This window comes from Ixodes scapularis, unplaced genomic scaffold (genome assembly GCF_016920785.2).
Source record: "Ixodes scapularis isolate PalLabHiFi unplaced genomic scaffold, ASM1692078v2 ptg000080l_1__unscaffolded, whole genome shotgun sequence".
Classification (NCBI taxonomy): Eukaryota; Metazoa; Arthropoda; class Arachnida; order Ixodida; family Ixodidae; genus Ixodes; species Ixodes scapularis.
Genome location: NW_024609909.1, coordinates 1,370,688 through 1,442,546, shown reverse-complemented (window position 1 = coordinate 1,442,546; position 71,859 = coordinate 1,370,688). Strand labels below are relative to the sequence as shown.

At 46.8% G+C, this 71,859-nt stretch overlaps 1 protein-coding gene and 1 long non-coding RNA gene across 2 annotated transcripts; both read right to left on the bottom strand.

Annotated features, from left to right (window-relative positions):
* Positions 1 to 19,784: 19,784 nt before the first annotated feature.
* Positions 19,785 to 35,530, bottom strand: LOC120836249. The gene is made up of 14 exons (XM_042287653.1): positions 33,527 to 35,530; positions 32,743 to 32,978; positions 31,867 to 32,088; positions 31,709 to 31,780; positions 31,082 to 31,165; positions 30,724 to 30,840; positions 29,339 to 29,554; positions 28,148 to 28,307; positions 27,032 to 27,142; positions 21,885 to 21,952; positions 21,624 to 21,678; positions 21,359 to 21,413; positions 21,094 to 21,148; positions 19,785 to 19,860 (listed from the first exon to the last, which is right to left on the bottom strand). Exons 1-8 carry the CDS (start codon positions 35,284 to 35,286, stop codon positions 28,267 to 28,269), a joined length of 2,748 nt encoding a protein of 915 aa, XP_042143587.1. The 5' UTR covers positions 35,287 to 35,530; the 3' UTR covers positions 19,785 to 19,860; positions 21,094 to 21,148; positions 21,359 to 21,413; positions 21,624 to 21,678; positions 21,885 to 21,952; positions 27,032 to 27,142; positions 28,148 to 28,266.
* Positions 35,531 to 60,890: 25,360 nt separating this feature from the next.
* LOC120836039 lies at positions 60,891 to 63,900 on the bottom strand. Its single transcript, XR_003920363.4, has 3 exons — positions 63,863 to 63,900; positions 61,602 to 61,760; positions 60,891 to 60,971 (listed from the first exon to the last, which is right to left on the bottom strand). It is a non-coding gene; the product is annotated as an uncharacterized LOC120836039 (long non-coding RNA).
* Positions 63,901 to 71,859: the final 7,959 nt, after the last annotated feature.

Below are 71,859 nucleotides of genomic sequence, written 5' to 3'. Positions count from 1 at the left end.
TACAAATAGGTCCACAAATCATTTGCTAGTAAGTCCGCAGTCGGTCAGTAGGCTAATTGGTGGATCGGTTGGGCAAACCGAAGAGAGGGAAAACAGTTGAGATCAGCAGGAATCGCAGAAACGTGCGTCGCAAGGAACAAAAACGAGACTACAGCACCGGCGTTGCCAGACTGGAAGGCACACGGGAAAGTTATGCGTTGTTTATGGCGAAACATATTGAAGGAAATGTTTTTTACATTTTCGAATATTCGTCGACAAACTCTAGCATAGTAGCTAAAATTTCTTCGTACCATATGAAACAAATAAATTGGTCTTCAAGTACAACATTACTATATTTTGACTTAAAATACCATACTAGATCGATAACAACCAGTGGAAAAAGAGTATAAACAAAATGACTGGCTTGTTTCACCGATAGATGACGCATCTTACTGCCCAATCAAAAACAATTACATTGTTCTATATCCAGCTGTTTATTACCGTACCTAGGTACTTTTTCCTTCCTAGGCACCGTGGTTTACCAAAATGGGTTTACCATCGCTTCGAAAAAACCAGCCCAGATGGTTGTTAGTAGTGAATGGAATGCCTTTTCTGAAACAGTGCACCCACTGATTTGCTCTTCCGGCATAGTGACTCCTAAATTACTTAAGAAAATCCTCACCTTCCTTACCCAGTTTCTGATTGAGAAGCTGGGAAAGCCTTTTTGAATTCAACCTCATTGCTGCAATTTCTCTCAGTAGTAACTGGTCTTGAAGAGTTTTTCGAATTTCCTTATTTGTGACTTTCTGAAATTTTACTTTCCAGCTGCGTTTCACATGCCAGGTGCAGAGCATCCGATTTTTGTCAGGGCCCATCACATGCTCCCATGCGTTGCCATTTGCGGGAGCCTCATTGGACATGAAGGCCTTGGATTCAAGTTTGCCAATTGTTTTCTTAATGGCCACAAAGAAGCAGATCATAGTTTGGGCGTCAACTTTTTGGAAATCATATGTGCAGATGGCATTCGTGATTGGTCTTCTGTAACTGTCATGAATGTTGTAAGCTGTGAATTGTGACCGTATGTTCCGTGAGTGGAATCAATTCACAGGAACTTTGAACCAAGCTTAGCAAGAAGGTCTTTCTGAGGGGCAGTCATCAGGGCAAGCTCAAAGTCACAGGTGTCCTTTTGCGTCTGCTGTTAAAAGTACAGCACAGGGGAATCTGGTTGCCTGTTTAGTTCCTCCACCCACATCTGGACACTTACAAATTGATCTTTGTGTCGTCGCTCCTTGGTTTGATTTTTGTGCTACAGAAATGTTGCCTATGCCCTTCATTGTGAGCAGATGATGCCTGCCCAACTTACTGCCACCAAAAGCATGTGCATCTACCAAGACCTTTCGGGCAGGGATGCCTTCCTTTAGTTTAGCAGCTAAAGCCTCCTTCTTGGTCTTTTGAGAGTGGTTGGTGCTTCAACTTTTTCAGGTGGCTGTAGTGCTCTGCCTGATACTGTACTGCCACCTTGTTAGTTTACTTGTTACTTGGGCTTGGAAGTTTTACGTCCGGTGCTAACCAGACAGGTTGGGCGGGGCCGTGCCCACGTTAGAGGTCACATACATTTCGACTTTTGATAAAAAGAGGAATTCCTCATAAAGGGCGTAGCCACAGTTCTTGTAGTCAGGAGTGCCCGACACGAAAACATTTCCGAACATACCAGCGAGGTACAAGTCGGAGGGCGTTACCCTCATGGAAGAGGCGCGTACGCCTCGACCTTGTCCACCTTCAACCAGCATGGTCTTGGTGAACATCAGCGGCGTGCCGCTAAGTTGCCGTCGCGCAAGGAATGTCATGAAGACGTACCGTGGCGCGGCCACGGCCTGGAGGATGTGGTAGGCCATCCACAGGTCGGGCTGGGCCTTCCAGTATTCTGGAATCTGTTATGCCGGCTTCAGTGGGCCAGCAACAAGATGGCCAAAGCCACCGCAGGTGCCGAATACATGCCCAATAGAACTGAGCAGACTGGCAACTGGTCCGGGGATCATTGCGTCTTGAGGCACGTGAAGTGCCGTTGTGGGGTTGGCTCCAGGAAGCGCTGCAAGTTGCAAGTCCCAGACGCTTTTCAGGACCAACTGATGCATGAGCGTCTTGAGCTGGTTTTTTGTCAAGGGAACAGGGCCCTTGATGATCATGTTGAGCACCGTATATAATGGTTCGATCACGACGTCTTCGTGTGTTGCAAATCTGTGCGACTACACGCCATCTTTTCCGTCGGGTCTTTGAAGATCAGGAGGTTGATGGTTGGTGACGCAGAGTCAGATGGCTCTGAGAACACCGGGTCCTTGATGGCTGCTTGAGCAGCTGAGAGAGTACCCTCAGGGTTGGGGCGCCGCTCTGGCCATCAGCCATCGCATCCTTCAAGGCCGACGTGAGGGAGAGACAGTCCGGCAGTGCTGGGAAGGTGCACCTAAGTCTTTTCTCCACTATATCTGCAGCAGGTGCCACTCACCCGTTGTTACTCTTTCAGTTACTCTCTACTTCTCTGTTACCCTAATTGTAGCTAAGCATTCCACATTAGACTTACAGGTGTCCTGTGTTTTTAGTTGCCATTTACCTTTACTCTTGCTCTGAAATGACCCAGAGCGGTGGCAGTAGTAGTACCGTTACGTTTCACCTCTTGTGACGCTTGGCTCCGCATTGAAGAACGAAGTGAGCGTGTTCCTTACTTTCCTTGGCCTCCATCCAGATGCTGAGTTCTGGCAAGCAAAGAAAGGAAATTTGAAATGAAATTGCCATTGTTCATTCATGCCACTTCGCATGCTGGACCTCAAAGCACTAGAGAATGGGCTCTCCAACTGGACTTCCTGGAGAACCTTCAAAGGTTCTCCAAGCCTCCTAATTTGATTGAGACCGTCACAAGCCTTAAATGAACAATGTTTCTAGCTTGAGCACTATTTTAGCGAATCTGAGCCATTTATACATTCACAACTCTATGCTAAGCACTCTGTGCAGTATTGTTTACTAGGTCTGCAGGCTTTTTCAGTTTTATTGCTTTAATTTCGGTGCCGGGAAGGATTCCTCGGCTATCAATCGAAAATGATGACTGTTTCTAGAGACTGAAAACTTTGAGAACCGCTGCACTAGAGCCAGCTTCAGGTTACTCAAATTTCAGCAATAGCCCTTCTTCTCATATTTCAACAATTGTTTACTGCAGAAGTGTGCAGTGATGTGATTGCTGCGCCAATTGCGCCAAACTGCGCCAAGGGGCTAACCCTGCTACATCCTGCTACATTTTGCCAAAATATGGGTAATCTGCGCCAAGCCTGCGCTAAAGGACCAGTTTTGGTCGCCTTTCAAAACCAAAACTAAACTGAGTACCGTCATTGAGCATGTGTGAGCTAGGTGGCGCCAGCGGCCGCCCGACACAAAGTACCCTGCATCAATCGTGGCATTGTAACTCTGGAGCCGGGGAAAAGAAGGGACGTAGGACAGGCACAAAACTCCAATGTCAGTATTGAACCAGCTCGCCTGCACCCTTGCTTTAGTTACATCAATCATCCATCCGGTCTTGATTGTTTTTTTCCGCCATCTCTTCTTTCGCGCTCTCGTCGTCTCGTAAATCTTGTCTCGCGTTTTTTTTTTTTTTTTTTTCAGCGATAGATGCGGGAGTGTGCGGACGCTCCGACGCTAACGTACTGGGTACCAGCCATGCCGTCACGCTGTGAAACGAAATTACGTTTTTGCGCGGCGGGAGTTACTTTTTGAACTGAAGCACTCGCTTCTGAAAGCAACGGCCGTGGGAAAACTATTTGGTCCCTGCCGGCCAGTCCGCACGTCGCTACAGATATGGAGCTTCTTAAACTGAAACATAAAGACCACCGCATGCTCATCAACATTCCTGTTCTTGTTTAAAACATACGCTACTACCATAATCTCTTTTTAACTCAAAGACTGCTGTGTGGAAGTATTGACTACGTAGGTTTCTCCTGGTTGGCTTTCTTTCGAGAGGGACCCCGGCACATGAAAAATCTGTCGCAAAAGAAAGTTGGTAAGAGAAGTGAGCTAAAGCAAAGAAGGCAATGTCTGCACGCTGAACCCGCACAGCGCGCTTGTTTGCCTCAAGTTCAGTCGTTGCACAAAGCGCTCCAAGAACTTTTGGACCCTGGCTCGCGATATCCTGCAACGATGCGCTCAGGTTATTTTTTTTTCTGTATGTTTAGCTTGTACCTCGCCTGCCGGCCTTGCAAGTACGCGCTGCTGGACTCTTTATTGTCGCATGCTGGGCAGTTACATTTTGCATAGATTTTTGGAAACCAGTTGGCGAAAGAGCGGAGAGGCATGGTTTCGGTTTCGATCGAACAGCCGTCTCCGCTCGCGCGACGAAGCACGTGCTGCTGCAAGCCTGCCGAAGTTGCCCTGACGTGCATGCAAACATGATTGCACGAATGAGGCAAAAGCCGGGACGCTTGCAATCCACTGTTTTTTACGTTTGCTTACTTTTGACAAAAGTCGGGCACGTCGGGAATCAGTAAAACGGTGGCAAGCGGTTTTTCAGAATTGCACGGCAATGCGTACAGCACTGTACACTTGTGGGATGTCTCAATATCTCTTTGGAGACATTGAAAGTGGACATTCATTACTAGCCTAAGACAAAGCGAAGCTTGCAGCAGCTTTCCAGAAAGTTTCGAAAAGCAAAAAGTACCCGCTAGTTGTAATGCACCTTTTTCTTGTGTGCAATTTCGCATTGCACTGCAAAAGCTCTGTGTTTCATCAGTCGGAGACTGCTTCCATTTATTATATTATATCACTAGTCAACCTAATGCTGTGATATTTACTACTCAGCTGGTCATTTTCAAACAAATTTTAATATGTGAAGTTTGGTTTTCAAATAAATTTTAATATTTGAAGTTTTGTTCTTATCTATCTATAGTGGGTACATATATATGTAGAATTTAACTGAAGCATTGCAAAATGTGTCATGTCATTGACATTTTAGTTACACCCTAAAAGACTCCTAGGTGATCGAACTTGATCATATTTCGTTTATTTCGGCGAGCAAAGTGCCCTTCGTTTGTCCAGCACCTAAATCGAATATATTTTTTTCTTCTAAGAATATCTGCTCCGAAAGCCACTTTTGGTGCTCCGAAACATTGTTTTGGCTGCTCGAAAAGCCACTTTTGCTGCTCCACAACATTGTTTTGGCTGCTCCAAAGGCCACTTATGCTGCTCCAAAACACTGTTTTGGCTGCTCCAAAAGTTTCTCCAAAACGGCTTTGGCCAATCACATCAGTGAGTGTGCTTTTTACAGTGCCAAAAGAACTGCAATGATGGAAGTGGCATTTTACCTTTTGTAGGTGTTTATGTAGCACGGAAAATATTTGTTTGGAGTAGCCACTTGGTGCTTTTGGAGCAGATGCCAACATCTGTTAGCACATCACTTAGAAATGAAGTGATTGCATCTCTAAATTACTTCATTACATAGGCTCACAAAAATTCAAACTCGGATGTTTCATACTTATGGTGAATTCAAACAAATTTAAAAGTGTTGGTTGTCCTGCTATGTTTTTAATGTATTCATAAGCTGCTGAATTTGAACAATGTTTTTGTGTAAATCATACTTTTTGTTCTTGTGGCCCCGCTGAGGGCGCTTCTTTGCGAGCACCGGTGCACTGCAGAGAAGCAACACCTGCGCAGCTTGTTTCTGCGGGTGTTGCTTCTCTGCAGTGCACTGGTGCTCGGTGAGGAGCGCACTAAATGGGCCTCCAGGAGAACACACATGAGCTCAGTTTGATTTATCTGCACCTGTGCAGAGAAGTGTAGGGCAGTGTTCTTCCTGTATGTGTATTGAGATATGACTGGAAGTGCGCCGCCCTACACTTTTCTGCACTGGTACAGGTAAGGCTATGAAAACGGGAACCATGCGGAAATTTTCACGGCAATTTGTGCGGACGCTGTGGCGGCATGGCATAGGTCCGCATTGCAGTGTCCCCGCAAGTTGCTATGAAGACTGCTGCGCGGTGCCCTTTTTCATTGCTCATCTGTCCCCTGCTTAATGGTCCACATTAGACAACCTCTTGGCATGATGAACAAACTAATTTTGTTTTTAGCTGTCATGTGTTGTCAAACAGTCCACAATAAACAACAGTTTTAAGGGATAAACAAACTTATGTCATACATTTCACAGATGTTGTTTGGCATACCTGCTTATGATCAGTGGGCCTATGTAGAAGAAATCATGAGCATCTGATTTGCATGTGTAGCCATTCATATGCCAAATGATAATTTTATCGTGCATCATATTTAAATGGATTCCTGATAATTCAAACAAAACTTTTGCTTTCTGGACTTGAAATTAATGAGTCTATGTATGATAATGATTGAGAATTCCTTTCTGATGCTGGGGCTTATTACTGATTACCTTTTGTGATAATAACAGATAAGAATCAAAAAGTACACAGCCTTCTTTTTAGAAAGAAGGCTCTGGTCAGAATAGGTTTTGTTTACAATGGGTATTTAAATGGCTGAAAAAAATTAAAATCTTATCACAACACTTCTTTTAGATAAAGTGCCCCTCCTCCCCTCTTCATTTTACACTCAGTAGTTTATTTAGCCTGTAATTATAACTAGCACGTCTGTAAATATAAACACGTCCTCCAAGTTTTATGAACCTACAAAACTCTACTATTATCATAAACTGCGAAAACAATCACCCACAAATATTGTAAAAGCCTGCACGCGTGTTTTAAAGCAACACTGCTCATTAGCGGCCCTGGAACTAGAGCGAAGTCAAAGTTCACTGTTCTTTTCATAGACAGCTGCAGGGCAGCTACCCTGACTACCATATTTTTTCAGATATAGACTTTTTTTATCTCTCTCTTTCTTGGTTGTTTATCTTTTTTTTAATTGGAGATTAATTTGCCTGTAACAATAATGAACATAATAGGGAGTTTTAGAATAGCGCACGCTAGAGCTTTGCGTACGCAAAAAATAGCGTCGTCGCCACTGCGCATGCTCCGAACGCAAACCATGTTTTGCGCTTTGCGTGGGCAATTTTAGCGTGCGCTATTTCTCGGAAATAGCGTGCGTACGCAAAGAGTCTTTGCGCTTCTCCTAGGAGGATTCGTGATGAGAAGTTGGCTAAACCCAAGACGAGCACAGTTAAAAAAACATGGCGGCTTCCAGGATTATGTCGGCGGCTGCTTTGGCGGCGTCGTGAGTGCGACGTCGGCGGTATCCTCGCGACTGCAATTTTCAATACGGGACGTCATTGTACTCGGTTTGGCAGCGATTACCAACAACTTGATGCTTGCGACGCGCAAACATTTCACGGCGAAGGTCAGTACACGAGACCTCTCTTGCCGAGGCGACGCAAGCGGACACGACCGCTCAACCGCTCACGTCGCGTTCTCATGTTTAAACAAATTAAAATGCTACTCTGGACCAAAAAACTTGGTTTTTTTTAAAGTTAAAGCATTTCGTGTGCGAAATAAAACTTTTTTACTGTATCTTGGTGGCGTCGCAAGCGCGAGATGCTTGGGCTTTTGCGTCGCGGCGGAGAAACGCTATTCTAAAACTCTCTTGCGTCGCGTGCGCTAATACAAGCGCTAAATTTAGCGCTAGCGTGCGCTGAAATTGCGTACGTTATTCTAAAACTCCCTAATTTCTGTGCCTATCACGCTAACCCATGCACTCCCCCAGGTCAGCCGCCGCTCCTAGAACTCCGGTGCAAAGTGGTGAAGCTTGACACGCAGACGCTAATGAGAGGTGTTAAAGGGATTGTCCGGTCAAATTTTGTATTCAAGAAGACAATTGAATATCATTGTTATTGCCTCGAAAAGCATCGTACGTGCAATATCCGAATTTTATATGCCCCTGTGCGTGAGTAATTGAATTTATACGGCTCATATCGCATTCTAGCGTAAACGCTGCTTTCGTTGGCAACAGCTCTGACGTCACAAAACACAAAGCGAGCATTTTTGTCTCGTTGTTTGCCTGCGAGGGAACGCTTCAGCGTGCTTCGTTTTTGTTGTTGTGCTCGACTTGTTTCGTGGGTGGGTGAGATTTTTGTTGCGCGGTTGGGTGCCACAACCACCGGGCAGCATATGCGAGCCAAGACATGACGTTCCACACTTTTCCGCGAGACGTGCAGTGACGAGCAAAGTGGATCGTCGTCGTGCGTAGGGACTGGGTTCCCGTCCAGATCGAGGTCCTGCTTATGCAGCAATCATCTCACAGAAGAAAGCTACGAGCTGAGCTCTCAGCGGACAGAAGGCTTGTAAGCAGAGGTGTGATGCTGTGCCAACGATATTAAACTACGTCCACCCACTCCTCGCCCAACTCGGATCAGTCAATTTAGGTCTGTTTGATTCGCCTGAACTGGCTTAACTAGTTCGGCAGTGCAGGAACTGGTGCATTCGATTCAACCGTAAGTTGCACGACCGCTGCACTGGCGCGTTCGATTCATCCCAGTTCTGAACGAGTTCAGACCCAGTTCCTCAAAATTGCACCGGCTCCGGACTCTGTTAGCGTCCGTGCAGAAGCAGACGACAAGAGCAGACGGCGATAGCAGAACTCCTCGTCCGTCTCTGCTCGCGGTGCCATTTTTCGCAGTGCTTGCTCAAATGTCTGCGATAACAATAACGCCGATACGGAGGTTGCATTTCCTCTCATTTATGATAATAACATACCCGCGGTGGACGCGGAATTGAGATCATAACCGAGGGTCGGAATTTGCTTGATTATGATATTCTGAAAGTGTTTTAGGCACCTGCTCGCGTAGGTTTGGCTCCCTGTGGTGAGTGTTGAAATATTGGCTCACGTAAATTGTTTCTTTGTGATGCTATGTGGGGATCCACAATGTTGATATTATTACAGACATGGGAAAGGTATTGCCCTTTTGATAGTCTCCGCCTTCAGTTGCTCTTGGATGCATATTGACGACTCCGATACATTGCGCAGAGGTCTGGGATTTAGTGCGTTGGCACTCGCATGTCCACGTAGCTGAGCATAATACTGCATGCTTTGTCCGCTGGTATCTGTGGACGCCCACTAACGGGCCTGAGAAAAACACCGAGAATCGGCATTTTTTTGCCGATTCTTGCTTCAACTTAACGCCAAAGTTACGCCTTCGTCTTCGAGGTGCCCGGTACACCGACCGACCGCGCGCTGCCGCGAGTGACTCCCGACGCAAAATCATCCTGATGCCGCGAACCTATCGTCGAAATGCAAAGATTCCCTTTGAGGGGCATTTGCCGCCACCTTCTTGACTTGGCGGAAGTGTCCATTTGAGACGTGTATTCCTGCGGTGTTTTGAAAGGATCCAGACAAAAACCTGCCTTGTCGTCAAAATGCTGCGACTGGGGCTGTACCAAGAGAGTCGAGAAAGGTTTGAGGGTCAGTTTTCATGCGCTCGGTTCGTCCGAGAATTTAAGATTATTATGCAATTTATGAATTGCATTATAATCGTCGTCTGAGAACGCGGATATGTGCCGTGAAAAGGGAAAACCAGACGCCGTCGGACCACGATTGGACTCAAGCGGGTTTCACATGCAGCGATTTTGGCCCTAAAGCGGCGCGATTCTTGCTGTCGCGGCGCTCGTGCCTCTCAATTGCTGGTGCTGGCCAGAGCGCCGCGACGGCAGAAATCGCGCCGCTCTAGGGCCAAAACCGCTGCATGTGAACTAGGCTTCACACCGGCACCGACAACATCGCATTTCAATGGTTTGTTTATGGGCGACGGCGAGCTTTTTGCCCACACCCCCATCGCGCATGCGCGGCGCCGTTGGTGTCCGCTAGGGGCACTCCGGGCGCTCCAGTTTGTTTGTAAACATGAGTTGGTGTATAGTTCAAAACTTCCTGGCCGAATCGAACAGACCTTGATTATGCAGCGAAACCGAAACCAACAGCTTGGCCATCTCGAAATGATACCAGAAGTTGTATTTAGCACGCGTGCAGCCCGATATCTGTTTGACCCGCGTGTGAAAAGGGAGCGTAGATACAATTCACCAAGCTCGTCCAAGTCAAGTGACGAGTCCCACATGCATTTGAACGGTTCGCCGTTTGCCTTCGACCCGCGGACGTCGCCTCTGAGGGAATGACCCGCAGCCTCATCACCGATCCAGTGGATCCGCCGAAATGTGTACCCAGATGCCGCTTCGTGTACCTAAGTGCCGCTTCAGAGGCGAAATCTGCATCCTTTGCTTTGCAAGCGCCCTTAGTTCGATCGGCGTCCGTCGCAGTTGTGTTTGCGTGAAACCGCATACGTTTGCTCGAAGCTTATGGCTGTCTGCGAGTAATACCCTGCTAAAAGGCGTGACTTTTTTTGCACGTGCTTGGGAACTGCATTAAAAGAACCGTATTTCAGTATGGTACAGGCTAGGAGACTGTATAATTCGAAACAAATACAAGACATCCATCGACCAACGCTTGCTATCCCAACCATCCGACAAATCTTTGCGTTTTGTGACGTCACGCAGCACCTACGGATGTCAGCCATTGACACTGGCGAAATTCGGGGTGCAGTTTCGTACATAGGATCATGAAAGGTTTAATTAGTAATGGGAGATCATGGCACGAAGGCTTGTGGAAGGCATGATAGTCAAGTGATCTCATCATGAGTAGAAAACTGTGGCTCTGTCTTATCACAATAACCGCCATTCTATTATTTTGCCAATTTTTTTTTTGACTTTTGGTTTTAGACAGCACCGAGATTGTCCGGAAATTTAGACGATGCCGGTGATGAACAGACCAGCACATCAACTGGCCAAAGCGGTATGGGTTGTCACCCAATCGACGCCCGATCGGGTCGTGCTTCGCTCGCTCTCCAAGAAGTCTCTCAACGCAGTGCGTGATCAAAACAGTGTACTGTAACTGACGTCGCTCGTCGTTGCCATGTCATCGTTGTCGTCCCGCTCGCCTCGGTGACTTGTTGCACTCGTTGCCCTAAAGTCAGCAGCAAGAGAGAGCCTCCCTTTGTCCCACTTCCTTTTTTAAGGCCTTCCTAGCTTTGTCCCTTCAACTGTCCAATCGGGCGCCTTGCCGTAAGCTGGCCATCCGACGTCAGTGCTGGGTGAGGGGGCGCTTGCCACGTCCCTCCTTGATAGCTCCGAACATTCCCCGACAGGACGGGGGTGGGAAGGTCGCAGGTAACGGGGGAATGGGGAGAGGATCTCCACAAGTCCCCTCCCTCAAGGCTCGGACTCTGGGGGCTTGAGTCAGTGGAGGGCGGACGGTCTCCCGCAAGAAACTCGCTCCAGCTCTGCCGTCACCATGTCCTCGGCGGGCATAGGCGGCAAACTCTGAAGCATCAGTTGCAAGCATGAACGGTTGATTAAACTCCGGATGTCTCAAGAGAGCGGTAGTTACCAGTTTGTTTTTTGAGCTCTAAGAAGGTAATTTTCTGCCTCCGAGGTCTATTCGAATCCAATATGGTTGGCCGTCAAGGCAGTCAAAGGTTTGGCCACTTTTGCGAAATTCTCGACATGCTTCCGATAGTACCTGATGAGACCGAGAAACTCCCTCTCCTTGCGCATGCCCGTAGGCACTGGGAAGTCCCGAATGCAGGCTAACTTCGAGCGGTTGGGTCTGACACCATTGGAGCACACAATAGGGCCAAGGTAGCTCACCTTCTTTTGAAGGAATTGACACTTCGAGGGCTTGAGCTTCAGCCCCGCCCCGATCAAGCACTCAAACACCTTCTCGATGTCTGTTACTGTAGATTTTGGTGTTGTCCATATAGACGAAGCACAGCTTGCCTAACAGTCCGGTCGAAATGACATCTACGGTCCTCTGCCACACCGTGGGACTCTTCACGAGCCCCATGGGCATTCTCTTCCATGGTAGTGACTGGCCAAGGTGTTGAAAGCCGTTTTGTCATCATCAGCCGGGTCCATTTCCATCTGCCAGAACCCCGATGCGAGATCTACAATAGTGAAATACTTGGCTGATACGCTGTTACAATGTTTCTTGAGTACGGGGAATCGGGTAGGGATTGATCCTGGTCACTGAATTGAGTTTTCGATAATCGACAACAAAACGATACGACCCATCCGGCTTCTGCACGAGCAGAGCCGGGGCACCCCATGGAGACTGAATTCTCCACAATGTCTTTTTCGGTCAAATCCTGCACCTGCTTCTCCATCTCCTTGCGCTAAAAAAAGGGAATCCGGTAGGTGTGCAAGTAGACCGGCGGCGAGTCACCGATGGTGATGCGGTGCTTAATATTGCTGCACTTCCGAGATCAAAACTAGACGACGCAAATACCACCCCGTAATGGTCAAGCACTGCCTGCAAGCCCTCTCTTTCGAGAACACTCAAACGAGACAAATCGAACTGAACCCTCCCACTGGTTTTTCCTCCGGCGACATCCCGAGCCACGCAAGCTGACGTTGGGCGCCAGATTATGTGGGTCGTCACCCAATCTACGTCTGATCGGGTCGTGTTTCACTCGCTCCCCAAGAAGTGACTCAACACAGTGCGTGATCAAAAGAGTTTATTGTAACTCATGACGCTCGTCTGTGTACATAAAATGTTTGTATATATTCGTTTGTATACATAAAATATTCTGCAGCTGGAGAATAGTCATCCCTCCTAAACCTGTGGTTCCTGGACATATTTTGACGGGGGAGACTTTCCTCTCAACATCGCAGCTTCCACTTGAGATGCACAATAACCGATTATAAAGTGAATGTATGTCGGCAGTTTTAGAAATTACAAGAGCTTACTAAATATCAAATGACTGATTGAGGAGACATTTCTGAAATTTCCAGGATTGCTCCTGATATTCACATCTTCATCTAATAAATAACTTGTGAAAGGTGACAAACTTTTTTAAATAAAGGGATAAACAGGGTTTAACCCAATTTCTTAGAAACTCTTTTGGGATGTAAATATTGGACGATTTTGGGTTTCACCCCAATATGAAGGAGCCTAAATAAATGGGCTAAAACTCTGTTACCTTATGTTAGAGGGTACACTGTTCTTACTAACATGCTGTGATAATCCACGCCAGGCACGCTGCCGGAGTCAAGGTCAGGGACAACATTCCAAATCGAGGACGTAGACCGCACTGACTGGCCCAGTCAGGCATCGTCTTCGTCGTCTGTTTATTTATTACCGCGGTGGCGCCCTCATGTGTACAACGCAAGATATCACACATGCCTCGAGCAACTTACCTTTTTTTACTACCCCTTTTCTTTTCTCTTTTTGACAAGTTTGCGCACTGGGGATTTAATGCAATGGAAACTACCTGAGAAACAAAAACGGGTGTCTGCCTTTAAAGGACACATGTAAAGGAAAAAAATTTTTTTTTAAACAGCCTAGATAGAAAACGAATGTTACAAACCGAATTTACAACGAAGAGAAAACATTTTTAGAGCTGTATTTACGGCGCAAAACAAGTTTGTAGTTAGCGCCGTCGCGCAATGCCATTGCTACCTCAAAGTCACGTTGCCACCGCACGCCGAGCGTGGGGCGCCGCCGGTTCAATGCGTTTCTTCACGTTGCTGCTGCCACCGCCGCGCAAGTTCGTCTGCTCCGCGGCGCCACCGTTATCTGATTGGCGCACAGGCCTATCACATCTGCTTGCGCTTTTTCAGGAGTTTCCTTTGGGCTCTAAAAGTTACTTATTATTCTTTGTTTTTTGTTGCACTTGAAACAACGATGAATAAGTAATTTTTGGAGACCATAGGAAGCTTCCAAAGAGCGCAAGTACCACGTGACAAGTAGTGGCCACTTTTCCGCAGCGCCCGCGAGCGCCAACTGCAAATTTGTATAGCGCTGTAAATATAGCTCTAAAAAGTTTTATTTTTCGTTGTAAATTCGTTTTATGACTTCCTTTTCCCAACCAGGCTGTTTTAAAAAAATGTATTTTTTTTGCATGCGTCCTTTAAAGACATCAATAGATCTTTTTAAGCAGAACAAAAGCGCATTTGATCACAGACGTAGCATAGCGGGCGTACACCTGCAGGTGGAACTGAATGAGCTTGTTGGCAGTGTAAAGCGTAATGCGTTCATAACCATGTTCTGAGGGCATGGTGGTACAGAGATGTTGGACCAGCTTCTCACGAGGTATCAGGCAAGGCCTCAAAGCGAAAAGCAGCGGTGCAACCTGTTGAAAGGAGCTGTGCAACGATTTTAACGTTGAAAGAATAGGCATTTTCTGCTTTTGATATTGTTCACTGTGTCACAAATGGCAGAAAACACACCTCTTTTCATCGAAATGTTGCGATTCCGCCGCGTAATAGCCAGGCAAAGCTTGGAATATTTCCCGACCTGCAGCCATGAGCGGCGGCCATGAGAAACAAGCGGCGTGACGTCTCTTGGGTAGTTGTAAAAAAGATAGCAAGTTTTGCGAATACCTGCTCGACAAAAGGTAACTTTTCTATAAATCTTGTCGTTTCAACATATATATAAATGCGTCAAAACCCTGGTATCATCGACAAAACTTTGTTATACGGAGTTTTAGTGGCGCCATCTACCCTAGGTCGACAAAACCGCGAATAGCCGCCAGAAGCCGGAGGGGGAGGGGGACAGCGCCGGACGGGCAAGGACGGGTATGGCCGGACCCGGATGAGACTTTCCTCCTTTCACCGTATATTTCGCGGGCGCCCGCCAGCACGTGGTCACGCGGTCGCGAGCGGATGAGTTCTCGCTGCTCGCTGATGGCTCTAAGGAGAGAACTTTTCCGGAACCCCGCGCCTGCTCAAGTGACGTCACTGCGCACGTGACCCGGAAAACGATGTACGAGTTGAGAGGTGACAAAAACCTGGATCTTTTTCATTTTTTTAAATAAAAACTATGGTATCCAGGCAAAATCTGTTTTCTGTATTTCACTGCAGAAGTGTCAGGCATCAACTTCCACTATTATTTAAGCAAAGCCCTGAAATTGTTGCACAGCTCCTTTAACAATGAGCTCAACATGACTGCTGCCACAAGCTTCACAAAGCTGTAGGGGCTGCCACAACAAACATATCATATAGAAGGGCTCCTCCCTTGTCTGAAAAAATAGCAGACTGAGGCTAGAAATGAGGGAAGTTAGCGTTCAGGAGTCACGACTGTATATTTGCCACACAGAGCAAAGCGTCAACATTAACATTGTAAGAAATACTGCACACACACAAAAGAAATGCTTTGTAGCTTATGGATTCTGAACACTGTTTAGAGACGTGCAGATGAATGGCATGAATTAAGGTGAGGCAAAATGCATGAAAAATGTAGGAAAAGAAAAAGTATTGAAATTTTCAAGCTTTTTGTATGCCAAACGCCAATGGTCCCAAAATGAAACATATAAGAATATGCAAAATAATATAAAGCAAGAAGACAATGTTTCCAATTTGTATTGGGTCGTGTGTTGGTGAACAGTTGCACATGAAGTGCAAGGTTTCAGTTTAAAGTTCCGATTTTGAGCCCATATTAATTGGAGGACAAATGTAATGAAGCGAGCGCTGATAATACTCGCCCTCACTCAAGTTGAACTGCGAAGTCAGACGCTTTGCAACAAACCCGTGCTGCTCTTTGAAGTGGTGTAGCATGTCTGCATGGAAAGGAAACGAGACCAGAACAGCAGTGCACTGGTCGCATACAAAGGGTGACGATTAAAAGGAAGCCTGGTGCGCTTTCCCTTTGCAGTTGCGTTGTCGTGGATCGACTCTAAGTGTCTCTTTAAATTCTATGCTTGCGTGAAGCGCATGTCACAAATCAAGCGTTGGTGCTTATTGTTATTGGACGCAGAAGAGGCAACACTACTTCCCCCATAGGAACTGGCTGTTCGGCAACAGCAAAGGAAACAAAAACACCACTTCTAATACCTTTCTCACTACAGTGAACGCGGCCACTGAAACATCGCATGAGTATTGCTGAAGGACAAGCAATTACGGCGAAAGTGCGAAGTGGCAAAACGGTTATATTTATTTATTATTTATTTATTTCAAGATACTGTTAACCCCACTTGGGGTCATTACAGGAGAGGGTAAAAAAAGAAAAAAGTACGGTACTGAACACTGCAGCAAAACAAAAACACCGCACACATAACAGGAGACAAAATATGATCAGAAATAAACAGCAGCAGGAAAACAAGAAACACCGCATCAACAAGTGTAGTTTACAATCATATTACAAAGAAAACATTATTAAACTAGCAAACGGAATGCACCACTCAATAGTAAAAAAAAAAAAAAAAACTAGTTCTGCAAGCGCTTCAAATTATTTAAAAACTCTACTGGGGAACTTGAGTTCACAATTTCCTGCGATAGAAGGTTCCATTCATCTATTGTTTTAGGAAAGAGAGAACAGTGAAATACATTAACTCTACTTTGAAAAGGCTGGATCATTTTAGAATGGCTATTTCTTAGAATGCGAGTTATACGGGGTTTCAAATACAGGGTATAGTCAAAGTTGAAAAAACCATGATACATCATAAAAATATGCTTTAGTCGAGCATTCCTGCGCCGCTCAGAAACTGGTATAAAGTCAAGCTGTTTTAACATGCCAGTGACAGATTCGGTTCGTCTATATTTTGAAAGTATGTACCTAGCGGAAAGTCTTTGTACGTTCTCTAATTTCTGAATCTGATTTTTTTGATGGGGGTCCCATATTACATTTGCGTAATCTAATACTGGTCGTATGACTGTTTTGTAGACCATGAGCTTGGCACTCATAGTTGCATACCTAAAATTCCTTTTCAAGTATCCTAAGGTACGCTTAGCGGAACAGCAGATATTGTTAACGTGGCTCCCCCATTTTAAGTTATTTTCAATTGTTACACCCAAATATTTATAACTATTCACTTCTCTTAAAGGAAACCCGTTAACTGTGTATACATAAGGGAGAACATTTTTCTTATTTGATATCCTTAGAAGCACAGTTTTGTCAATATTAATTAACATCCCCCATTCTTGGCACCATGACCCAATTTTCTGTAGAGCTCTGTCCAGACTAGTTTGATCCTCGCTAGTTTTAATATCTGTGTAAAGTAGACAGTCATCGGCAAATAATCGTACCGTAATAGAATCGTCAATGGTTTGCGCAATGTCATTAATATATATTAAAAATAAGACCGGACCCAAAACGGAGCCCTGTGGGACTCCTGATGATACTGGTAAAACGCCAGATGCCGTGTTATTTATTTCAACAAATTGTTTTCTTTCCTTGAGGTATGCACTTATCCAATTAACCAATTCCGGGCTGACTCCAATTAATTTAAGTTTTTTTGTCAAGTATTTATGCGGGACTCGATCAAAAGCCTTCGACATATCTAGAAATATTGCGTCCGTTTGTCCCCCGGCATCACTAGATTTGCAGAAGTCGTGAATACATTCACTTAACTGGGTAACCGTTGAAATCAAACACTTCTCAAATTTTAAACGAAAAATTCGTAGCCAACCGGTAGTCCAAACATCTTAGCTGGAAAACAGATGAACGCTCTAGGCTAGAAGACAAAATACTGATGCACGGGGGTGCTAGTTAGGATTTTTCGTTAGCATTGACAATTGAAGCTATGTGGCTACCACTGACAATATAAATTTCGAACTGAAAACTACTAAGGTTGAAGCCTGGGCGAGTTGGTTTGACACGCTTAAAAGATAAAAACAGCGCAATAAGACGACGAACTGGATGAAGGAAGACACAGGCAGATTGCTGACTCGCAACTAAATTTTATTGGACGCAACAGTGCAATATATACACGCACAGTTGAGAACAGGAGAAAAAGAGAATCAGCCTAAAAAACACAAAACAAAAGCACGAAAAACGAAGTATCGCCTCTAAAAAGACATATAGAAGGCACACACTAAAACCAAACCAATCAAGCGGCCAAAAAATTGATCTTCTTTCTCGATAAAGCAACAGAAGGACTGCTGACACACATGTCGCCTAATCTTTCTATTTCTAAAGCCTCAAGAATTTCGCGTGTCAGCTGGTCCCAATGACGTTTAACAATCTCACACAGTTGAAACCAAGGCTTGGCACCTGCAGTCACGGCAATGTATGCCAAGGTGACCAGAAATCATCGATGAGATGTTGTAGGCATGCTCCCTTAGCCTCTGCACATGTGTATGAGCAAAGGGCATGACAAGTGATGCAAGACCGACAATTGACTGGTTCACGGAGCATATAGCTTCCACCGCCCTGTCAGCTAAGGGGTGAATGAAGTCTAAAGTTTGTACATAAAAGCCGTCTACTGTCCCATTCTCAGGCATGCCACGCTTGACCGGTCCAGTCGTCATGTTTTAAGCCAGTTTAAGCAATGACTGCCTCGTGCCACCACACACGAAGGTTCTACCCGCACCTTTGAGAAAATTGGTCCTGCCATAACCCACACCTTGTCGAGGTAGAAAACTTTCAAGCCCTTTATTTCCCCTCAAAAGGTGCCTCTGTTGAAACGGGACAATCTTGACCCCCTCGGTCAGAAGTGAAGGCCCCTTGCGGTCATTCAGCGCCTTCTACTCATTCATAGATGTTGCTTTTTCGACAAAATGCCTGTTGCGACAGCTGGAGCTATGAAAAAGCGGACACCATAACTCTTTTCTAAGCACTTTGTTTTTTCTCAAGAGCAGCTAGTTAATCCAGGAACAGCGCAATGGTGATTGGCGGTCTGTGATCGCAGACCACCGTCATAGCCCTGCCGACGGCACTGACGTCACCCAGGTGACAAGCATCCCACTCGCGTAACGTGGCTCCAGGCCCTACTTACTGTGGCTGGTGACAACTCATAGAGGGCATGCGCTGGCCTTCTGATCCACGCAGAGTGCAGTGCAGGAAGTGGAATGACATCGGTGACCCAGTCGCTGCAGTTCCCCAGAACTCTTAATGTTTTACTGCTGTCTTGGAAAAAATGCAGGCCTGCTCTTTGCTGCACGTAGGTAGAAGCCATCAGTCGCAGACATCGGACACCTGTGTTGGAAAATTTACACCCAACAAAGCAGTAACCATAAGAAGAGTGGGCGAGCCGGAGAATGCGAAAGCATAAAGAGCAGACGCATAAAAAGGTATTTTTTTACTTTGTGTCTCATGCTCAAGCATTCTTTTGGATAATATACATCAATAATGCCTGTCTTGCAGTGGCTTTCTGATCAAAACATAGCAGAATATCCAACCGGTTGCATACCAAAGGGGAAGTAGAACAGAGAGGCACACTTATTTGTTGTCACGCCAAGATGCACATTACGGAATAGTACAACTCTTCGCGATCAACCTGTAGCAGAACTGCTTAGCAATTCTGCTATGGTATGGATGTGCACGCCATCCCTAAATAAGTAGGTCAACCAGATGAACAGTAACATTATTACCGGCAACAAATAAGACGCGATGGGAGGCCCATCTGCGTCCAGTCTTTCAACAGAACGCTTTCGTGACTGCTGGAGCTCGTCAAAAGCTGACATTCCCAACGTGCTTGGTCCTTCTTTTGCGATTACTGAATGCAAATCTGGTGCAGGCGGCACCCTGAGCCACATGCAGTACGGGGCCTCAATACCCCAGACAACACAAGTACATTCGACGTACATCCCTGGGTGATCCTTTCAAGATATTTGGATATCCCTGGGAAATGCGAATATATGCAAAGATAATCCAGGGACATTCTCAGGATATCGAAATGGCCACTTTGAGTTTATCCCAGGGTGTTACGTGACAAATCTTTAAGGATGACTGCGGGACATTTTAAGGAGGTCCCAGCATATCCTAAGGAGCTGCATGACAGATCTTTATGGATGACTGGAGGACATTTTAAGGAGGTCCCAGCATATCCTATGGAGCCACGTGACAAATCTTTTCGGATGACTGTAGTACATTTTAAGGAAATACCAGGACAGTGCACCGATCTTTCCCAAGTTGCTTTATTAAACGTATGACTAGTAACAACGTCTTAGGCGTAAAAATTCTTCAAAGATGTCGCTGAAAAAAAAAAAAAACTCTTAATGACATTTCCTCACACTTGGTTTTATGTCAATATAACCACTTGAAAAAACATCTGCCGAAATTGCTGCTTAGATTTTCGTTGAAATGCAAACCATTTTACAGTTTTAGTACAATAATTGCAAATTCATGCCTTACACTAAGATGATAGCCACGTGCCTAAGACCTAGGACAATGGTATTATTAGTGCGTGCAACTGCTCTGCGGAATCTGTATAAATTATTTAGCGCGTCTCTGGTTCTAAAAAAAATATACAGCGCCCGTCGTCTGTTTGGTATTCGTACCATAACTGGCGCGGATTACATGCAAGCTATGTGTTGTGAAATTCTTTTCCCTTTAGATTACGGACTCTTTTTTGCCCGCTAGTTTTAGGAAAATAATTTGCCTAATAACCATAGCCAAATAATTTGCCTAATAACCATAGCCTAATATTTTGCCTGCTATATTGTTTTTATGTGGTACGACCGACCCACTGATCGACATTTACAGGGTTCGACCAGAAATGTTTCGCGTTTACAACTGAACATTAGGAAAACAAGAAACAGCGCAAAAAACACACAGGATAAGTGGAAGAAGTAGACGGAACAAGCGTTGACTGACAACTAAAGTTCACTGAAAACACAAAACACACTAGCAAAAGCAACCACCATCCAAAATCCAAAAGCAAACACAAACAAAAAAACAAAGAGCTATAATTTTCAAGCTTTCATTGATGATGGTCTATCGTGCTTGCTTTTACTGCATGCTTTTTTGGTTGTTTGATTGCTTTTGTGTTTTTGATGGTGGTTTCTTTTGCTCGTGTGTTTTTTGTGTTTTCAATAAACTTTTAGTTGTCAGTCAGCACTTGTCCAGTCTACTTCTTCCACTTGTCTTGTGTTTTTGTGCAGTTCCTTGTTTTTGCCATGAAACAACTCGCCTGTATCGCCACCTTAATAAACATTAGGGTTTGGAGGTTGCAGAGGCATCATAAGTATCCCCTCTATTAGTATGAGTAGGATACTTCAGCTTTGCTTGTGAATACTATACTCAGTACAAAACAAATATACAAAATGTAAATTTTTGGCTTATTAAAAAGTTTGACGATGGAGCAACCATCTTCAATACTGTTATATATTTGGGAAATGTGTCTCCCTATTAACGTTTGCTGAGTTATAGTGACTGGGGCTCTCACGAGAGGAAAAAAGCGCCAGCAATGTCGAAAGCATGACTTACCTCTGGAGCTACCTGCTCCTGTATTGGGCTAATGGCAAAGAAGTAACACCAAAATCTGAAAAGAAAGTAAGCGAAGAAAGGACTTTTAAACAGAACATCACCGAACACTTAATCTCCATCAATCATTTCGTTTCCATAGACCTGCCAACTTATAGATAACCATTGAGACTGTTTGGCTCCAAATAAACATATTGCACAGTGACTAGCACTCTCGCGTGAGAAACAAAAAAAAAAATTGGCAGTTTCTGTCAAAAGCATCCCTTACCTCTGGAGCTACCTGCTCCTGTATTGGGCTAATGGCGAAGAAGTAACACCAAAATCTGAAAAGAAAGTAAGCGAAGAAAGGACTTTTAAACAGAACATCACCGAACACTTAATCTCCATCAATCATTTCGTTTCCATAGACCTGCCAACTTATAGATAACCATTGAGACTGTTTGGCTCCAAATAAACATATTGCACAGTGACTAGCACTCTCGCGTGAGAAACAAAAAAAAAAATTGGCAGTTTCTGTCAAAAGCATCCCTTACCTCTGGAGCTACCTGCTCCTGTATTGGGCTAATGGCGAAGAAGTAACACCAAAATCTGAAAAGAAAGTAAGCGAAGAAAGGACTTTTAAACAGAACATCACCGAACACTTAATCTCCATCAATCATTTCGTTTCCATAGACCTGCCAACTTATAGATAACCATTGAGACTGTTTGGCTCCAAATAAACATATTGCACAGTGACTAGAACTCTCGCGTGAGAAACAAAAATATTGGCAGTTTCTGTCAAAAGCATCCCTTACCTCTGGAGCTACCTGCTTGCGGAAGACATGCTAGGCAGTCGGGCTTGGTGGCACAGACATACCAACTTCTTTAAAGTAAGGAAGGACAAAGGAACCTTTAGTGGGCTATCCCTGTACCCTTTGTTCCCAGAAACATTTGGAACTAACCTGTCAAGTAACTGATTAATATGAGGTTCAAAAGTTGTCTTTGTTGCAGTTGGAAAACGAGTGACTTAAAAACAAAACAATGATTTCCAGAAACAAATTTTTGAAACATTTTCACGTAATGCTGGGCTGCAATTTTTAATCAGTACTGCATATCAGTATTCCAGTAAACTTTGAGGATTCATTCACTAACAATAGCGATATAGTGTCTTTATGCTTGAGAGACTTATTTTTCAAACATGTTCCAGTATACAGCTAACACTTAAAGAACAAATAGAATGATTTGATACTCTTGCAGATCTACTTTCTTGTTGTTTCCATTACAAAACATTAAAAGCATTGATTCTGATAATTCTGCAAATAGTATTGTTATGTATCCCGGGCGAAGCTCAAGCCACGACACCGAGGAGCGTCCAGATGTGCTTTTAATGGCGCCTGGAATTGCAATGCCCGAGCGCCCGTCCCGTGCCCAGGTCCGTGCTCTTGAAAAGCGCGGGATAAGCGCGTGTGCCCGGTGACGCCATCTCTTGGCCGCCAGCGGATACATGACACTTCCCCCTCACTTGGCTGAGAAACCGAATCTTTCTGGCGGCCGTCGCACGCGAGTGCTGGTGCGTATGATCGGCTTGGTGGAACATGAAGGTCCTGTAGGTTGTGTAGGAGTAGTAGCCGGCCCTTGAGGGGTGATTGACACCTCGCAAGGCTCCATGGCCAAGTCCCACACAGGTGAAGGTGTAGTAGTCGTTCTGCGCGGTGGCATGGAACTTCTAGGTCGTATATGTTCCATATGTCGCCGTGTCTGCCCCTGATCGGTGTCGATCATCCACGACCGAGGGCCCAGGCGTCTAGTGATGGTACCCGCCATCCATGTGCGTCCACTTGGAAACTTGCGAATCCACACTGCTTGTCCCACCAAAAATTCTTCCGGGACTGTCGAACTCGTGGGTTCATAGTTGGGTCCGTGGAGGAGTCTCTCGAGCGGAGACGGCAACTCGCGGCCAAGTAGCATCCACGCGGGAGTTTTTCCCGTCGCTGTGTGTACGGTAGTGTGCTGCTTGTATAAAAAGCGTGCCAACGTACAGTCCAACGTTCCTTTTCCGCCCTTCGCCAACGCCTTCTTTAACTGCTGGACCATTCGTTCAGCTTGGCCGTTAGTTGCAGGGTGATAAGGGGCGCTAGTGACCGCTGCGATGCCGTTGGAGGAGTAAAAGCTCTTAATTTCTTCTGATACAAAGGCGGTCCCGTTGTCGGACATTACTTTCCGTGGTATGCCAAAGGTTGCAAACACGCTGCGCAGTTCTGAAATAACCGTAGACGACGCCATATTCCGAACTGCGCGAACTTCTAGCCATTTGGAATACGCGTCAACAATTATAAGGTAGACTTGTCCCTCGATCGGCCCGGCAAAATCTAGATGGATGGTGTCCCATGGTGCCGTAGGTCTTTCCCAGGTTAGGTTTTCGGCCTTTGATACTGCTCTCTGGTTCACTTGGCACGTTTCACATTGAGCTACACAGAGTTCAATCTCTTTGTCGATCCCAGGCCACCACAAGTAGCTCCGAGCGTATGCTTTCATGGCAACGATGCCCCGGTGCCCCGCATGTAGAAGTGCTATGGCCTCAGATCTCATTGACGCGGGAATTACCACGCGCGATCCCCAGATGAGACAACCACGATGAATTGACAATTCTGCTGCCTTGAGCTTGTATGCGACGAAGCGATCACCGTCCAGCTTTCTCACTTCGCCATGTTTGACCGCTTGGAACACCTTAGCAAGTATGGGATCCTTTGCTGTGTTGTCCGCCAGTTCTGTTGCAGTCATGGGAGGTTTCGTGAGCGCTTCCAACATCAAGACATCGCCTGGAGGATGTTGCTCGTCATCAGTTTCCGGCAATGGCAGTCTGCTTAAAGCATCGGCGTTTTGATTCCGTTTTCCTGCCCTGTAGATCATATTATAATCGTAAGCGGTCAGCTTAACACACCAGCGTGTCATCCGTGGCGAAAGCACAGTTGGTACTGGAGATTTTTGGCCCATGATCCCCAACAGCGGTTGATGGTCTGTTGTAATCGTCACGTGACGTCCCGCGACGTAGCGATGAAAACGGTCCATGGCGAAAACAATTGCCAGCCCCTCACGATCCAACTGTGAGTAATTCTTTTCGGCTTTGCCGAGCGTTCTCGAGGTGAAAACGATTGGAGCTTCGTTGCCATCGGCATCGAGTTGAGCTAATACCGCTCCCACGCCGTAGGGTGATGCGTCACATGACACAATCAGGCTTTTGTTCTCGTCGTAATGCGCGAGAACAGTTCGCTGTGCGATGGCATGCTTTAACTGTCGAAAAGCTTGCCGATGCTTTTCTTGCCATGTCCAAGGGACGTCCTTCTCCAGCAGTGCATAGAGGTCCTTTGCAATTGTTGCCCGGTTTGCTAAAAACCGGTCGTAAAAGGCTAAAAGTCCCAGAAACGACTGTAGCGTTGTTCGGCATGTTGGCTCGGGCATTTCCTTGATGGCTTTCAGTTTTTCATCTGTCGGGTGTATTCCAGCAGCATCAATGGTGTGGCCGAGGTATTCTACTCGTTCAACTGCAAAACGACACTTACATCTCTTGAGTCGAAGTCCAGCCTGAGCGAGTCGCGTCAGTACTGTGTCCAGTCGAGTCAGGTGTTCGGCTGCAGTCGCACCGCTGATGATCACGTCATCGAGGTATACCCCGATCCCCGGAATTCCAGCAAGTACTGTTTCCATGAATCGCTGGAAAATCGCTGGTGCCGCGGCGATCCCAAACGGCATCCTCTTGACTCTGTATAGGCCTTTTATAGTGTTAATGGTTAACAGATCAGCTGTATCTCTTGTCAACCGTAGCTGCTGATACGCTTGCGTGAGGTCTAGAGTAGAAAATACCAATCCTCCTTGCAAATTGGCTAGGATTTCTGAAATTGTTGGCATAGGATACACGGTTGTTTTCGCTTCCTTGTTTACTGTACTTCGATAGTCACCGCATAGTCGAATGGTCCCGTCTTTCTTCCGGACCACCACCACAGGTGTAGCCCACTCGGAATGTTGTGTTGGTTCTAAAATACCTTGGCTCTCGAGACTTTTCAATTCGGCCTCTACCGCCGGACGTAGTGCGAACGGCACGGGTCGTGATTTGAGGAAATGAGGAGTAGCGCCCTCTTTTAGTTCCAGGTTTACTGGTGGACCACTATGCCCCCTGATGTTGGCGTCAAAAACATCCTCATGAGCCTTCAAAATATTCGCAACGCTGTCCTTGGTGGCTAGATGATGAATTCCACTGACCCGAATCTTGAGGTCTTGAAACCAGTTTCTTCCCAGAAGACTGCAGCCTGTTCCGCGGGTGACGACCAATGGCAAGATGTAGTCTTTAGATTTATGTCTGACATGCACGTTCGCCGTTCCAAGGACTTGTAAACCCTCGCCTGACCAAGTGTGAAGGGTCAGCCCGTCCTGGTTCAACGTTGGAGGGTTCTTGGGCCACAACCGACGATACGTGGCTTCGCTAATGATTGAGCAAGCAGCTCCCGAGTCGACCTCCAATTCCAGCTCGCGGTTGTTGATCTTCAGGGTGACCATGAACTTTGGCAGCGTGCTGGATGCCCGTACTGCATTCAGCTCGTGCAGGTTCCATGACTTGTCCGAAAGATCATCATCAGAATGCAGAGTTTCCTCGTGTTGTTCCACGTGGTGTGTCGTCTGCGATTGGTGATGCACCCTTGACTTCTTGAAACAAGCCTTTTCGACATGCCCCTTCTTGTGGCAGAAGTTACATCGTGTATTTCGTGACTGGCACGAGAAGGCCGAATGCTGTTCTAGGCATCGGTAACATGTCAGTGGTTCTGACTGTCTTTTCTCCTTCTGTTCCAGGTACGCAGGAGGTAATTGTGCTTTTTTAACTGCGTAAATTTTCGATTTTTGGGCTTTCATGTCCTTTTGATGTTGTGCCGCACCTTCTGTCCTTACAGCCATGTCGTATGCTTTTTTAAACGTTAGGTTGGTTTCCGCAAAGAGACGTTGCTGTAGGTGCTCATCCATTATGCCACACACGAACCGATCCCTGAGCATTACGTCCAGAGGCAGCATGGTAGGGTTGGGTACTGGTGGACTCACGGTGACCGGAGTTCCAGGGGCGTCCGCGCTGGCGGGGTCGGCGGTCGTTCCAGTAGCGGCCGAAACCACGCCGGTGGAGCTGGGCGATGGCGCAGCCGTCTGTGTCGCCAGTATCCCGAAATTGCAGTCAGCGGCTAACTTCTTTAGAGCTGCCGCGTAGGTTGCAATGGACTCCCCGGGCTGCTGGTCTCTCCGCTGGAACTTCGTTCTGCTGAAGAGCTCTGACGGCCGGGGGTCGAAGTGCTTCTGCAGCATCTCCATGAGTTCGTCGAAAGGGACGCTTCCTGGTGTCCTCGGTGCAACGAGTGCTCGCACTACTTCGTATGTCTGTGCTCCGCAAAGCGTAAGCAGTAGAGCCCTCTTCTTTGAAGGCTCAGCTATCTCGTTTGCTTCGCAGTAGAAACCAAAACGATCGGCCCAGGATGTCCAAGCTGTCAGGTTGAATTCTTCCAGCTTGCCTTGGGTGGTCATTGTTCCCGCTGTAGTTCTTGTATGTTGACCGACTCGTCGCCAAAATGTTATGTATCCCGGGCGAAGCTCAAGCCACGACACCGAGGAGCGTCCAGATGTGCTTTTAATGGCGCCTGGAATTGCAATGCCCGAGCGCCCGTCCCGTGCCCAGGTCCGTGCTCTTGAAAAGCGCGGGATAAGCGCGTGTGCCCGGTGACGCCATCTCTTGGCCGCCAGCGGATACATGACAAGTATTTTACATTAATCTAACTTGTAATTAACTGGATAAAACCAAAGACTATCCGTCATAAAAAATATGTTTGAAAGATGAGTTTACAGATTAATATCACAGCTGTATTAAATGCTTGTCACATTTAATATGTTGATTGAATAATTATTAATATCAAAAAAATATATTTTAACATACTTTTGGCTGCTTTGTCCAGTCTCTCCTTTGAATGGGCCAACCATGACTTAACTGTTTGTTCGACATCATAATCCGTGGCACCAGAAAGCTTACCCTGCGCTTTAACAGTTTCTGAAACAATACGAAAGCATGAAGTCAACAGCCGTCGGGACCTCCGAACCACAGAGCCACCACCATATATGCCCCTGAAGGAAGTGAGTAGCGCAAACTTGAGTTCGACATCTCAGCGACTGCCACGTTAGACAGAACTCCGTTTGGGAATGCATGGGGAATCGGGAAAAAAAAACCTCTTTCCCTTGTTACTACTAAATGTGCAGTGTTAAGACTAATATTAACATAATGTGGATGTTTTATAAACACAGTCTTATTAAACTTAAATCTTGGTGCAAATACAGTTGCCGCATTTTTAGTTAAAAACGACCCAGGTCGAGTAGACAATTTCAAGTAGACATTTCACACACGTGACCAGTAGACAATTTCACACACGTGACCAGCTTCGACCAACGAAGAGCGCTTGCCTTGCTCATTTCTCTCGAACTGATGGATGTCTGCAAATTTTGTTGGAGAAGGCAAGGAACAGGGTCGATCCGTCAGCGAAGCCCTTGATTAAAGGAATGCGCAACCCTGCTACCTTCAGTAGCATATGCAGTGCTCTATCCCATCTAGCCTCTCCCTCACAGTGTCGGGAAACCAAACGGGGAGCTTGAGAAGCAAATTTGTCGGCTCCTCTCAGCACCGATTTTGCTGCAGCCATTCTCACCCTAGAGAACATGCTGTGTCATGCTGTCAGATGAACTAACCAAACACCACTAAGCATGACGACTTCCATCATCAAGCGGGTATCATTCATGCCGCCCAATAAAATGCTCTTCCATCCCCGGAGAAGTGCCAATGTCACCACGCTAGTGCAGGAAAGGGCGACGTTTTCGTAAAGCGGTACACATTCCCCACAGTTGGTGGGGACTTGTCCCTTGTGTGAATCCTGCTTAAAAGCACAACAGTAACACTTCCGTAACAAAGCATTCACATTTGCAGGTAAATTGGCATTCATATTGTGCACGCTTACTGTTAATATACATACTAACACAATGGAAAAGATGGTTTTGAAAGGCCTACCTTTAATGATTTCCCAGCAGGCGAGTTCGTTAAACTTGCGCTTGCCTTTACCCCCCTTGAAGCTGTACTGAACAGCGATGTCGTCGGAAAGCAGTCCAACGAGAATTCTCCTTGTCATGTCAGGTCCAGAAGAACCCCCGTACTTGCCCCAGGAGACCATCTGACATTGAACAACCATGTAATTTCAGCATGAAAAACTACGGAATTCCACCCCATATTAGTATTCAGCTATAAGTTTAAAATTGTCTAAAATAGGAGTTCTATGGTTGTTTTACTTCCCATAAAAGTTCAGTTTCTGACTTTATTTGAATTGTAAGCCCAAGGTATTCTAGTTCACCACTGCTTTTTCCGCTACACTGCAATGCATTCACATTACAAATAGTAGTCGATCCATCTGCTTCAATGTTAGCTGCTAGGCAAAAGATGAAGCGATTGCACAATCTACTAGCGGAATGAATGGACACAAGGTCTCTTCCAAGTAGCAAACATGGGAGACTAACGCCCTTCCGTCTTGACTACACATCCGGCATAACCACCCCAATATCTTTCAAAAATAATTTTCTTGCTTAAAGGCCGACGACCAGTTCGCGCTTTCCACTTCTGCCCGCTTGCTCCTCTCCACCCTTCTACCCTGCCCACTGCTGCCGGTTTCTTTTTCCCCATGGTGAGGAGGATCTTCTGCCTTGCAGAACCTCGAGTCTGGTCGTCGGCTGTTAACGTACATTATTTCAGCATAATCTTACAAAATGAAAGCTATGAATCAATAGAGCTGGACCCTAAAATAAATACAATCAATACAGTGAGCAAGATTGTCCGCTAGTTGGCCATGTATCCACTACTCATGGTGCATTCTGAAAGCGCACTTCTTGAGCATTCTTGGCATTTCCCATTGAGCATGCCTTCTTTTCTTTATATTCTCATCTTTTACGAGCTCGTGCTAACATTCTCATGCACAAGGTGCATTTTTGTTCACTTGTATGCCACGTGCAGTATACTCAAAGCCACTAAAACCATAATTGGCCTATTGATTAAAACTGCTCTAACCCGTTTAACGCTCCTACTGTGCAGATATGTTTTTAGTGCTTACAAATATGTTAAAATGAAGGTTAGTGCAAGTGGCTATTCACTTTATATAGGGTAAATTGTCAATAGCAGTCGAAGAGCAGACTTAAGTTATATAAGTAGACTCACCAGCCGTTTTTTTTTTCTCTTCGGAGCTTGCCACAGAAGCATCAAAGTCTAAAAACGTTGCGAGTTCATTGAAGGGCCCAAAGGATTCGCCTGAGACAAGAATGTTCTCGTCGTTGCTGTTCGAGACCAGGGTGGTTAGCAACTCTAACTTCAGTGCATGTTCATTCAGCTTGAATTGGATGATGTGCAGTAGGCGCAAGATCTCCTTGAAAAAATCTGTAACAATGAGGGGTTTAAATTTTTTGAAAGTCAGTGAAGAGCTGGAAAAGCTTAAGAGGGGACATGGGCCTAAGTTTCAAAATTTTTTTGAAAAAATTCCGTTTTAAATTTCGAGGTTTTTGGTTTTAGAAACTAATTATACACCCATACACTAAATTTCATAACTATGTGCCAAATAGTTCCGTTGATATAAAATATTTTCAACAGATTGTGAGGCAGTGACAAAGTAAAAGAGTTCAATGTTTGAATGCAGTTTTCTCAGTTCCACTTTTTGCTGCAAATTTGGTACGAAGGAATCTTTTGTTCGAAGGTAAAAGTATTCTGATACCACAATCAAGATGTTTCTGAACTGCAGCCGCTTGAGGCGGCCATGAGAAACACGCGGCATGACGTCAATGGGGAATCTTGTAGAAAGATAGAAAGTTGTGCGAATACCTGCTCGATAAAAGGTAACTTTTCTATAAATCTTGTTGTTCCAACATAAATATAAATGCGCCAAAACCCTCGTATCATCGACAAAACTTTTATTATATGGAGCTTTAGTGGCGCCATCTATCCAAGGTCCACAAAACCGTCGGCTCTACCTGGTACCGCGAACAGCCGCCAGAAGCCGGAGGGGGAGGGGGACATGGCGGGATGGGTAGTGATGAAACTTTCCTCCTCTCACCATATTGTTCGCTCTGCGCGCGTCAGCACGTGGTCACGAGCAAGCGGATGAGTTCTCGCCGCTCACTGATGGCTCTAAAGAGAGCTTCACCGGAACCCCGCGCCTTCCCATTGACGTCACAGTGCACTTGACTCGGAAGATAGTGAATGAGTTGAGAGGCGCCGAAAACCTCAATCTTTGTCCATTTTTAAAATTAAAACTAGGGCATGCAGGCGAATGCGTTTTTTTTGTTCTTTACTTCAGAAATGCCGAGACACCAACTTCCACATTAGTTAAGCAAAGCACTGAAACTGTTGCACAGCTCCTTTAATAAAGCAGGACATGGCCGGGTAGACAATACCTGTAAAACCTTGACTGAGCAGAAAGATATTATATAGCAGGGCATGGCTGGGATAGACTAATTAATAATCTTTAACTTTTATGGTGCTATGGCCTAGATGACTGCAAATCCTCAGAACACAAAGGAGCTACAGCAACAGCAAGTTCTCATTTTGCTTACTTGGAGTGACATGATCGGAACGAGTTGCCTGAGGCTCATTTTGGAGTGGCACCAACCCTGTTGCAGCACTAAAATGGGGGGTTCCTGCCCTGAAATCACTTCCTGCTGTGGAACAGCCTGCAAAGAAAACAAACAAAATGACCATAGTTTTAGTTAGCTCTATTTAAATTCTATCTGTAGTTTCTTTTGTTGCAGCTGTCTGTTTGCCTCGGCAGTTACTAAACCTGTGTTCCATCACATCCCCAATTCCTATCTGGCCACACTATTGGTTGCTGTATCAGAATACAGTAGAAACGTATATTTCTACGAAATATGAAGGCCAACAGCGGAAGGGTTATAAGGCCAGTCCAATACATACTTGGCATGGCGCTGTCACTTGCTTGAGGATCTCTGCACTGAAGAGCTGACTCTGATCTGGCAGTCTTGTGTCTCCTGAACTGATCTACATGCCAAACAAAGAAAAAGAAACTTTTTACCTTTCTAAAGCAAATCATGACGTCTTGAATCTCAGCATTCATGCCATGATACAATGAAGTTGATAAGATTGGAAAAATGCAGAAGCAACATTGCCAACCTCCTTTTCAACAGAGGCCACAAAAAGCCATTTATTATAGTGTGATGCATTTTAAATATACTCCCGTGATGCATTCACACTGAAAATATTTTAACTAATATTTAATGTCATGCTATAAAGAAAAAAGCACACGTCACATGAAGCGTTCTATACCTTTCCCAAGGGAATGACTAACCTCCTTGACACTATAGGCCGACTCAAATTAAGACAGACCTCTGGAGTATGTTAGATGCATTGTCAGCAACAATCTTTATGCATAAAGGTAGCTAAAGAATTTAAAGATGGGTGTTTCTGTTTCGAGTTGGGTTAACAAAATAACAATATATTGTGCTGCATTAATCATAGGATATACAACGTGCAACTCCATTTAACTAGGGCAATTTTTTGGATTAAATAAAAAGCAATAATGACCTAGACGGGCCTTTGTGACCTGGTTGTGGCTCCTGTCTTGAGTACCACATAGAGTTGATCGGTTTAGTAGCTCTACAAGAAAAAAAAAATCAGTGATTAAAAAAGACTATTAACTGTTACACTTGGTTAATTTTCGGTTGCTTACAAAATTATGTCACCTGTGTTACGATCAGGACGTTGCTTTGGATGCAACGGCGAGGCAGATGCTGGTGGCGATGGCAGTGGTAAGGATACAGCAAACTGGTAGCTGTCATCAGAGTCTGAGTCCGTGCTATAGCGCCTGGCTCGCCTACGCCGCCTCTTCGGCTGTTCAATCTCACTGTAGAGGTCTGACAACTCCTCAGCCTCAGGAAGCCTCTTCCGTGCATGGTCATATGATGCTGAAGAATATTGAATGGCAGTTAGATGTCGCTCCATAAAGGCCGTAAGTATATGCAATGGTTATACATCATGTTCAAATTTGGCATTATATATCTTGTACCAAGAAAAGCCCCCAATTGAAAGTGCCTACAGCAAACATGTTGACGCGAGCGCAGCTGAGTCAGCATGAACCCGTCTTCCACGCCCGTGGCTCGAATCCTGAAACCTGCTATCGTTTTACCTCTTCCCATTGCTGTAATGTTCTAGTAAAATCGAAAATCTTACCATTTCTTGGGGATCAGAATGTTTGAGGACCGAACTTTCTAGACCGAATCTGCCAGGAGGCAGTGCGGTTACAAAAGGGACTTCACGTGGCTGCGTAGTGCCACCACCGTCAAAGGATGTATGGGTTAATTGTTTTGTTTTTATTTTGTAGGCACAAGTCTGCCTTATTAAAACTCTGTTTTAAGTATTATAAAAAAAACAGTTTATTGCTTCATTCGTGAAAGCATGTGCACGGGTGCGGCAAAAAAAACCATAAGAAACATATTCATCCAGTTGGCATCTGTGCTAATACAGACTTGATTCAAGATAAAATAAATTGTTAGCCTCACAGTGACTGATAACACTAAGTGGAAATGGAATAATCTATGAATCTATGAGTAAATACTCACCAAACCATCCAATGGGAATGCATCGAAGTCGCCGCCACTCGGACGTCGGCTGCTCACCGTTTTTGACCAAGGATTGAATCTTTCCAGTGTCCTTTGGCCAATAGCAGATGTCCCCGTCTAACCAGCTCTCATGTATGAGTGCCACACCATTCTCTTCATCGGGAAACTTTGCGATAATAAATGGTTTCTCTGAGAAAGATGAAATGTTGCATTTTAAGACATCTACCAGTGCGCAACTCTAACCAATCGGACACGTCAGCAGCGACATCGTCGCTCCTGTGGCCTTTGGGAAAAGGTAACAGCAAAGCCAAACATAGCATCCCAGAACTCGTCTAACATAGCTCAATTGAGATGCAACAGTGGGTAGACTGCAAACTTGTCACCCAGAGGCAGTCGAACACATTTGAACGCCACATCTTGTAGGGGCCATGATGACACTGTGTGTGGGCAAGAAACTAGAGAAATATTAAGAAGCGACGACCGGCATGGATATGCGTACAGATCCTCTACTACAGAGTACCTCCTTCCAACAAGCACTGGCTTCTTGGACAAGCATGAAAATGCAATGCTGTGAACCTCTATGATGCCACCATCCAGAAGTGTACATGTGTTGTCTCGTTTGTTTGTTGCAATACAGAACCTTCCTGGAATGTCGACTTTTCTGTACTGAGGGCTCCGACAGTGTGATGGCAGTGGAAAGTCTTCATGCTTCCCGGAAAATTTTATTGATTCGCTTGGTCGGATCTTGTCCTTGAAAGCAACGGCATTTTTTTTTTCTGCTAGCCTGTTGCAGAGTTGTTCTAGTGGCTTTTCTGGTTTCCTCAAACTCCTTTTGAAGTTTTGCATGTAGTTTTCAAATGCAAAGGCACTCCACCTGTCCAAATGACCGTGTGCCCTGACATCATTTGCCAAGTGCAAGAGCCCATGAACATTGTATGAAATAAATTCGGTTCCAAACAGTGACTTGCAGGTCTCCACAAAGTAACGCAGAAGCTTTTCAGCATAATCAACAAGCTCCTTTGAAAGCCTTGGTGAAGCCAGGATTGTTATGGCACAATGGAGAATCATAAAGTTTGCCTGAAGGTCTGATCGAACTGTGGATGGAAAGATCACAGGACCAGTGTACAGCAGAAGAAGTCTGAATTCCGTTGCTTTCCACATCTCCATATCCCAAAAACTTCGAGGCCGACGACTAAAATCTGATGGAACAAAATGCCGCAGTGCTTCGCTTTTGGTGGAGAGCTCATCCTTTACATTTGACCCCATCCGACAGGCTTTTGGTCCTTTAAACCAGACCCTCATCAGCTTATGCACGACACCAATGCACACCAAATGCATGTAGTCAAGCGGGACTTGTGCTACCATGTCAATTGGTAGTTTCTCAAGTATGCTCACACCAGTGTGATGACCCTCATCAACATGGCTCCTGAAACTGTCATTTGTTCTTAAAGGGGCGTCTAACTCGGGGAAGCACATCCTACCAAGCGAGACTCCCTCAGTAGTGCACCTACTGCAACTTGAGTAGCCCGAGTGACCTTTGATATGTAGGATGTAGGCTCTAGCTGGAGCATCACACACTAATGCTGTAAGCTTCACTTGGACGGTCACATCCCTAATGGTCACGCCGGAGTCAAGTGCCGCGTTTAAGTCATCTACGAGTGGTTGTAGGAATTCATTTGCTTTCAGAGCCTTTGAATGCCCATAGAACACACCAACTGGAAATGGTATGCCTGGTCCACAGTTAACCACCTGGCAAAGAATTGGCCAAAACTGTTCTTTTGTACTTTTCCTCAAGGGAAGTCCATCAATGTTGATGTGCAAATTCAGAACTCCGGGAAAGTGTTGGACATTCTCAAGGCTTTGCTGAAGTTGAGTAGCGAGACCAAAATGACAGTACTGGCCGCCACCTATGTTCACAATGCCCATACACATTCTAGGTGTTTGAAGAAGGGTTCTAGAGCACCCTGGCAGCTCTGCAAAGCAAGGGTGTGTGCGCTGAACCTTCAAAAGATCTGTCAAGCACTCATGAGTTACATTGTGTCTTATAGCCCATGTCTGGAGCATTGTTTTGAAGCTCTCAACACTATTCTTCTGTGTAGCACTCACTGATACAGATGTGCTTGGCACCAGTTCCTCAGTGATGTGGTTTATGTCAGCAGAAAACTGCTGTTCCCTAGAGTCAAAGGATATGCAAGAATCATCCGAGATGGACCCCAGTTGGTCTTGTGAAGAGGGATCGCCTGTTTCACTCGATTCCTGCTCAGAGCACGTCTCCGACTCGGAGGAGAGTGCAGCATTCAGATAACCTCTCTGAGGGTTTGACAAGACAGGGTTTGACAGGACAGGGTTTGTTTGCAGGGAGAGCTCATTGTCAAAAGTTGACGCTGTAACTAAGTTGACACTATCTCTGACTGCATTAGAAATATGACGCCGTAGGGTACGTTTTGATTTTGGCATTGTCTGTAAATGAAACAAAAATACATCCTTAATGGCTGGATATTCACACACGACATGAGACACCTCAATAACATGAAATGTATACATGCAGCAGCTTCGTTCTAAATCTAGAAATAAAGCCTATGATTACTGCAGCTGCACTGCTGCAATGGGCAAAGATTATCTGGTTTTCAAACCTTTTGGCTAAGGACGTACCTGAAAGTCACGGATGATACAATGATTTATATAAGGCCTTCAACAGCCTTTGGAGACGGTCGTAAAAGCGCAGCTACATATTTCGATAATGTTCTGTCGTGGAATCTGGTATGTATGTACAGTCGGGAGCAAAAGTTTGCGGGGCACGGGAGCGCGTGCCGAAATGCATCGCCGCGCCGTCCGACGGCGCGCCGTCGCACCAAGAAGCAGCGCTTTGCGCATGCGCGCCTTTCGTGCTCGCTATCATGCCTCTTTCGCTCGTTTTTTTCTGACGCACTCCTGATAACACGAGTCGGCGCCAGGGATGGCGTTTTATTGAGTATGGGGAAGAATAAATCGTTGCAGGCACCTGCCTCAAAGCTATTCGACTTGCGATAAGAACAACTGTTTTGGTGCATGCATAGATTAACTGCGCATTTTTTCTGTTTTGTAGGATTTATTGCAGCTATACTCTTTTCCATCAAGAGTGCATTGTATTAGTCGGTCAATTATTTAATTGTTCTAATTACCTGGATAAGATGATTCATATTTTTGTTCATCCCTTGCCTGGAGAGCAGTCTTGTTGAAAAATGTTGACTACCATTCCTTTCGGTCTCTTCAATAGACTCTTTTGAAAAGTGTGGGCTGTCTATACTTCGCATCACCGTAACTTGGAAAAGGCCAACCGGCACAGCCCCCTCGAGCCAATCAGAGAGACCGAGCGAAGGTGTGTGACAAATCTGTGCAGACGAGCACTCTGATGATATGTTGTCATGTGCCTCTGTCCAATGTGTGTATTGACTCACCGAGACTGTAGCCTTTGCCGTCTGCCAAATTCTGATGAAACAAATTACACTAGCTACTACTGTAATTACCCCAGGCTTTCATACTTTGGGCATTTGTTCGACAAGGATGTTATGTCCGCCATCCCTGTGAATTCGGCTCAGCACCTATTGGACTCGAATGCTGCATTAGCGTTCAACCTGAACTGGGGCCCATTCATGTGCTTTACGCCGAAAAAAATGATGGCAGTAGTGTTGCTTGATAAGGTTCTGCAAAGGGTCTATTGTGTCATACATATAGGAAGTGTCATGCTATATAACAATGCATCAACACATACTATTAAACTATATGCTCAGAGTTGTGTTTGTTTTTCCAATTAACAAGTTACAGCAGTGTGCTTTAATGCTATTATCATGTGTATAGTTTTAAGTATCCTCTCTGCAATGCCTTCGAAGGCCCCTGGAAGGAATAAATTAATAAATAACATTTTCACATCACTGGAGTTGGTTTTCGGATGCACCACATGTTCAGGAAAGCTTGAACGAGTGCAGCCCCTTGCAATAAGTCTGCCAGTCTGGTATGACCCCTTAATTAATATTGAAGGGTCAGAGAAGCGAGTGTCCTCGTAAGGTCCAGAGCGTGCAGTGGACACAATTCTCGGTGTGTAGACTCTCAAGGCATGAAGGCAAGCGGAAATATGTTTATCTGGTTAGTGTATCAAATATGTCTATTTCCATTTGATTACATAATTATTGATTCTTAGTAAATGGTTAAATAACGAGTTCTTTCTGCGACAGTCTCGTGTCAGGCGTTCAGTCGTAGTACCTGTGGACCTTGTTGTCGGATGACGCTCCTGGCACTTCGGTGTTCAGTTTGGTCGAGTGGCAACTTTGACCGACTGATGCTGTCTTGTAATCATACGTCATGTGCGGCCACTGACGTCTGATGCAGTGAAGCTGCAGGGCTGGCTTCTAATCCGAAAATTTTCCTGGTAGTTTTCGGCATCAATGTAGCAAGCTCGGGCATGTATTGCTTACGTGGCTGTGCCTTTTGCTGTACCGTTGACTTGATAGCTGGCAACAATTTTTGTTTGCTATCCAAGTCTGGTGATGCTTGCAGTTCACTTTTGAGAGCAACCAACCATTCTATTCCTTCAAGTCACTCAGGGGCATTTTCCCTCAAAGTTGGAAATTGTGTGCTTCATTGCATGGACACAGATGAATGGTGTCGGCAAATAACTAGGTATTGTCCTTGGACGACAACTAACACCAAATCAACTGTCACTGCATCGCCGCTTACCTCTTGTTGAGGTGATAAACATGAGGAGCTACGGGGTAATCAGGCATTCAGAACCTTCGATTCAGCACCTTCGGCATCAGGGACAAAGGTCGCCGAAGGTAATCCTTAATCTCCCGTGGTCGCTCCTCGAGACGTAATCGAGGGTCATTTGGAACGAACCCTCACAGACCAATTCATTGGTACGGGCTGCTTTGGTAGACATGGTCGGCTTCATGCAGTGGTAGCAAAGTGGTCTTCGGTCGCACATTTGCATCACCTACGTTTTCCTCGGTGTACTTTGTTGAGCACAGACCTACACACAATGTCGGGAATGCTTCGGCGTTAGAGTGTCTCATTGAATTGGCATTAAATACTAAGGGGCAGCCGGTGGCGGTCGTCGTGCCATTGTGGCGTAAGTTGCCCTCGGTTTGTCAGATGCCGCTTCGCTCGCAGAAGTCTCGGTTGAAATACCTGTCAAACTTGTTCCGAAACAATCTTGGCAATCAAAATAAAAGCCGGGCAACTGATGGCAGGAAGTAGCTTCCTGATCTCCTCCCAGACAACGTCGTGGATGATGTCGTGGATGCCTGGGAGGCTGGCGTCGAAGTAGAAGCTGGACAACTCGAGTGTCGAGACGCCGGAAAGTTCTTCATAGTGGCAGGCTCGGGCATGCAGTGCACATTCCATGTTGGAAGCCTCGGCGATATGAACACTTCGACTGTTGTTGGGGGGTTGCGGACAAGGCTGCCGAAGGTGTTGTCCCTCACGTGAGGGGCATGGGATTCTTAGGTTCTTGTCTTCTGTAGCATCAAGGTCGGCGTGGGCGTAGGCGTGGGCGCTCGATCAAGCGCAAAACATCCTCTACGAGTGCGGTGGCGCTCTCGTTGGGGCAGTGTCCTGGACAGAATCAAGAATGCGGCTCTCTCTCGTTGATGTTGGCTGACGAATGCGTGCTTCAGCTCGATCTTGCAAACTTCCCATGACGTTAAGGAGGATCTATGGTTCTCAGACCAGCGCCGGCAGTTTCTTCCACGAGAAGTAAGGTTCTGCAGGAGCTGGTTGTCTGTCCACCCAATGTGGCGGGTGACACTGTCATATTGTTCAATCCAGTCCTTGACGTCTTCATACAGCTTGCGTGAAAAAGCGTTGGAGTGTGATTTGCGACGGGCATGCAAACAATGGTGGGAGGGGACACGGTTCGCTGCTACAGGTTTGTCATTGTTGGCTTAGTAAGCTTCGGATTTTCAGACAGGAGACCGGATTCCGGTGGTTTTTCCTGGTAGCAGCAACTGACTCGGATTTCAGGTGCTTCGTGGTGTATTTCCGAGGTTACTCCTTGTGGTACTCGGTCGTCTTGAGGTTGTTCTGCCAGGCTCGGGTCAGGACTTTGCTTACGGCTCGACGGGGGTATAAGACGCAAAATAGTCCGCCAGCCGTGTCCCATTATCGGGTAACTCGGCTGACACACAGAGTGAAGGGCTATGGGTAAAGTGCCCAGCACCTCCAAGAGAACATACGATTACAGTTGAGCATGACCTGCAGTGTCCCAGAATAGCGAATATTGATAGAAGATAGGACTGGAACAAGGATCCGTGACAGTATAACAAAACTCGCAGAAGAGAATCTATCCTGACCAGTGAAGAAGCTGCATTGCTTTAGTGGCATTCTGTCCGAATAAATCCTCTCCTTCGGGGTTTGGCGACTGCCGTGTACGAACTGAACTGAAATGGATGTGGGGCCACTTTTCTGGTAATGAGCCACTGCAGACTGTTGCCACAAAGCGGCGTGAGCTGGGTACGTAACACGCTCGATGAAATGTCCGGACAGCTTGCAATTCGCGTAACGAGTGTGAATGAAACGTTTGTGTTGACGAAACGTGCGACAGACCAGCGGGACCAATACCAACTGCAACACCTGTGCTCCGTGAAAGTGCACGTCTACGCCGGAACAATTTCGGAAGCAGCACAGCATCACCTAAAGCATGGCACAGGAACTACCAGCTTAAAGGCAGCTCTTCGGTGCGCCGCACACCTGTGCTCCGTGAAAGTGCACTTCTACGCCGGAACAATTTGCAAGCAGCACAGCATCATTTAGCACGGCACGGGAACTACCAGCTTCAAGGCAGCCTTCCGGTGCGCCGCACAACCGAAGTGAGCCCTCGGTCATCTGATCGAAGCTGCACCGCGATTGCACACCGCCAAGCACAACTCACGCAATTTCCGTCGCTAAACTGTGTATCCAAATATATTGCACACGCTTCACTGCAAACCTCGAAGATTCCGATGGTCAACGAGAGCACAGAAACGTCGCCTTAAATTTTATCCTAGCGGTATCCGATTCAATCCGAGGTCCGAGCAACGTAGGTCAGATTGTCTCTTCCGTGGCAATATCCCGGTCGGTCACCAGCGAAATGCACACCGTTCCTCCGTATTTTCACGTTATACCTACGTCAAACACTACGCTGAACTACGAACTCGCTTTCGACCGACCTCATATGACGGCTTCCGCGTCTGAAATCAACTCGCCGAGACGAACGACAACCAACAAAGCATCCGACAAGCTCCGGCCCAGCTGGGGCCAGCCGCTGCATGGGCGCTGCCATCTTTCCAGTGACGTCACGTATTTGGTTTGGTCATGTGACGTGTGGTCAAATTTGCGTACAATGGCAGCCTCCTTATGGGGGTCACTTTCGAGTGCAGACCGGAACCCCGGTTTATCGCTCTAAGCCCCTCTACCTCGTTGCTGTGGACGCACATATCGGCATTACCGTGCAGTCCCCCTTTTTTCCATTCTCTTAACTCTTTCCTGACCACTGGAAAAGTAGCAATGATTTCTGCAAACACTTTCATTTTCCTAATTTGCCTATGGAGCAATATGACGCATCAAAATGTGGCCAACTAGTTGTTATTCCAAAGAAACTGAGGTTGGTATGAAGTGAGAAAAAGTTCTTAAAATTTTATTGTTTGAAAATAAAGCGTGTGCGGAAGGCTTATAAATGCCGACACATCTACAGCTATTCAAAATGATTGACAAATGAAATAAAAATTCAGAATATACAAAATGTGCCCCACACCCACGGCTATTACTTCTGAAGGTTAGTGTACTCTAGCTAAAGTCTATTTTTCGTTGATCGGAGAGTTGCTGCCGAATTTACAAACCTCACTCTAATTGAGGCATCCGTCCACTTCCTCAAGAGAGTCGCAAGGGCAGGCTCTGGTCAATTTCAAGGATGGATAAGCAGCCTAGGTTGCCTACCTGTCGTCGCAATCAACCGGCGCCGGTCCTCGCGCCTTCCTTGAGGAAGTGGAGGGGCGCTTTAATTGGAGTGAGATTTGTGAATTCGGCGGTTAGCCTTCGTAGCACATGGGCTTTTCATTGAAGGAACAATTTTATTGATAAAACACAGATAGTACACTTCACATCCCTAGCAGAATCCTTGCCTTGTGTTCTGCCCTCACTTAGTCATGGGCTCAATTGCAGTTCCTACATATTTAGCATTCTTGTCCGCCTCGTTGGGAGCACAAAATGTGCACGCCGGCTCAGGACAGCATTGGAAATAATAGTGATGCTTACTGACAACCATCTGTTAAGAAACACCTATGTGACGACCCCCGTAAGGTTTCGAGCCACAAAGCTGCCGGGCTTCGTCGTGATCGTGAGTGGACCTAAGGCCAGTGATTAGCACAACAAAAGCAAGAGGTTTATAAATTTCTGAAGCAGCCAAACATACAAGACACTCTGACATAACAAAGGTTACTAGACACTCACATTATACTACAATAAAACGGCACTAAGTTCAAGGAATAGTCCGTGCTAAAGTCCCCTGGTCGACTCACAGTTCCGTGCTGGTCGTCTGCTGAGGGGCTTGGCAGGTACTTGGCGATCTTCTCACCCCCGGAGAAGGCGCGTTGAGTTTTCCCTTGACGTTGTAAGTCAGCCTTTTCTTCCTTCTGTCTGTCGATGTCTCCTCTCCTTGCTGCCGCCAAGCCGTCCCGTCCCGTCCGAGGAAAAATCTTCCCCCTTCTCTTCTCACCGTGCCGTACTCCAAGCCCCTGGCCCCTCTGGCCTCTTGGTCCCCTCTCTTCCCTTTTTGTTCCCACAGGGTCGTCCATTTCTTCCGCAGAAAAAGGCGTGCCGCGATCACCATGAGTCCCTGCCCGTTGCCTCTTGCTCTCGAAAGACGTACACACACCCACACACCCGTGCGCGCGCACCTGGCCGGATCTTGGGTTGGGCCCGAGCGCCCCATTTCGAGGATTAACCCAAGACGGGTACATCACACCTATAACATCATTTAAAGTGTCCCCAGAGCTCTTGAGGTCTAAAAACTATGGCACAATACAGTTCAATTATGTAAATAATGCCTTCTTTGTTACGAAGTCTGATGCCAGCAGTTAACCGTTTTACATAAGTGCAACCATCGTTCCCAGGAATATTTTTGACAGCCCACCAGCTTGTGATAAAGCTCAAACCTACATTGAAACAGAAACTATAGTTCTTCGGCCATCCACGAGATTGTAGAGCGTAATTCTCCGCACTAAGTTAAATTTATTAACGATGCTCAGAAGCCATTGACCACCGGTGATCCATGGCTCATGGGTGCGGTCAGGAAAGAGTTAGGCAAACAGCCGGCATGTACTACGGCATCTTGCAAATTGGAAGCGAAAAGATCTAATAGAGGGGGCCAAGATCATTGTGAACGTCAATGTGTTCCAGGTCGTCCAGAAGTTAGAGTGATGACTTTTTCCTGCAGAACTGTTGGCTTGGCTAGGCTGGCATCTGGAGCTGACAGCTTTGGCTTCTTTGTTGAGTGGAACCTGTTCTACTTTTTAACAAGCTTTTTTTCTGGTTGTTTTGTCCCTTCTGGAAGGCTGCCTGGGCTTTCCTTGCTGTTGCAGATCTTCACTGCGTCCAATATCAGTTTCCTTACTGTCAACAGCCTCGTCCGAAAAACCTCCTTTTAAAAGATGTTCAATTGCCGTTTAAGTGGTTGCAATCGTTTTCGCTGTTGCCATGAGCTGCGGGAAGCTCGTTGTCGCCTGCAAGTCCTTGATGCTTTCAAGCATGTGGTGCTGGTCGTTCACCACTGCTGGTGTCATATCACAAAAACTTGTGGAGTGCAGAGTTTCCTGGGTTGCTGCAGTGGCTTGGAGAATGACGGCATGAATATGCTTGCATATTGTGAAGTGTGCGACGTGGTCGAGACTTGTGCAGCAGTAGTCATGGATGCACGTCTTGGAAGCTTTGCACTGCAGGTGGCTGCCTTTGCACTTCTCATCCTGATCCCTTTAAGCCCTGTACACCACTCCACTTGTGGAGTGTGACTTCACACTCCATTCATCTTCTGAATGAAGTACGTTCTCACGTCAATCTTCAGAGCTGCTAAGTGGTTCTTCTTGATTTGAGCAATCCTGGTGGTGGGTTTGCCTTTGCGGAGCTTGACTAATAGCTGGAATAGCTTGTCGCATGTCATGTTGACGAGTGCTGAAATCAGCTGGTCCACGCACATGTTTTTTTTTCCTTTAAGGTAGCAGTGTCTCAGGGTCTTGTGCATGGCTTCCAGGTATATGTTGGCATTGATGCTTGTTCCTTTTCATAAGAAAAGGCCCAAAGATGGGGACATGATGAATAGTTGGCCTAGAAGCACTCGAAGAAGAGTTTCAGAAGGGGTCTTCGCTGTCCATGAAAGCCTTCAAGAGTTGTGTAAACTCTTCCAGTCTAGGCATTCCAATAGGACCCTTACTGCCTTGTAGACAGAGGCGCCATGCACCCTTTTGGCCTTCAACCAGCTTCCCGACTTTCAGCTTCCAATTTCTGTCTACATGCGAAGTGCAGAGGAGCTGTTTTTCGGCAGGTGACATCACAGCTGACCAGGCATTGTAGAACTCTGAAGCATTTTTGTACATGAAAACCTTTTTGAAAAGAATTTCACTTCAACTGCCTCTTGAACAGCTTCAAAAATATCTTCACCATGATCGTGTCGGCCTTGTTACTGAGAAGGTAGGCACAAGGCAGCCCAGAACCGAACTCGTTTGCGACCAGAAGGGTCGTGACTGGGAAGTCATTGCCGGTGGTTCCTGCAAAGACAATTGTGCAGGACATTGTTAAGCCCTTGAAACTCTGTAATGAAACTTGCTGAAGGTGGGTGCTACATACCTACACACGTCCCTGATATCACCCCTAGGGTGCTGGCAGCAGCTACAGCTCATGCAGCTTACTCTATGAACTGTCTGTGTTATTATATGTTGAGTGTATGCCTTGTAGGCGCAAGGCATACACAAGTTCAAGGAGCCTAGGGTGCTTGACACAGTTGGGGCATTGCTAAATGGCAAGCTAAGCACTATATATTGCTATCCTTGGGCAGATGGTGTTCCCTTTGACAAGTTTCTTGAAATTGCTGACATTACAGGTTTATTCTCACACAGTGCAATTTTCGCAGGCGCAATGGTTTTGCTAAACCTTGACTAGTTCACTTGTCCAGTCTGGCACTCAGCAGTGAATTGTTACCACAAGAATGTAGTGAAAAATGCTACCTGATAAGGCCAATTTAAAAATAATTTTCTTAATTGTCGATAAAATTTACCCAAGAAGTGGCTGAGGCTTCAGAAAGGTAGTTGCCAGCAAAACTAAACACACACTAAATTTAGCAACTTTCCCGCTTGGTTAACATCACTGATTTTACCATTCAGATTCATACGCTTTATAAGGTACTCAAAACCTTGTATCTATTTAGGTTGAAGAAATGGCAAGTATGTGTTAGATAAACTTCAATGTTAAGATCTCCCTCTGCATACAAGTTGAAACTTGAAGCATGCAGAATCAGTCAATTTAGAAAATGTCAAACAACCCCTGTAGGTTTGCATTAACAATTCAACTACATCCAAAGCCAGATGCTCTTCGGCAATACAAGTCATCAATCCTCGATCGTCATGCTTCCTTTGACTACCTTTTAATCTTGATAAAAAAAAGTATCAGATGCAATACATTTTTTTTTCAAACCGTCTAACATGTTGCTGCTCTGTTATCCCTCAGTTTTCAAGATGCTGTTGTGCTTGACATGCTACACACTGTTGTAGTTAACGCCTCTAGTAAAAAATCATCACTAATGCTGCATTTCATTAAAATTAGTTTATTGTCCTGTGATACCAAAATTGTTTAAGTTGTAACAATGTTGTTGTGAATAAAATGTATGCATCGTTGTGTGCAAATAGGGGGATTCAGTTGGTTTCATGTAGGAAGGGGTGAAAGTACAGTACAAAAGAAGACTCGGAGAATGAGGAGGTCTTAAGTAAGAAAAATATATTAAGCATACAATTTTACATACCGTAAAGTTCTGAAAGAACGCCCACTTAAAATGAAGAAATAAATGGTGACAAAACATGGCGAGGGCTATCTTTGGGGATGCCACAGCAAAACTTTATCAAAAACCGGCTACAAAGCACGTGATGCGGGAACTGATACCGCAGATCGCGGACATCGCAAATTCGCGTTTCACGATGCGATAAACACGCGGGAATTTGCTACGAACTCCTGTATCACGGGAAAGGATACCGCAGCTTGCGGACGCTGCAGATTCGCGTTTAACGGTGCGAAGGACCCGCGGAAATCCGCCGAAAACTCGCATCTCATGAGAACGAATGCCGCAAATTGCGGACGCAGCAAATGCAATTTTTATGGTGCAATAAACACGTGGGAACCCGCTACAAACTTGGATGTGACGGGAACTAATATCGCGTGCGCAGATCGTAGACAAAAAGGCAGGAATTTGCTACAAATTCGTACGTTATGGGAACGAAGACCGCAGATCGTGAACGCAGCAGAATCGCATTTCACGATGCAATATGCACGTGGGACCAACTCGCGTGGAATGGAGATTGCACACGCAAATCGCGGACAAAAACGCGGGAATCCGCTGAACGGATACCGCAGATTGCGGACGCTGCAGATTCGGATCTCGCAGTGCTACATACACATGGGAACAACTCGCGTGTTACGGGAGCCGATATCGTATGCATAGATTGCGGACGAAAACGCGGGAACCCGCTATAAACTCGCTTGTCAGACGTGCCGGTACAGCAAATTGTGCGGCTGATCCGATTCCCATCGGACATTGCGTGACGTCCGACGGTAATCGGGAGGTGGGCGATGTTTTGGAATTTTTATGTTAGATATTTAGCCAGAAAAACGGGATGGGCGATCTCTGGGGGCGGGCATTCTCTCGGAACTTTACGGTAGTTGTAGTTTAAACCATTCTTTTAAGATAAGAAAAGCCTGAACGAGGGGCTCATTCTACTATCACAGTGAATCAATGCCGCAGCGGACTGAGCCGGAACAACGCAGCTATCTGAAGTTAGACAGCTTGTGTCGACCATGAGATGCAATGTTTTGATGAAGCGATCGTCTTCTAATGCAAGGTTTTTTTTTCTCAACTTGGTCTCATAAGACACGCCCCGCACTCAAATTTCTTTTCATTTTCCGACATGCAGAAGTGGGGTGGTCGACCTACAATAAAGTTGAGTTACAATTGTGTAAATACACATATAAATCCGCAAAACAAATTACAGAACAAGGTATATGGTAGCACCCTTGAGGCTGCTGATGTATACTTCATTGCAAACATACCTTGAGTAGAGTCAATGCTTGTCTTGTCAGTCCCATGCTACTGGGGCATTTCCCGCTGGGGTTTAGTCACCAGGACCAGGCGAAATCTTGTTGACTCAGTCGGCCAGTTGGATCGGGCATCTCTAATATGTAGAGTGGTGAGCAATAATTCAGAAACATTAACATAAAAATATTGATGCTGTACCAAGATACCTGAGCAATGTTGTATTTCCATGAAAACATGCCACTCATATTTTTCTGCTTGCACACACTTTGAATACTTGCCAAGAGGTTATCCAACTTAAAATAGTGCAACTGACTTTACCAACAAAAAAAAACTAAATGAGGTACTATGTGGTACCGCAGAAGTTGTACCCTAGCTATCAACATACCTGGTTGCTTGAAAAGCTTTACCAGGCTGTCGTCTTGGCTCGTTGTTGCTTGGGCCCAGATTCCAACACTCGTGTGGTCATCTTGATGGCATATCTCGTTGCGGTATTGAACTCCCTCTGGATTTTTTGGACCTGTGGGCGCTTGAGGAGGTGAAGCGGTTGCAGTGGTTCGCTGATGGAGGTCCTGATGTCCTTCATGATGACCTTTATAGGGACATTCTGGGACATCTTTTCTGAGTAGTAGAGTACAGACAAGACATGGGTATATTGATTAGCTGCATAGCCGATGTGTTGTTGGGCGACTGCTGCTTTGCTTTGATTCAGAGGATTCTTGTGTAATCCTACATATCCCATGTATTGTGCTGGAAACTAATATGCTAAATGCTTTTGTACAAATCTATAAACTATATTCTGATACGTGGAGTTCCTTTCATATCGCACATTGTAAATCTCATGTAGCCACAATGGGATCCCTGAAACGTTGCCGGCAATCTCTGCCCTTTCCTAGTCTGTCAGCGTCATGTGTCCAACATCCATGTCATGTCCATAGTGCTGCTTCTGGTAGGTGACTTCCTTGACTTTTCCTTGCGTCGTGACATTGACGAGAGGAACTTACTTGTTCCTGGTCTTGCAGCTGCCTTGGGTTTTCATCATTCATTGTTTAAGTCTCGCTGTAGTTTTTATTTTTCCTGAGTGGTGTCTAAAAATATTTGCTTACTATTATCTGCAAGGTTCTTGACAGCAGTGCTGCAGACATACCTTCCATGGCACTTGGCCTCTTCATCTTGCTTCCAAATTGTGAAATCTACAATATAAGGTCTGCCAAACATATTTCATGTTTTTAATGCGATAGCATTACAGTGCAATCCACTTCTAATGATAATGAAAAACCCAAAAATTCAGTTGTTATAACCTATCATTGTTGTATCTGGACTACAAACTGGTCGTTTCTAGTCTAGAAACTCTGGAAACTGATTGTTATAAGTGGATAAGAGTGTATTTGGCTACTTCACCCAGTTTTCGCGATATGCTATCTGTCCTTGAATGCGCTGTGCGTATGCGCTTTGCGGCGGCGTGGTGTCTCTGCATACACTGGGCGTCGGCATCTAAGACAACCTCAAGGACGACATTTAGGACGTCCTAAATGTCGTCCTTGAGGTCGTTCAAGAGATTGTCCTAAACATACTGTTTGATGCCGTCCTCTAGGATGTTGTTCGCCAAGTCGTCCTAGACACCTTTCCAAGAAACACTCGACCCCAGAGGCAGCAAACTGTTTTCGAGCCCAGTCACTGGGTTTGAGGCTAGACTCTCACCGGCGTCCCTGCTAACCCTAACCAAGTGGACTGTGATTTCGATAGGCGCAACCTGCGTAGGCGCAGTTTCAAACACTGCTGGTGGCTAAATTCTCGTCTTTTCTACTGTATTTTGTGTTTCATGGTGCATGTATTTTCCGAGGTCACTGAGAAAATATTGTACCACATTTGAAAAAAAAAAGAATAAAAAACCTATAATTTATTTTTTTGGGTACGCGTGCGACAGAACGAATGCGACTGGAATGTATAGTTCTAGTTTTTAGTGTTTTTTTTACGATAAGTTTTGACGGCGCCGTGCGATTCGCCGCATGTCAAACGACGAAGTGCTTAGCTGTCAAAAATAAATTGCAACAGAAGAGAGCCGAAAGGCATGCATTTTTCAGGCTCACAAATAGCGTGTTTACCGATGGACAGGACACGGACATACAATTTAGAAAGTGTTAACATTCGAATAATATATTGTACGTACCACACGGTGCAGCGTTATCTAAAAATAATTTATTTGAGAAAAATCTCAAATAACACAGTCACAGTCGACGACAGTCACATCTTGACGATTGGACGGAATCCATGATGACTTCGTTTTGGGGCACGTTTTGGAGACATGATGACTTTGTTTCTCTCAATGGAAGATAACACAGAAAGGGTATGCAGCACGCATAAAAAAAATTATGTGGAAACTTTCGAGAGGGGCGAGAAAACATTGAATGCAAAACCGCAGAAACATATTTAGAGAACTGCGCTGAGCGGGTCTTCACATTTTGAGAGTGGCAGAAAATTTCTAGCTGATAGAGGGCACGAGTGTCGCACCAGCCGCATCAGCATCAGCAACATGGCGGCGGCCTAGGAGCGTTTTTTGGAAAGGTGTATAGGATGTCCACGTCATCATCGACGTCGTCCTAGCAAGCAGATAAACCCGCATTGCACATACACAGAGCAGCAGTACGCACATATTCACATTTGCGCCCAAACTACGAAGTAATCACTCAAGGCTGCGGCGGAAGCAGATAAACTCATGCTCGCATACACGGAGTGGCAGTACGCACATTTTGAGAGGTTCTCGTTGGGCACCTCCTACCGCTATGCACAGCTTGGATAGATTGCTCGCATGAGGTCACTTCTTCGGAAAACGGGTTGTGCTAGACATTGCAGTTGTTTCTGGTGATGTTCGTGCAGCCTATGGCACAGCACCAGTTTCCACACGTTGTATGAGTTCAGAAACTTTGCGATAAAAAAACCCCACAGATTCGGAAACAATTTCTACACATAGTCGCTACTTCATTGGTATGTGTTTGTACCTCACGCAAGATCGGCGGTATGGGCAGCAATGGCATTCCTTCGCGTGACGTCACAGGAGAAATGCAATTACCAATGTTGCCCATAGAGACCCCCTACCAGATTAATCTCAAAACTTGGTTGTAGTTCACGCGGGACTAAATTGTGTCCTCGGCAGAAAGGGAGGGGAACTGGCCACCCACATCGAGGAGGGTGTGAGGCAGACGAGGATCTTAACCTTCGAGGTGGTGTGCATTTTGATGTGCGACATTCTGGAACTTCAGGGACCGAGGAGTGGGGACAGAGAGGACAGTCCAGGGGGCCGACTGGACCATCAAGAGGCTTAGTTCCAAGAATGGCTATGAAATGATGCATGGGAACAGTGAGGTATATCAGGAGAGTCCAGTCGCCCTCTTAGGTCGAGGCGGCATTCACTATGAGGAGCTGACGGGGGTGCGGGTGGGGCAAAAGATGGTTGGTAAAGCAAAGGCTTTTTTTGGGAGCTGACAGAACCCTTGGGTAAGGGAGGGTTCAAATGGGGTGGGAGGAGCCAGAAAGGGTGAAAGGAACTCTCTCAGGAAAGGGAAAAAGAAGCAGCTTAATACAGGATATATAAACATGCAGGGGGCAGAAATGGAGAGAAGTGAGTAGAGACTGCCGGAAAATGAAGTTATGAAACTTTTGTAGCGTATGGACTGACAGAGGACACATCTTAGAGATATGGATGAACCACCCTACTTGTCCGGGGCGGCGGATTTGGCCAGGTGCTAGGGTTTGCAGACATTGATGGAAAAATGTATGATAAGGGCATTACAATAACAAAGGAGATCAGAAGACTGATAGAAATTATCTAGGTAGAATTAAATGACACTTAACTACCTAGCAAAGCTGGGAACAGGTGGGACAGAAGAACATTGAGACTCCCTCCCGCGTGGCTCCGGCACAAAGTCTCAATCCTGTCTCCTAGTGGGGCCCGGTGTTGGGGTAACGCCGACAAGATTTGGCCAGAGGAAAATTGGCTACTCCCTCGCCGGGAGGGAAGGTGAGAGTGATGCTTTGGGTTTCTTTTTCCCCAATCCTTTAAAGGTCGTCCTGGCAATGTCACACACTGCCTGGGGACACTTACAAAAATTCAGTGGGGAAGGAAATCGGATTAGAAGGGTGAGCGGAGGAATCATACTTTCGGCTCCTTGGCCGGGTGGTGCAAGCCACTGTTTGTTATAAAGGATGCAGCTATTAGCATCCATCCATTCATCCATACTGCATACTGAAAAACACTCAAACAAAGCGACATCAACATTCAGTAACTAAAAATAAAAGATTTCTTAAATATTTTGCTAAATTCTTCTGATGTGATTACTTGTCGGTTGAGCCAATTTTCAGGCGAATCGGAGGTCATGGAAAAATCGTCGGAGTACCCTTTTACTGTGCAGCGATGCTGACTGTTGTATATTAGGTGCGACTCGTGACTATAGGTGAACAGAAACACCAACATTGGTGCCCATTGATTTGTGGGTCCACCTAAGTCTGAGTCAATGTCGTTTTTTAAGATGTTTGCGGGCTTTTAAAAGTGTTTTGTGCTACCTTTGACGGGGATTAGCTGCAGCTAGTTATTTGTAGCCCATTACTCGACCTGGGCAAGGTAAATCTGGATGATGTGGTGGCAAGTGGCAGGTGAAACAAGTGCTGTAAGCGAGGTATTATCTGTGTACGGTGTAGAGGGCGCAACCCTCGCGTACGTGATTGCCGCAGGCAACCCTGTGCCACCGCGGGGGCGGCTTCGTCTGTTATTTTCGACAGAATAAAAGGCACTTGTTGTTCTGGCACGAGAGAGTTCGCACGAACCTTCTTCTGGCCCGGCATGGCCTCCACATGGTGTCAGAAGTGCTAAACGTTATGCCTAACGAAGTAGGCCTCGCCTCCGTATGAATCGTCTCCGCCGTAACTGCGTAGTTCGCTCGCCCGTCGCCCGGCTTTCGACCGCCGTGTTCCTGCTCGCTGCCGTCCTGCTCGCTGCCATGCCTGACGACGAAGGAAACGACGCCAAGCCTTCATGGCAAGGTCTTTCTCTGCATCAGCCCGACCGCTTCGACTTCGAGAACGCCGGTTCCTGGCCGACGTGGCTAAGCCTTTTCGAGGACTACGCCTTCGCTTCCGGTCTTCGACAGGCGTCGGGAGAAGTTCAGGTCCGCACACTTCATTATTGCATGGGGCCGGAAGCTCGTCCTCTTCTTGCGATGTTCGGCCTCGGCGACGCTCCTACGGACTACAACGTGGTCGTAGAGAAGTTTACGGCCCATTTCGTTCACCCCCTCAACGAGGTGTACGAGTCGGCGCAGTTTCACCGGCGAGTCCAGCAGCCGGGGGAAACGGTGGACAGCTACTATGCGGAACTCTGCAAGCTCTGCAAGAGATGCAACTACCCGTCACCCGAGGTCGTCGAACGCCTTGTCCGCGACCGCTTCATCGTAGGCTTACGCAACGCTCGCCTCGCAGACCAGCTCTGCCGCAACCCCAAGTTAACCCTCAAAGAAGCATGGGTGCAGGCGAGACAAGCAGAAGACGCCCAAAAGCAGAGAGACCAGCTCGCAGGCCACGACACGCAGTCTCGACCGGTGAGCCTCGACGCTGCCAAGTCTCGGCAGCCACAAGCGGGACGCGTCAAGTACAGCTCAGCACGCGACAAGCGCACCTCAAGCTCTAGCTCGTGCGGCTACTGCGGCCGCGCTTCACACGCTTGCTCGGAATGCCCCGCCCGCAACTCGTTGTGCAACCACTGCAAGAAAAAAGGCCATTTCGCGGACGTCTGCCGTTCCCGGAAGAAACGGTCGACCCAGGTGGCAGAGCTGGGTTTGTACGCCGTTCGCAACTCCGACCAAGGCAAGTTTGTGGAAGTAACTGTCAACGACTACACGGAAGTGTTCAAGGTTGACTCGGGAGCCGAAGTTGCAGCCGTCTCGAACACCTTCCCCAACCTGCCGCCGTCCCTCGACAAGGTGGACGACACTCTCTTCGGGCCAGGGCAGCAGCCACTCAACGTTCTTGGGTCCTTCATGGCCACTTTGCTGTGGAGAGGCAAGTCAACCCAGCAAAAACTATATGTGGTAAAATCCCTCTCCGTGCCTCTTTTGGGCTTTCCAGCCATTCAGGCACTTCAAGTCGTCAAATTCGTCGACGGCGTCTCATCGAAAGAAAAGGACCCTCCTACCGTCAAAGTCTCTTCTCAGACTTGTGACAAGCTGTTTAATGGCCTCAGATCTCTCTCTGAAGAATACAAGATCCGCCTCCAGCCAGACGCTGTTCCATTTTCTCTTAGCGTGGCAAGGCGCATCCCCATTCCGTTGCGGGAAGTCGTCCGCAAGGAACTGCAGAAGATGGAACAAGAAGGTGTCATTCGCCGAGTTGACACGCCAACGCCATGATGCGCCGGACTGGTGGTCGTCCCCAAAGCCACTGGGGGCCACAGGCTGTTCTTGGACCTTACGAAGTTAAACCGGGTGGTCCTGCGAGAACGCCACATCCTTCCCACGGTCGACCAGGTCCTGGGCCTGCTGGGAGACGCAACGGTGTTCTCCAAGTTGGACGCTAAATCAGGCTTCTACCAGGTGAAGTTGGCGGAAGAATCGCAAGAACTCGCCACATTTATCACACCTTTCGGACGCTACTGCTTCCGTCGGATGCCCTTCGGCATCACCTCTGCGCCCAAATTTTTCCAGAAGCAGATGTCCAGGATTTTGGAAGGCCTGGAAGGCACTGTGTGCATGATAGACGACATACTTGTCTTCGGACGCACTCTCGAAGAACACGACCCCCGCCTGCAGCAAGTCCTGATGCGACTATCCCGCGCAGGCATCACTTTGAACGAGAAGAAGTGCTGCTTCTGCCAGAGCGAGGTTTCCTTCCTGGGGGTGATGGTATCTGCAAGGGGCATCCGTCCTGACCCAAGCAAGCTCCAAGCGATCAAGGAGATGAGTGCGCCAACTGACATTGCAGGTGCAAGACGCCTCCTTGGCATGGTGAACCACCTCGGGCGTTTCCTTCCGCACGTTTCGGACGTTGCAGCTCCTATCCGAGCTTTCCTCAGCAAGAATGCTGCGTGGAACTGGTCTCACGAACAAGAAACAGCATTCACCAAGCTCAAGCTGATGCTCGTCTCGGACCGCTGTATGGCGAAGTATCATCCGGCGTACCCAACAGTCGTCTCAGCAGATGCCAGTTCATTTGGCTTGGGGGCAGTCTTTCTACAAACTCAGCCTTCCGGCGAAAGAAGACCGGTTGCTTTTGCGTCGAGGTCCCTTACAGCGACTGAATTACGTTATAGCCAAACGGAGAAGGAAGCCCTGGCAGCTGTATGGGCTATTCAACGGTTCGACGAGTTCCTCCGTGGGTTGGTCTTCGACGTAGAGACAGATCACCTGCCTCTGGTCTCACTGTTTGGCAAGATGGACCTGGACGTGGTACCTCCACGTATCCAGCGCCTTCGACTGAAGGTGATGCGGTACCAGTTCACTATGTCATATGTCCCTGGGAAGCTTCTCGCAACAGCGGACACCCTGTCTCGTATGCCAACGGAAACTGCCGATTCGTCTCGTCCTGTAGACACAATCGAAGTGTTTGCTGCGGAAGTCCCTCAAACCTCATCAGAAGCAGCATCTCTACAGCTGGAGGACCTTCAAACTGCTCAAGCAAGCGACGGGGAGTGTCGCGCACTCGCATCGATGTGCCATAACGGGTTCCCTCCGAAGTCAAAGTTACCGCTTCACCTGACGAAGTATGCAAGCGTGTTGGACAAACTTTCGGTTTGTGATGGTTTACTCTTGAAAGGCACTCGCATTGTGGTACCAGCAGTGCAACTTGCGACAGCGCTGACTTTGATTCATGAAGGTCACCAAGGCATTAACAGATGCAAGGCTCGGGCCCGGGAATCAGTATGGTGGCCAAGTATCAACGCCGATATAGCAGCACTCGTGGCACAATGTGAACAGTGCACGTCGTACCGAGACAATCCAGCAGAGCCACTTCGGAGCACGCAGCTTCCAAGTCTACCTTGGGACTTTCTGGGCGCTGACTTGTTTCACCTGAACCGACAGACTTACCTCCTCGTGGTCGACTACTATTCCAGTTATCCGGAAGTGGTCTCGCTCAACTCTGCAACAGCTGGGCATGTCATCCAAGTGCTCAAGAGCATTTTCGCTCGTCACGGCATCCCCTCCACTCTGCGTTCAGACAACGGACCACCCTACCAGTCCCACGAGTTCGCTCGGTTCATGGCATCGTACGGAATCTTACACCAGACAAGCAGCCCCAACTTCCCACAGTCCAATGGGGAGGCAGAGCGCATGGTTCGCACGGTGAAGAACTTGCTACGCAAGGCGCATGATCCGTGCATGGCTTTGCTCAACTACCGAGATACCCCCGGACCCTCAGGTTTCAGTCCGGCACAATTGTTGATGGGGCGCCGACTCCGCACCAGACTTCCCAAGGAGGGGAGACTGTTGGTGCCAAGTAGCAAGCCGCAGGAGGAGGTGGCCACCAAGGCCGCGAAGCTCAAACGTCGGCAAGTCACCGACTTTGATCGCCGCCATCAAGCTAGAAGCCTCTCGCCGCTGGAAGACGGTACCCGCGTCTGGGTTCGTCCGGGACGGGTAAAGGCTACGCAACCCGTCCCGTCAGTCCAGCGCAACGTCCCAGGTCGTATGTGGTGGAAACAGATGAGGGAGCAATCTGGCAGCGCAACCGGAGAAACTTGGTGCCTTTCAGGACAGGCAGTGAAGACCCAACTGCGAGAGAAGAGGCTCAAGGTCTGGCTCCTTCTCAAGAACCGGCGGCACCTGCAGCGCAGGAACGGGCTTCCCCTCGGCAACCACCTGCACCTGCATCTCAAGGACTGGCTCTTCCTCAAGGACTGGTTCCTCCTCAAGAGTTGGTGGCACCTGCAGCTCAAGGATCGGCTCAACCTCAGCAGCCACCTTCGCCTACGAGTCACAACCTCCGGCGCAACAAACCTGACTTGGATACCTCACCTGTACAAAGAACCAGGTGTGGCTGACGGGTGGTGCGTCCCAGGAAGTTGGACCTTTAGTGTGATTCTGAGGGGGGAGATGTAGAGGGCACAACCCTCGCGTACGTGATTGCCGCAGGCAACCCTGTGCCACCGCGGGGGCGGCTTCGTGTGTTATTTTCGACGGAACAAAAGGCACTTGTTGTTCTGGCACGAGAGAGTTCGCACGAACCTTCTTCTGGCCCGGCATGGCCTCCACATACGGGATGGCAGCTTGGTTCAAATATTGTTTGGAGACGTTAAGAATCTGAATCACAAACAAAAGGCCTTAAATGGCATGAGGTTGGCACTCAACAGTGGATCAAAATAGCAGTGGGTTGCTACTTAGATCAATTGTTATAGCCTTACAATTGTGCAACCCAAAACCCTTTGAGTGGACAGTCAAGCACAGGTGTGTTTCGCAAATACCATACACTTTGACTAAGAACTAATGATGGACCAAACTTTTGCCGAATAAAACATTTGGCGCTGAATCTTGGGACTCGGCCAAGCCAAAGTTTTGTTGAACTTTTCTAAAGAATAAGCAAAGATTCGGCAAAAATACTTTGTTGCCTGACTTAAAAGTTGGTATTGTGTTTTTCTCACGCCAAAATTTTTTTTTACTAAATAGAGAGTTTTTGTAGACCGTTTTTGGTTTCCCGCTCCGCTCTATGGAAAGCGGAGTCGCCATCGCGCATGCGCGACCCGCTCTGGGATTTGAGCGTGGAGCGTCAGCTCCGCTATCGTCGCCATTTTGAGAAGTACGTTCCACTCTCAGTAAAGGTTCACTAGATGGTGCTTTTCTGGAAAGGTGGGTGCTCGCTATTTGAAATCATGCTTGGGAGCGCGCTTGACCCTAATGAACCTTGCTGCACTAAGAAGCTGCGCAGACTTTGTTTGAAAGGCGTCCCCCAGGAAACGTTTCACGGTGGTCAAGAACCTCTGGCTGCTTCGAGAAATCGCTGGCCGGAATCCTTTCGCGGCTCCTGAACGGTGGGAACAGGTGCTGCCTTGTCTAAGCCAGCGGGCTCGATTTTTCTATGCGAGATGACGACAACGACGTTGAGAGGATGACACACCGGGCGTCGGCGGTGTCTCAATCTGAGCCCTGGGCCTCGGTTCCTCGGAGGCGGCAGCTTCTACTTCGGCTGGACTACCTCCTTGGAGCATGATTCTTCGACCCCAGTGGACCCCAGTGAGCAATAGCGCCATTATGTTCCTGGTGCTCCTTCATGCACTGATCGAACGGCGTGCAAGATCCTCACAGCTCGCTGCTCACCCGCCCAACCCGCCTCCACGAAGTCTGGACTTCTGCGAGTCGGACTGCCACCCTCCCCAATACCAACAACCCACGTCGTCGTCATCTTGCACGTATATACTCATCACATTACCGTGTTCCCTAGACGCGGCACCGCGGGCCTCGGTGGTACGGGCTGCTGCTTTCCGCGGTGCTGCGGCTCTCCAGAGCCAAAAATTAAAGGTTAAAGACCAAAGACTAAAGCAGTCGGCAAACGGAAAGTTATTTTGTTTGGTTACTTCAGGCAGCAAGACAGTGAAAATTAGCGAAAGCGAGTGCTCCATTTATATCTCTACTTTTTTTTTTCCCCCAATGAAATGCGTCTTTTCTTCTTCGTATGCTTCGGTTTGTGATATGGTGCCTTGTTGTTTATGTACACTGCGCGACACTGTTAGCGGGAGCATTCAATATCCTGTTTTCATTTTTTACCTTAAATTCGAGGGGCTGACATTTGCCTATTGGTGTGGAATAAAGCGCTCGTTTAGAGCACTAATCTGAGCGACAAATTTTCAGCTTTTTCAATAGCTGTCAAAGAAATAAACTGGAAATAAAAGCGATTTTTTTCGTGTTCGTATTAACAGTGGAGCGCAGTGTATCTATCTGCCTTGGGGGGTGACATGATACCATTTTGCTTGACTATACACTTTTTTTAATTTCTTTTGTGTGTTTATGAAAGTGCGTTTTTCAGCTTAAGCTCCTGCCCAGTTTCTGCCTCACTTGTGCTACGGTCTTTTCTTGCAATAGAAGGCCACGCAACATAGTCTACTCTTACAATGCTGAATTCAACAGTAACACTGTAATTTGGTTAGATGCCATATTCACACGCACATCTGAGAAGTAAAATGGGAGTCGTTAGTAAACATTTTTTTATTAAAATATTTCTAGATGCCTTTCAGCCCAGTTGGACAGGTATTTCGCTCAGTACAAAAGCTTGAACATGATTTACTGTGATAATTTTATGCATTCTAATATTAAACAAACAAGAAAATGCCCATGGTCTTTGTAGGTTTCGTCCAGCCGTCAAATTATGCCGTCTGCGCACATCACTGCCTGGTGCTTCACGACGAGCAGCCTCTTGTGGTCTTCTTCTAATTTTTTTGATGGACGGCATATGGGCATGCTGTGCGGTCAACAAAACCCCAACAGTTGTTCAGGGGTGTTCCCTTGTCCTTGACGGCCTAATAAAAAAGACAAAGAAAAACACTCTTACAACACGGCAGTATTTAAACACTACCAAAACATGTGATATGGGACTTGTTACTCCTCTAAGATAGAGCGTATTTCCATTGTAAGGTTGTAGAAAACTGGGTATCGTAAATTAATATATATATATATATATATATATAGTTCCTTAATTCTGCTAAGGTTTGAGGCCGTCAAACTGTGCATGCGAGGCCCGCTACGCCGGAATTCAAAACAAAACTTCTGAAAACTGTTCTAATCTACCACTATTGCTTAGAAGTCCAGGGTTGTGTTTGCTAAATTTTGCATTGTTTATGCCTGTCTGGTTTTCACCAGACAAAAAATTGACGTGGAATATTCTTTCGACCGTTATTGGTAACTCTTCTCAAAACACCACCGGGTAACATATTCGGCCGCCATATTTTGGGCATCGCTTTTAGTGCGAGACTTGTGACTAGAACCCATTTCATATTCAGTATTGACGCAGCATTCGTGTCTAATACATTTTGACTCGCATTCGCGACAAACAATGATGTAGCTCTCTTGCTCCCTAGACACATGGCCAAAATAAGGCGGCCTCGAAGACTAGCGGCACAATGGGTTGCACTTTTAAAAAGGCTGCATTCAAGTTTCTATTATTTTCTAAATCTACCAAGGAAATCCAATGCAAACATTTCCTGAGGAAAGTTAAACAATTCAAAAGTTGCGAGCGAGTGTGAATAAATAAAGCTGAGATGAATGGTTTCTTTGGTGCAGCTTGCGAGCGCTATGCTCGTGGTCAGCTTTCAGTGGCATTTTCGACAGGAGGGTGCATGCACAGATATAATTGGCGTTCAAGCACGCGCACCCGTACATCTGACTGCATAGCCATATTTTGTCCACAAAACGCGACGACTTTACCGACGCCGTGCTGGTTGCAAAGTGATACTCGTTCACTTCGTTTGATTATGCTGTTTTGTGTTACATAGAACTCAAATCGAATGGTTTACTTTTTACGCGCGGGGCGTACGCTTTACTTCTTGATTCGACCTCTTTCAAGCTCAGGTCACGGTCAAAAACATTGACGCGTGTTGAGTAAGTGCAGCCATCTTGAGATCCAAGCGATCACGCTAAGGACGCTGAGGGCAGTCCGCTCTACAACTTGTGAAGCGGAGCGCACGCTCACTCCGCTAACTATACGCTCCAACTCAGAGCGGGCCACGCATGCGCAGTGGGGACGATGCTTCTCGCAGAGCGTAAAGTGGAGCAAAGGGGGCTCATAAAAGTGGCCTACTAATACTCGCAGATTACGAACGCGCTCGTCGTGACTTGTCCTGACACTGCCCATGTACACCTTTGGCGTATAGAAAAAAGTAACTTTTCACCAGACAGAGCAGCTGTGTTAGAAACAATGGAAACGCGAAATTTACACAAACCATGCAGGGTCTCACCTGTGAGCACAGCTCTAGTTTCGCCAGGGTCAACCACCTATGTTTGTTCATGTCAGCAAGCAGGTGGCCGAACCTCTCGTTGATGTGACCCACAATGAGGTTCACAGAACTGAAGAACACCGACAAGTTCCGTCCAAACGCTCATCCAAGTACGAACAGACGGTTGGGATAGGCCAGTCGAGGAAGAACCATGCAAAGCGTCTCGCCAGATTGGCAACACCCTGCGCCGATCTGTCGGGTGCTGGTATTTGGAGGCCCGCATACAGAACAGCCAGATCCTTCTTTAAGCAGGATAGCTTCTTAAAGGGTTTCTTTTCTACGTTGGAAATATCCAGCAAACCGCTTTCGGAAAGGAAGCTTCGGGGCTTGATGGCACAAGGGATACGAATCATAGATTCGATGTCTCGCCAGCTTAATCTCGTTAGTAGAAGTCTCCTTCCTTGAGAACAGCGGGGATTCATCGTGCAGATGCCTTGCTAGCCTTGAGCAACATTGTACTCGTACTACGCAAAAGGATGTACTCGCAATGCGCAAACCTCGTCCTTTTCTCTTATTTTTCTACTTCGAATAAGTAAATCTGTTTCAGTTTTAATTCGAGTGGAGCAGAAGCTACAACAGCGAGTGCCGGCCTTTCAGCGTCCTTGATAAGCAGGCGCGCTCGTGCAGTGCAAGTACCGTTTTGAGCAACATGCTCATGCTTATACCTTCGGCTTCACTCGCACACAAGGTGGAATGATTATATTTATATTTTATAGCTTAATATTTCTTCAGGTGTGTGCCTACTCTTTTGTGTTCATTATTGTCGCCTTCGTTTTTACTACCTCTGCAATCACGCTCCCTTTCACTCTCTTGGTGTTAACGCTTAGGTTTTTTTGTCTTACTAGTACTATAAACGTCCACTTGTGGGGCTACGCAAGCAAATTTTTCGAACCCGCTCAAAACGCTCTTACGCTGAAGAAAAACGCTCTACTAAAACGCGTTTTTGGACCTCCGCTTTCCATTCCGGCGAAGCGGGCCGCGCATGCGCAGTTTGGCACCCTCAGAGCGGAGCGGAAGATGAAAACTGTCTACTAAAACTCTCTAATAAGGCAATATTCTACAAGATAATTGTATCAATGTCATTTTTGTGCATTTACTAGGAAGTATGCAGTCACGTTTTGAAGAAGTGGTGGGTCAACAAGGTCGGGTAGTAGCGCACACAGTCACGATTCACTTGTTTCGGTTCCGAGACCTCATCAGCGCAAGCCAGCATTGGTTCAAGCCTACAAGTGTGTGCAGTGTTAAAATAAAGGCGGTAACACCGGTAACACTGCCCTCTTACTTTTTCTGCGAGTCACCGTTTCGTGCGCAAAAATGAATGGCAATGGGCGGCTGAGGCTTCACAAGAACAGGTTACAATATTATTGTAAATATGCACGTTTTTCAATTTGAGTCACTTGGTGCCAGCTTGGCATAAAAGTGTGGGTCCCATATTCGCAACATCTGGTTTTTAACTTTGGAAATTCCGGTTTCTGACGTTAGGACACACGCGGACGTGTAGGAAGATGAGGAGAGTTAGGAATGTTGGATATGCCACGCATAATAGTTTTGTGTCTAGTAGCTTTTGCGGATAGATGAAAACTGCAAAATAAGGCTAATTAAAAAGCAACTGTATATTGTTTTGGCACAAACTATTGTGAGCAAACGATGCCGCTGCTTGGGTTCCCGGCGATTCAGGCTCTTGGGGTCGTGAAGTTTGTGGACCACATCCCAGAGTTTCCTCTGCTCCAGGTCAGGGTGGATGTTCTATCCAAGCTGTTTCATGATTGGGGAAGCTCTGTTTGAATCCATCTGCGGTCAGATGCGCTGTCCCTGACTCGACTGTATAAGTCAGCGATGTTATTGTAGTCTTCAGTTGCTTGTTTTCAGCGATTTTCTCCTCCAATAGTTTTTGCAGAGTTTCATCCAGTGCCTCAGACGGTACGCAATCGCTCTGCCCCATGTCATCCGCTTGAGCACAGGCATTAGCTGCAAGACCAATGGTCATGTTTCGTTGCCTCAGCAAAAAATTAGGCTTATCGCGTGTTTTAAGTTTTTTGTACGGGCTTTCCACAGCTGTGTACAATGATCGCAACCGCTTCTCTATCTGTTAGTCTACATTATGCAGAGAAATGTTACAAGGACAATGCCTTTGGAGTGTTTCTACGTAAGAATTCTCTAGCAACTCCTTTTCGTGTTGAACTTGCCTAACAAGCGTGTTAGTTAGCATAATACTCATGAAACCTCCTTCTAGCTTTACGCCGACACCGCATTCGCTTGTCTCCGCCATTATAGCACCGTGGTCACACCTTTCGCTAGAAAGTAAATGTGGAAGTATTCCTGTGAAAACCCGTTCACAAATGCTCCGGAAGCCCTCGGGCGACGGAGACTGCCTTTGATCCTCAAGGGAAATTGAATTTCCACTCCACCACCCAATTTGGTGTCTCGAACGTACAACCGGCTCGGTAGTCTCAGGCGTTCGAAATCAGCTTCATGATACAAAAGCCATCCTCCGTCTATCTTTGCGCCCTTTCCATGAAAAACCCAGCGGAAAAGGTCCAGATATATTCTATCCTTACAGGGCCGTTATACCTTTCAATGTTGGAGAGTCTTCTGCACCTCAAAAGGTAGCTTGTCTGTTGCGGCGTCCAGGTGGCACTGCGTGGGTTGGCTGGAGTTGACCAACTCCACAAGGCAAGCCGCATTGAGGTGGCTCTGAGGCTCCAGTGTGGATTTCCATTTCGGTAGGCTTTTCCTTTGGACGAGGAAACCGTTGCTCTGGAACATATAAAACATTAGGTAAAGTAATCTGCAGTTCTTATTTAGTTAGCATAGAAGCGAAAAAAACTGAAGAATAAAATAGAAAAATGAAATTATATGTATGCTCCATTTCATTAGTTCTGGTAGCTTCGTGTGGTACATTTGAAATATTTATATCTTTTTCTGAAGACTTTCTTTGCAGTGTTTGATAACATAATGAAAATAAAAAGAAAAATTTCACACGGGTGGCAGTAAGTAAAGTTTAGATAATTTATTTGCTCATTGAAGCAGAAATATTGAAAAGTTTTCAAACAAACTAAGCAGAGCTAGGACAACTCATACCTGTTGCAGAGCATAGCAAAAATAATGTTTCCCTTAATATCTAAATACATGCATGGATGCACTGGTTCTCGAAGCTCATACAGGCTCTTCGTGGACTGCTCTTAGGGAGTTTTAGGTGACTCGCACCTCCGAAGTGAATCGCGACATAGATGGACGACATGACGTACGCCTTGGGGTTATCGCCAACATCAGTTGCTGACAAATTATGATCTGCTCTTGCATACTTGTTGCCTATCTTTAGAGCCTTTGAATCACGTTTTGAAGGATGCTGGTACTGGGTGCTGTGCACAGTGTGTCCGAAAACCTGCGCCCTGTGGTACTCTACGACCTCTGCGACGCTTCCCGAAGTCAGCTCTTCAACAAGTCCGGAAACGTGCTCATGGGTCTGTCTTGGCTTTCCAAGAAGCTGCAGCTCACTTTGTTTTTGTTTGTTCCCAGAGATGGACTCTTGGACCTCATCCGAAGCCATGCTCTTTAACTTAAACAGTTTCCCATCAAAGTGCGGGACACAATCTGAACGGCTACTCCATTCGAGGATGAAACCAATTTAAGGAGATGGCCCATATTTGCCTTTTAGGCAGAACATGAGAGCGCCCATAGTGGTCCATGAAGCAGAACTGCCTTGGGAAGGTGCAGGAGTGTGTGCGCGTTTGAGGGGATTTGGGCTGAACCATATGGGTATTCGGTCATGACGACAAACTCTGTCAGCTTTGACGTGCTGACGTCCACATCCTCTGTGGTTACATCTGTTTTATGCAGCAGATACAACGCTGAGACAAACAGGTCAAAATGCTGAAAATGCTGTTCTGGCAGTATGTTCATCAAACACGGCTGGCAGTAATAAAACACCCAGCACTGCCATTCAGCTGCCTTCCAGTATTTCTTCAGCTTCAGGGCCTGCGGTGGTCGGTTAATGCATTGCGGTGGCTTCAGGCCACATGACCGTTCATTTACGACTGCTTGCCGCGTCGGATCATGAATGTACCGTATTTACTCAAATGTAATGCGAGTTTTTTTTTTCAAATTTCCCTTACCTAATTTGGGGGTTCGCGTTATAATCGAAACGCCTCAAAATTTGCCTTGGCGGTGTCGCAGCACAGGCTCTTTAAAATGGCTACGACAAACCTCGCGATCTTTCAATCTTGTGCTGGCAACATACACACGCTGGAAACAGCCAATCCAATCCTATTCTTGTTTGCGACTCGTTGCGCCCATGTTAGGGTTACGGGTTACCTTCACAACGCTTTCTCTTTCTGTTAGGGTTACCGTACCCATGTGCCTGTGTTGTCCGTGTTTTGTGAGCTTCTGCTACGTGCTTCCGCGACTGGACTCGAGCAAATGGCGGCGCGACGAGCTCAGTACGACGCCCGCTTTAAAAGAAGTGCAATTATGATGGCTGAGGAAATCGGAAACTCTGCCGCGGCTCGACGGGTAGATGTGACAGAATCGACTATCCGTGGGTGGAGGCTCCAGCGTGAAGTGCTCTTCAAGAGTGAACCCGACCGAAAAGGCTTCCGCGGACCACATTGTAGTACTTTTTAAGGTACTTTTTTCCCCTCACTTAACTCGCGTTACATTCGAGTTCTTTTTTTTTTTCTTTTTGCACTGTGAAAAGTCATCCCTCGCGTTAAATCGTGGTCGCGTTACATTCGAGTAAATACGGTAGTAATCTTCACCAACAGCGGAAAACCACAGCTCAGCAAACTGGCGAGCAACACCAAGCAATGCACAGTGCATGTGTCTGGGTTGAAACTTTGAACGATGTTAAACCCAGGTACATTAAGGAGGGGTGAGGCAGGGCCTTTTGACCCCACGGACTGTGCTCTCTGTTGCTGCTGCAGCTGACGTCACTCAACATTCCCAGCTTGGCATGGTCTTCCATGACGCCTGCACTGACAGCATACTTTACGCAGCCTGCAAAAAGAGTGAATAGCATTATTAGTCACTTCATGTTACAACTCCAAAGTTACATTATTTTACCATTTATGCAAACTCCGGGGTGAAGGCATCACGAGCAGCCATATTAACCTTAGGATTGAAGGACGTTTTGCATGGCAGCTCTTGCAGGAGCGACTGCCACGCAGCTGATACAATACACCTAAGGAAAATTACCAACACTATTACCACTAAATACTACTGCCTTAAAATATAAGTGCACAGAAATACCTGAAACTCATATGTGACTTGCAGCATTGTTTTAATTATAGGATCGCCGTTTCTGGTATGAACTGAAAAAAGTATGCACAACGGCAGCTTATTGCCAGTTCGAGTGTAAATGTTCCGGTGGAGATGGATTGCTTCGAGGGGAGTACACCTCGCGAGCACAGAGTAACTCATTTATAACGTGATAAACATTGTATGAACTAATTCTTATATTATTTAAGTTATTATAAGCATAACAATTTATGCTCGAAAAACCAAACGAAAAACGGATAGGCATATGCGGACAGGTCAGTCAGGTCAGTCATACTCTCGAAACCGCTCGAAATCAGTAAACGAAAGCCCCTATCTGTACTAAATCCTAAGAGCGTTTCAAAAAACTCAAACAAACGTTGAATATTGCCGTCGGGCGGTCGATAAATTACAGAAATAAGTGTATCTTTTGTCAGTACAGATAACACTTCGTAATCTTTGGTGACAATGCAAAAGTTAGATAACAGCTGACATTTGATTTTTTTTTTCAATTAGGTCACACACGCCTCCCCTTTGACTGGAAGTACGATTCAGACAATAACTCTCATAGGATGGCAATTGAAATGCGTCATTTTCACTAGTATACCAGGTTTCTGTTAGGAGAATTTCATTGAAAGGAATTTCGAACTGGCCAAAGAGGCTTTCAAGAACGATTATCTTGTTTTTGGCTGACCTTACATTCAAGTGGACAGCCCTTATCGAAAGCTTGGTTTCATATTCGAGGCGCTCGATAATATCAGTGACATGCAGATAGGGTGAATCTAACATTTCAAGCGTGAGGTGCCAGCGAAAAGCGTCTAGCTCAGTTTAAGTAAATCATCTTCATTCTTTATGATAACCGCGCGCTCACCATCTTTTCTACCAGCAAAACGTTTTCTGTAACGGTGCCAGACGTACGAAAACCCTTTTTGTCTCGCCCATTCCTTCATTTTTACCAGCAGTTCCCTATTAAACTTATACAGGTTCTCATTTATGTAAATGCTAGCACCCGTGGTTCTCAGTTTAGCCTTTTTATCCAGCCAGACGCCCCGTCTTGCTTGCGATGTAAACCTGACAATGATCCCAGGGATTTTCTCAGGTCTGGATGGCAGTCTGTGGACGGCGGCTACTTCGTGTATAGTAAGCTCAGGCACATCCAATACCCTAGCAAGCTCATTAGCCTTGCTGAGCAAATTTTTTCCTTCAGTTTTTGGGATGCCATGAAATTCCAAGTTACATCTCTTACTTCTCCATTCAAGATCATTTATTTCCTGCTTAAGTTGTCCGATTTCACTCTGTTTTTCACTTCCCTCTATTGCGTCAACTCGTTTTTTTAAATCCTTGATTTCATAGTCCTACTTGGCAATATGACTTAGAACTTGGTCGTACTTGTCAGACATAAGCTGAATCGACGCTTCAATGCCGCCCACAGTCTCTTTTAAGGTCAGTAGGTCATCCAATTTTCTGTTCATGTTTGCTAGCATAGCAGACATATCATCCTCTTGATTTTGTTTGCTATATGCGCCGCCTTTCAGCTTCACAGCTCGGGAAGTTGCACATTTCCACGTCTTGCGGTACAATTCGCCCTTCGTTTTAAGCGTAGCTTCAGACACACCCGCGCATGATCCACAGTGATACGAGTACCCACATTCAGCGCATGAGAGCGAAGGTTTCTCAGTGGTAATTTATTCTTGGTACTTTATACACAATGGGTCAGCCATTTATGCATACACTACGACAAAAGAAACGCTAAGTGGCCGCAGCGTCAGCTGTAAACGTGAAATGCAGGGAATCGGCTCCACTACAAAACCGATTCCACTAACCTGTGATGTAGAAGCAAAGCGTTAGCCTCCGAGCACCTCGCTGACGCCGCTGCCAAAAGAAGTGGCTGAACGCTGAGGGAGGCTGCTTTTCAGCACTCCGACGATCGTAGCGGTGGCGTTGATGGCTTCCGTCCACCGATGACTAGGATCTTGATGCGGCACGTGGCTGTTTGCCCCAAAAGATGACGCTGCGTTGTTTGAAGGGCAGAACAGGATCGAAGAAATATTTGTGATGTAGAAGCAGAGAGTTAGCCCCCGAGCACCTCGCTGACGCCGCTGCCAAAAGAAGTGGCTGAACGCTGAGGGAGGATGCGTTTCAGCACTCCGGCGATCGTAGCGGTGGCGTTGATGGCTTCCGTCCACCGATGACTAGGATCTTGATGCGGCACGTGGCTTTTTGCCCCAGAAGATGACGCTGCGTTGTTTGAAGGGCAGAACAGGTCCGAAGAGATATCTGTGATGTAGAAGCAGAGAGTTAGCCCCCGAGCACCACGTTGACGCCGCTGCCAAAAGAAGTGGCTTAACGCTGAGGGAGGCTGCTTTTCAGCACTCCGGCGATCTTAGCGGTGGCGTTGATGGCTTCCGTCCACCGATGACTAGGATCTTGATGCGGCACCTGGCTGTTTGCCCCAGAAGATGACACTGCGTTGTTTGAAGGGTAGAACAGGATCGAAGAAATCTCTGCGATGTAGAAGCAGAGCGTTAGCCCCCAAGCACCTCGCTGACGCCGCTGCCAAAGGAAGTGAAAGAAAAGATGTAAACCTGACAATGATCCCAGGGACTTTCTCAGGTCTGGATGGCAGTCTGTGGACGGCGGCTACTTTGTGTATAGTAAGCTAAGGCACATCCAATACGCTAGCAAGCTCGTTAACCTTGCTGAGCAAATTTTCCCCTTCAGTTTTTGGGATGCCATGAAATTCCAAGTTACATCTCCTACTTCTCCATTCAAGATCATTTATTTCCTGCTTAAGTTGTCCGATTTCACTCTGTTTTTCACTTTCCTCTATTGCGTCAACTAGTTTCTATAAATCCTTAATTTCATGGTCCTGCTTGGCAATATGACTTAGAATTTAGTCGTACTTGTCGGACATAAGCTGAATCGACGCTTCATTGCCGCCCAGTCTCTTTTAAGGTCAATAAGTCATCCCATTTCCTGTTCATGTTTGCTAGCATAGCAGACATATCACCCTCTTGCTTTTGTTTGCTACATGCGCCGCCTTTCAGCTTCACAGTTCGGCAAGTTTCACAGTTCCACGTCTTGTGGTACAATTCGCCTTTACGTTTTAAGCGTAGCTTCAGACACGCTCGTGCATGATCCACAGTGATAGGAGTACCCACATTCAGCGCATGAGAGCGAAGGTTTCTCAGTGGTAATTTATTCTTGGTACTTTATACACAATGGGTCAGCCATTTATGCATACACTACGACAAAAGAAACGCTAAGTAGCAGCAGCGTCAGCGGTAAACGTGAAATGCAGGAAATCGGCTCTACTACAAAACCGATTCCACTGACCTGTGATGTAGAAGCAGAGCGTTAGCCCCCGAGCACCTCGCTGACGCCGCTGCCAAAAGAAGCGGCTGAACGCTGAGGGAGGCTGCTTTTCCCGCCTTTCGGTGCTTTGCCCGCCTAGACAGTTTTATTCAGTGTATTGAAAGTGAAAACTGGTCTGATGTTCCCAGTGATACAGATCCCGACAATGCGTATAATACATTTTTGGACAGGTTTAAAGTTGCATATGCAAGCAATTTTCCCTATAGGGCCTTTAAAACATCAAAGAGAATTCGAAATATATGCCTTGCATCGATGGAGCCAGAACCGGAGCCAGATGCCGAATCTGGCAGTTCAGAGTCGGACTCTGGGTCGTGGGTCGAGCTCGGACGGTTCTGAGCCGGGCTCGGCGGGGTTCCAGCCAGAAGGTGGCGGGCAGGCTCCTGCCCACTTTCTGGTGCGCCTGTCGGATAGGGGGAAGGCTCTGAGGCTAGGCCTTGTGTCCCAGTTCGAGACCTGCCAAAGCCGTGCCGTCGCGGGGCCCTCTGCAGGCCGCTCTGGCAGTTCCTTGCGCCAGCAGCGGTGGCGCCACCAAAGAGTCTGTCGTCGATCTAGCCTCTTTAACAGTCCTGCCGTCCAGGGAGGCCATCGACGACAGGGAGCCCCTCGTCGTCATCGTCGCCACCATGCCGGCAGCTCCGCAAAGACAGAGGTGGTGTGACACCCAAGACCCTCGTCAGCACCCTTGGTGCCAAGGGAGCTCCCCGTAGAAGTGCGTAAAATTATTTCCGGTCCACAGGCAGAACGGTTCATGAACTGCGCAGTCTTTCGAGCTCCTGCTCCTCACAGTTTTTACTACAGCCAGCGGCGTAGACTTTCCATTGTCCCGGGGTGGGCAGGCTGAGAAGTTCCCCCCGGGGGGGGGGGGGGGGGGGGGGGGGGGTGCTGCGCGTTATTTTTTTGCCAGAACTAGAGAGTGAAGCTAACGAAAGCACGCTGGAATTTTATTTTTCATGTATTTTGTCAAATAGAGGCAACGTGGTGTTGTTTTGTTGACATGCCACTACTAGAAGCTCGTTACATGGCACATAAGCAGCGTCTCAGTAAGGATCATGTCCCGGGCCTGGGGGGGGGGGGGGTGCTGTGCCCCCTCCCCCCCCCCCCCCTTTGGATTTGACCAGAAGGGCACGAGCCCCGACGCCCCCCCCCCCCCCCCGAAGTCTATGCCTATGACTACAGCCATTGTGCTACCCTCGCAGAAGGATGGTGTCGTCCGATACATGTAATTGGGGATTTTAAGTGTGTCACGGTTGTTCCCAAGGTGTACCTCTCCATAGGCTAACCCTTTATTTTACAACAAAAATGAGGTAATGAGTATCCTGTGTCCATGATCGTGTTTGGTTAGTTGAGTTCATGGGCAAACACAGACAGTTTGCGTCTCTTTTCCCGCAGCAAACTGTTATTTTATGTCATGTATTTCCTTCTGTGCTATTGGATATTGGCTTGTGTAACACGTATGACCAAGTAACCTGGGATCAAATCATCTTGCCTACTTTCAAATGATCTCATTTTTCACTCTGCTCCATTCTGTTTCTTTTCTTTCCAGGTGTGCCTAATTTTTATGTATTCTTTGTGACTACAACATTTTGATATATTTTGTTGTTTACAAAGAAGGTACACATGAGCAGATCGCGACAGATGTATTCTTTTAGCAATAAAGTTTTTTGCAAACATTGCAATTTTTTTCACAAAATACTCATTGCAGTACAAAACTGTATGTGCAAGTGAAAACAAGCTTCTGTTTTTGTTTTTTTTTTATGTGAGAGTTCGACAAAAGATGCATTACGGCCACTTGAGGCGCTTTCGTATCAAACAGTATATACAAATAACAACAAACTTCAGGGAATATAACCCTTTCGAAAATATTTCTAAAGGGCCCGTCAGCCTTCAAGGATTATGGGACGTCACAGGCCTTCAAAACCCTTTAAAAATACCCTATAGAAAACCCCTTCAAGGATACCTTATAGAAAAAATCTTTAGCCCCACAGCCATCCAACCCCTTTAGCCCATCAACCCTTTAGACGCCCAAATGACTGTGAGCCATAGACCAAAATGCAGTTCAAAACAATATTAAAAATTTATTGCCGACATTTAGTTTTACATGCATATTATAACTCAAAAAGGTGATAAAAAGCAACGCTTGTTCAACCCGGCGAAGGAGCTGTAGACGAAAGAGATCCCTTCAAACAGGGACAACTGGCTTCTTTATCGCAAAGAAAAATACCTCTCAAAGTGCTTACAATGCCGCTGGGTATATTCCTGATGTACGGTGGTTGAGCTAATAAAACCGAGCAGGTGCACCTCACGGACACATACAGTCTCAGTAAGCACGTTTAGCGAAAACCACGAACTCGTAAGCAGCACCCGCCGCCGTTGAGAAATCCCGAGCACAGTCACGGTCTCGTCCATGATGACATCGCGCCGGCATCTTCGGCGTATTTCTCGCTCGCTGGTCTGAAGTCGGACGGTCGAAGAGGTGCAAGGAACAAGTCCGGACAGCGGCCGTCATCCACCGTCTCAACACCCACAGTACCATAATCCCGGTGCGTAGGCACAACATGCGGTGGGACGCTGACCCCGACTGCCAGGCTTTGCAGCGAGTAAGCCGACACCGGCCATCATCTCCTTGAATGCGCTGAACACAATGGCGCTCGAGCGGTGCTGAAGGCGGCCCGCGCCGAACTATGATTCACCTGCGGTACAAGAAAAAAACTGCACGGATCAAAAGAGACTAAGGGGCGAGCCCCCAAAACCACGCATGCTCACCTTGCTTGAGAAAATTGGTCCGCTCCAAACATCCCGGCTCGTGGGATAACCGGAACCGCACACGAGCAGAGAGAAAATGGCTATGGCCCCCCCGCTTGCACACACCACCCTCTCCCCCCGACCGCTGGCCTGGCAGCCCTGCACCCTCTCCCCGTCGCCGGGCGGAGAGAGACGCAGTGTGGATTGCTTCCTAGGGACAGTCCCCCACGGAGGGACCGGTTCCCGGAACGAGTCGCTCCCGCGTGCGTCCTTGTTCCTGGAAAGCGCGCACTGCTCTCGGCTTTTTTTTTTTATGCATGGTTGCACGGATTTCGTCTCGAGCGGCCAGGATTGCGATCGCCTCAAAACGCCGCTCGGCCAACACCACTCGGCCCGCGACTCGTCAATTCTCCACATGGGGCGGTCGCCCTCAGTGGCCTCTTTGGCGACCGAACACCCGGGCAGTGACAGACGGGTCCAGGAGCCCACTCGCAGTCGTATTTGATAGAAGAGCAGTAATAAAAATCTGACCGTACACACACACGATCGGCATTCTCCAAATACTTATTTTCCTCCGTAGCGTACAATAAGCAGCTATGTTCATTAATTCTGCGAAATGTGTTTTCTCCACCTAAGCCGTTGCCCACAGACATCTCAAGAAGCCTGAAGGTTTTCCCGACCCCATTAGAAAAGTTCTTGACAGGCTTTCAGACATTTCAAGGCATTCTAAAGGGCACTTTTAGACATTTCAGGAGAGCATCTGACGGGGCCAGTGAGCCCACCAGGAAATATCGGTGCCCCCTTCAAACGTCTCGGAAATTCCTGAAGTCCCCTTCACACCCTTTAAAAAAGTCTCGAAGTCCCATCAGAGCGATTTTCAATAGGGTTAAAGGGATACTACAACGAAATTTTGGCGCCTATTTTATGGTCTATATGTGTTCAAAGGAGCAGTATCACATCGAACACACCAATATCTTGTTAAAAAAGTCACGAAAACGAATTTTAGAACGAATTAAACGATTCCCAAACAGCACCTGGTGTTTGTCGCGAACGCCTCGTTTGGAATGTCCGTCTAGGTACATTGCCGGGAAGTGACCTAGGTCGTCTCACGGGTTGTCTCCTGGAAGAACGGAGCAGCGCCGCTCTGCGGAAGTACGGCTCACTACGCCTCTTCTCTAGTTCTGAACGCAATTATCAAGCCTTCGCTGCCTGCTCTGCCTTCACCCCTTCGCCATTTTCCCGACGATGGCGACGGTGGACTCGTTGCATTGAGTTGTGGTGGCCCGATCGCTTGCGTACCTCGGTCTCTAGAACGCTTAGATCATCCTGTCGCGTTCTAATGCCGAGATGGTGCGGCACTGTGCGGTAGAGGACTGCGGCAACCTCCTGATTCGGTGCGGAAAACCTATTCACCAGTTCCCAAAGGACGAACAACTTTGTGCATTTTGGATCCGGCTCGCACGACCGTCCTCCCCGGCGTGGCTTC

Excerpts from the sequence above, each read along its gene's own strand:
- LOC120836249 (XM_042287653.1), bottom strand. The coding sequence starts at position 35,286 with ATGTATACATTTCATGTTATTGAGGTGTCTCATGTCGTGTGTGAATAT. Across the intron at positions 32,089-32,742 it reads CATTCCCATTGGATGGTTTG|CATCATATGACCATGCACGG; the intron begins GTGAGTATTTAC and ends AATATTCTTCAG. Across the intron at positions 29,555-30,723 it reads TTCCGATCATGTCACTCCAA|ATTTTTTCAAGGAGATCTTG; the intron begins GTAAGCAAAATG and ends TCATTGTTACAG.